This window comes from Lynx rufus, unplaced genomic scaffold (genome assembly GCF_022079265.1).
Source record: "Lynx rufus isolate CCGP_SWC_20201006 ecotype Redwood Valley unplaced genomic scaffold, mLynRuf1.p SCAF_6, whole genome shotgun sequence".
Taxonomy (NCBI): Eukaryota; Metazoa; Chordata; class Mammalia; order Carnivora; family Felidae; genus Lynx; species Lynx rufus.
In genome coordinates, this window is record NW_025814878.1 from 81,728,077 (window position 1) to 81,800,165 (window position 72,089).

A 72,089-nucleotide genomic window follows, 5' to 3' on the forward strand; every position below is an offset into this window, starting at 1 on the left:
AATGGGCAGAAAACATGAATAGACACTTCTCTAAAGAAGACATCCGGATGGCCAGCAGGCACATGAAAAGATGCTCAACGTCGCTCCTCATCAGGGAAATACAAATCAAAACCACACTCAGATATCACCTCATGCCAGCCAGAGTGGCCAAAATGAACAAATCAGGAGACTATAGATGTTGGAGAGGATGTGGAGAAACGGGAACCCTCTTGCACTGTTGGTGGGAATGCAAATTGGTGCAGCCGCTCTGGAAAGCAGTGTGGAGGTTCCGCAGAAAATTAAAAATAGACCTACCCTATGACCCAGCAATAGCACTGCTAGGAATTTACCCAAGGGATACAGGAGTACTGATGCATAGGGGCACTTGTACCCCAATGTTTATAGCAGCACTCTCAACAATAGCCAAATTATGGAAAGAGCCTAAATGTCCATCAACTGATGGATGGATAAAGAAATTGTGGTTTATATACACAATGGAGTACTACATGGCAATGAGAAAGAATGAAATATGGCCCTTTGTAGCAACGTGGATGGAACTGGAGAGTGTGATGCTAAGTGAAATAAGCCATACAGAGAAAGACAGATACCATATGGTTTCACTCTTATGTGGATCCTGAGAAACTTAACAGGAACCCATGGGGGAGGGGAAGGAAAAAAAAAAAAAAAAGAGGTTAGAGTGGGAGAGAGCCAAAGCATAAGAGACTCTTAAAAACTGAGAACAAACTGAGGGTTGATGGGGGGTGGGAGGGAGGGGAGGGTGGGTGATGGGTATTGAGGAGGGCACTTTTGGGATGAGCACTGGGTGTTGTATGGAAACCAATTTGACAATAAATTTCATATATTGAAAAAAAAACAAAGTGTCCATCTCCCTCTATATCTGACAACTCCAAAATGGTCCTATGATCCAGTGTCACTGATTGCTACCCCTTTACTTTCCTTCACTCCCAAACTTCAGCATCACCCAAACCTGCTGCACCTATGCCTCACTTTCTTAGTCAACACACTGTTTCCCGGCTACAGCTCCCATTATTCTTCACCCTGCGGCCAAATCCAAAGGAAACACCCAGTCCTTATCTTGCTGGACCTCAGCAGCATTTGTTACAGTTGAGTTCCTCCTCTCCCCAAGGCTTCCTTTCCTTCACCTTCTTCCTTTGCTCTTCTGCTTCCATTTTTGTGCCTTCACAGTGTCCTTACTGTGCTGTGTTTTTTTTAATGTTTATTTATTTTTGAGGGGTGGGTGGGGCAGAGAGAGAGGAGGACAGAGGATTGAAGCAGGCTTTGTGCTGACAGCAGACAGCCCAATGCTAGACTCGAGCTCACGAATTGTGAGATCATGACCTAAGCCGAAGTCAGACACTTAACTGACTGAGCCACCCAGGAGCCCCTTTTTAACTTTTGATATTCTTTAGGATTCTATCCTAGGTTTTGCTCTTCACTTTTCATTGCACTCTAATCCCAAAGTCATCTGACTCTTGCGGCTGAATTTTCCATACACCTTCAAGAGTATTTCTTATTTCCCCATTCTGTGAGATAAGAATATGAACACTCCTACCATCCCTCTCCTTCTACCTCCTGTCTTCTATCAACTACACTCAGAGTTTATCATTACATTTTATCCGTTCCACTGTAACCAAACCTCTCTTGCTTTATATATACATTCATGCTAAAACATGGAAACCAACAAACAGCATTCTATTATTGCTACTCTGTAAACATCCCCCACTGTGAAGGAAATTACAATGTTGCCAAATAGTGGGCTGGAATTACACTTCCTTCCCTGATTTCCTGACCCGTATGCCACTGCTGGACAATTCCAAGCATCAAGGTCAAATGGATTAATTTTTCTTATACTCCCCAATTACTTAAAATTATGTAACATCATAATCTCCTTCATTTTTAGGTCATGACTTTCTTAGGTATTTTGCCTAGAATTTCAAATTGCTTTCTTGATTTCTTGTGGCATTTGCCTTGACCAGCTTCTTCACATTTTCAGACTTTACATCATACTAGCCCGTGCGGCTCCCTTTTCCCCCCAGACTTCCGTTCTGCTATTCCAGTCTGGCTGGTTTTGTTTTTAGCGGTCTGCTTATCTGTTATCCTAGAACTCTTTTTTGCCCTTCCAACTTGAAATCACTGTCCTCTCAGTCTGTCTTCCTTTTTCTTGAACATACCTGTTTTCCTGGAATACATTCTTGGGTAACTTCTTTTAAAAAGATGTGTATGGGGTAAATTATCTAATTCTTTGCCCGTCTGAATTGTTTCTTTGTTTTGTTTCGCTTTCACCCTGGCTGGGAGTTTGGCTGATTGTAATCTTTGAAGGCATTTCTCCCGTTTCTAGCCTCTAGGGGTGCTATGCCAGATTGACTCTTGTTCCTTTGTAAATGATGTATTATTTTTTTTTCCATTGAAGCTTTTATAATCTTTTGTTTATTTATTGCTTTGAAATGTCATGCTGATATGTCTAAGAAATGGTCTTTTTTCATTCCCTGTCTGGGTACATGGTGAGCCTTCCTGGAAATATATGGATTTGCAGCCCACATATGTTTAGTTGCTGCCCTACATCTGGCCTCAGTGGTTGGCTCCTGCACCACCTTTGGGCAAGAGCCCATTCCCCACAAATGGCCAGGCCCCTGGGGCAAGGCCCACTGCACTGTGACTCTGAAGGGGCAGGGGGAGCCAATGCTTCCCGGAGCACTGGGGTTTGGCTGATAGGTGGCGTGAGCCAGATGCCTTACAGAGGAGCTCAGGTGCCTCTGGCACTCAGCACTCAGGTGTTTCTCATCCCAGGACTCCCCAGCCTACCTCAGAAGAACTCCCGAGATCCCACGAGATGCAGCTTCTTCTGGGAAGAGTGGTCATGGCTGTAACATCTCAGGACCGATTCTGCCCTTCTCGAAGACTATATTGTGTTGGACTGGATTTTCTAGAAGACAGCACCTGAGGTAAAATCTTACTACTGGGGAGTGCAGTACCAGAGAACCAGGAGTGAGAGCAACAGGTGTGAGGCAAGAGAGGAAAGAGTATTACCGAGAAGGCCACAGCTTCATGAAAGCCGAGTGCTGGGTCCTAGGTCCCACAGCATAGCTTCAGAAAAGAAACTGAAAGGTATGCATCTCCACACAGTCCCTCTGAAGGGAAAGAGTGTTTGCCCAGTCCCCTCTCCTTTTGGTCAAGGACTGTTCCGTGGGGTAACCCCTCAATAATTGCAGGTTGTATAGTTGTTGGCGTCAAGAAGTTCCTCAGCAACAACAAGGAATCCCCAGAGTAGGAGGCAAAAGGTGCTGCAGGGAAGCAGGCAAGGTGCTGTCAGGTTGTGTTCTTAGGTGACCTCAGGGACCAGAGGTAGCTGTCACCGCAGGCCCTTTGCAGCAGCAGCAACCTGACTCCCTAACCATGGGAACGGCTCTAGTAACTGCTAGATTCAATCTCCGCAGATGACTGAATGCGTAAACGGAATCCCCTGGAACTACTCACTATCTTGGTAGCTCTGGGAAATAGTTTTCTGGTCCTTATATTGTTTTATTGAACTTATTCGCATTTTTTTTACGTGCACAAGATTGTTCTGTTTATTTTCTGTTGTATGTCTTCTTATCTGATGTTATTTATTTATTTATTATTTATTTATTATTTATTTATTTATTTATTTATTTTAATTTACATCCAAGTTAGCATATCGTGCAACAATGATTTTAGGAGTAGATTCCTTAGTGCCCCTTACCCATTTAGCCCACCCCTCCTCCCACAACCCCTCTAGTAACCCTGTGTTTGTTCTCCATATTTAAGAGTCTCTTATGTTTTGTCCCCCTCCATGTTTTTATATTATTTTTGCTTCCCTTCCCTTACATTCATCTGTTTTGTATCTTAAAGTCCTCATATGAGTGAAGTCATATGATACTTGTCTTTCTCTGACTAATTTCGCTTAGCATCATACCCTCCAGTGCCATCCACGCTGTTGCAAATGGCAAGATTTCATTATTTTTGATTGCTGAGTAATACTCCATTGTATATATATACCACATCTTCTTTATCCATTCATCCATTGATGGGCATTTGGGCTCTTTCCATACTTTGGCTATTGTGGATAGTACTGCTATAAACATTGGGGTGCATGTGCCCCTTTGAAACAGCACACCTGTGTCCCTTGGATAAATGCCTAGTAGTGCAATTGCTGGGTTGTAGGGTAGTTCTATTTTTATTTTTTTGAGGCACGTCCATACTGTTTTCCAGAGTGGCTGCACCAGCTTGCATTGCCACCAACAATGCAAAAGAGATCCTCTTTCTCTGCATCCTCGCCAATATCTGTTGTTGCCTGAGTTGTTAATGTTAGCCATTCTGACAGGTGTGAGGTCATACCTCATTGTGGTTTTGATTTGTATTTCCCTGATGATGAGTGATGTTGAGCATTTTTTCATGTGTCGGTTGGCCATCTGGACGTCTTCTTTGGAGAAGTGTCTATTCATGTCTTTTGCCCATTTCTTCACTGGATTACTTGTTTTTGGGTGTTGAGTTTGATAAGTTCTTTATAGATTTTGGATACTAACCCTTTAGCTGATATATTGTTTGCAAATATCTTGTCCCATTCTGCCGGTTGCCTTTTAGTTTTGCTGATTGTTTCCTTCACTCGTACAGAAGATTTTTTATTTTGATGAGGTCCCAATTGTTCATTTTTTGCTTTTGTTTCCCTTGCCTCCGAAGACGTGTTGAGTAAGAAGTTGCTGCAGCCAAGATCAAAGGGGTTTTTGCCTGCTCTCTCCTCGAGGATTTTGATGGCTTCCTGTCTTACACTGAGGTAAGTGTAAGACATTTTGAGTTTATTTTTGTGTATGATGTAAGAAAGTGGTCGAGGTTCATTTTTCTTCATGTCATTGTCCAGTTTTCCCAGCACCACTTGCTGAAGAGACTGTCTTTATTCCATTGGATATTCTTTCCTGCTTTGTCAAAGATAAGTTGGCTATATATTTGTGGGTCCAGTTCTCGGTTCTCTATTTCGTTCCATTGATCTGAGTGTCTGTTTTTGTGCCAGAACTTATTCACATTTTTAACACTTAGGAGCTCTTTCTGGGTCTCTGTTTATTCCTTTCTCACAGTATCCTGTGCCCAGTGGGGAATAGGCAGAAGTGTCCCAGAACTTGGTCCTATATATCTGGTCCATTCTTTCCAAACTTTGCTAAGTTTGTAAAGCCTAGAGGGATATCTACTAGCATGTTTTCACTATTAATTTTTCCAGTCTTCTTGGTTTTCTGCCCTCTCCTCTTCCTTTGCCTATCTAGATCTTTCTTTCTTTCTCTTTCTTTCTTTCTTTCTTTCTTTCTTTCTTTCTTTCTTTCTTTCTTTCTTTTTTGTATTTGAGAGAGAGAGAGAGAGAGAGCGTGAGTGGGGAGAGGGACCGAGGGAGAGGGAGAGAGAATCCAAAGCAGGCTTCACACTCAGTGCAGAGCCTGACATGGGGCTCGATCCTACAACCCTGAGATCATGAACTGAACCTAAATCAAGAGTGGAACACTCAACTGACTGAGTTACCCAGGCGCCCTGCCTATCTAGAAATTTTTATTCAAGTTTATGTAAATCTCTTTCTTGAAACCTGGCAGCAGTTTTCCTTTTTTCTGCCTTTGCCCATATCTCCTTTTCAAGCCTCAAAAGTCTTCCTATTTTCTTTTCCGGGGTGTAACTTTCTACTAGTAACTTTAGTTTAAATAAGCATCCATGCTCTTTCTGCTACATTTTTCTCATTCTCTTAACTTCTTTTAAACACGAAAAATGTATTTCATTGACATTTATATACTTTCCTGTTCCTGTTTTTTGCAAGCTTCAACTGGAAATTTGTTTCTTCTTTGTTCCTCTTTTTACTTTCATCATCTTCTTGTTTATCACGAACAAGCAGAAGTATATCATCTGTCTTTAATTTGGAAACTCCCTACCTTTTTGCAGTTTTCCAGTTTGTTTTCCAGTTCTTTTTTTTTTTTTAAGTTTATTTATTTTGAGAGACAGAGAGAGTGAGCCGGGGAGGGGTAGAGAGAGAGGGAGAGAGAGAATGCCAAGCAGGCTCTGTGCTGTAAGCCCAAAGCCTGACATGGGGCTGGAGCCCACAAATCATGAGATCATGACCTGAGCTGAAATCAAGAATGGGACGCTTAACCAACTGAGCTACCCAGGCACCCCTTAGTTTTACAGTTCTTAACAGACTTTATTTCTCTTTCTTCTAGAAACAGAATTTTTCTATAATTTTCTTCTGCTGTTACACTTCATACTATATTCTTCCAGGGTAGTGTTCTAAGAACTTCTCCCAGGGGAATCTGGGTGGCTCAGTCAATTAAGCGTCTGACTTCAGCTCAGGTCATGATCTCATATCTCATGAGTTCAAGCCCCGCATCGGGCTCTGTGCTGATAGCTCAGAGCCTGGAGACTGCTTCAGATTCTCTCTCTCTCTGTCTCTCTCTCTCTCTCTCTCTCTCTCTCTCTCTCCCCCTCCCCTGCTCATGTGCTATCTCTCTCTCTCTCTCTCTCTCTCTCAAATAAAAACATTTAAAAAATTTAAAAAAAAAGGAACTTCTCCCTTTAATGTTGGCTTCTGTTTATGTTTGTTTCTCACTTTTACAAAGTTCTGGTAATCATAATTGTCCAGTGCCCATGTCATCCTTTGGTTTGCTGAAAGAATTTTTCAGAATCTGCACTTCTCTTGAAAGCGTGTGATGGTACTTTGTCTACAGGAACTTTTCTGGACATGGCTGTGAAAACTCTGTGTTTCTGAGTGATCCAAAGCCTGTGTGTCAGTTTTTCTGGATATGGCACTCAAGTCATTGGTTGTTTTCTCTTCTTTAATAAGCTCTTCATATAGCAACCTCTGCTCTTATTTAAGAGTGTTCATTGCATTTTCAATGGTTTCCATTATTTCTCTGAGCTTTCAATAAAATTACGTGTAATTTTCACTTCTTTTCACTAATGCTGGAGTCTCTTTACATTATTATGCATTTTGGCCAATTGTTGCTAGATTTTTGCTCTTCCTAGTTTCCTGCCAATAATTTATATTCCAATTCTTCCACTACAATATGCTCAATAATAGTCTCTTTTTTTTGATTGTAGAAAAGACTATCTTTTTCTGCTAATAAATTTGATTTAAAAAAATTTTCTGCTTTAAGCATTATCTTAGCTTTCTCATTCCCAGTAGCTTTCAGCTTTCTGTTTTGAAGCTGAGATGATTGAATTCCATTCTGAATTCTTTTCTCTTAGACATGCTGGAGCCACTCTAGCCAGGTGGGCCTAGGGATTCGCACAGGGGACACTTCACAGAAGGAACAGACTGTTCCCTGCATGTGTAGCCAGGCCTGTGGCTGCACCGTACCTTAATTTCTTCTTCCATGAAATGAGGTAATACAGTATCTACCTCTTAAGGCTGTTAGAATGGAGAACTTAGTATACGTAAATTCAAGATAGTTTATACCTCAGATTATTATTAATTCCTCAAGTCAGTGTTTTGTATGTTGGCCTTGCTTGTTCTCTTTTTTTTTTTTTAATTTTTTTTTTTTTAAACGTTTATTTTGGGGACAGAGAGAGACAGAGCATGAATGGGGGAGGGGCAGAGAGAGAGGGAGACACAGAATCGGAAGCAGGCTCCAGGCTCTGAGCCATCAGCCCAGAGCCCGACGCGGGGCTCGAACTCACGGTCTGTGAGATCGTGACCTGAGCTGAAGTCGGTCGCTTAACCGACTGAGCCACCCAGGCGCCCCCTTGCTTGTTCTCTTTAATGCTGGTGGTATTCCTCACATGTCTCCTTATCCTAGGATGTCTAGTCATGCTTTAAAAAGGTTTGGATCACTAGAATTTCTTCTGCTATTGTTTGAATAGGATGATTTTCCTCATGGTGTCACTAATAGGAAGAGATTTGATGGAGAATTCTATGCATATTCGTGGCCCAGGCACATTCCTCTATAAGCCTTCATGTTAGTTGGTGGTGAGTAGGAGCTAATGTCAGTCTGTAGATCCCAAATTTGGTTGGCTTTCATACATATCCTATCTTTGTATAGACTTCCAGTTAATATGGCATTAAAAGGGACTGGTGATGATATCCTAGAGTGGTGGATATTATGAAACAAATGTATAAAATACAAATAAAATGTTTATAAGAAGTTCTGTGCTTGATAAGAGAGACGCATCCATGGCTTAATTATAAGTGCAATGCTTTTATCACTTCAAAATGATGTCCTAAGTTCCTTTTTTTTTTACTTGAAAGTGACATGCAGTTTACTCTCTAGAATTGAGGGTAATTATAGAATCACTGTAATTTTTGTTTTTTTGTAGAATTTTCTGTAGAATGCCAGAATTGCTTGTGATTTAGTGTAGATTCTTTAATTTTGTTGATTCAAAAATAGGACAATAACTTCAAAATATTACCCCCCCCACCACCAACAAGGTAATGGTGTGTATCTGGGACACCTGCAAACTCTTGAACCCAGGAGAGGAAAATGAGGAACAAAGGAGGAAATATTCTTCAGTAAAAAAGCCCTATGAGCCACTAGTGGAGTGAGTTGTCTGAGGTTGTGGTCAATACTCTGACTGTTTCTCTGCTGAATTAGATTTCATAACTTCCTATGATGTCATCTGTTCTTTTCTCTCTGGCTTGAATTAGGACCTCCCTTACAGCTGCCAAGTCAGTTTCCTTTAGACCAATTTATAATCAAGTATTTCTACTAAAGTTTTGTGAATAAAGCACTGAGTGAGAAGGCAGGATAAATAGATTTCTTAGGCCCATTTTCCTTCTTGCTATCTGACTTTAGAAACCAGTGTTCAATGGACCCTGTATTTCTAAACAATTCCCATTCCTGGAAGGTAGAAAGAGCTTCCTTAAATAGTAATGAGTTCTTTGTCTTTGAAAGTATTCCAGAAGACACTTGAAAACCACTTCTTAAGACTCTTGTGGAATGTTTATGTAATAAGATTGGATTCAATGGCCCTAAAAAGTCTCTCTGAACCCTGAGACTCAATGACTTTCTGCTTTAGTTCTATGGAAAAGAGGCAGGTAGGAAATAAGGAAGAGAACTAGCTTATTTATTCAGACTTGCGTGGATTTCAGCCTTGGTTTCTAGAGTTGCTCCAGTCTTCCTAAGGTTGTTCTTTACCTGTCCATTCTGACTCCATATGTAGATACACAGTTTTTTTTAATATCTTTCCATTCTTTTTCAGCATGTCTGTATAGGTATCCTTAAATCAAAGGTAAATGCATCCTGTTAGTTGAAGAGATGGTCAATCAATGCAAGCACAAGATTTCTTTGAATATTATTCTTTAGTTTTTTAATTAAAAATTTTTTTAATGTTTATTTATTTTTGAGAGACAGAGTATGAGCAGGGGAGGGGCATAGAGAGAAGGAGACACAGAATCCAAAGCAGGGTCCAGGCTCTGAGCTGTCAGCACAGAGCCTGATGCGGGACTCGAACTCGTGAACCCTCGAACCATGAGATCATGACCCAAGCCAAAGTCAGACACTAAACCGACTGAGCCACCCAGGAGCCCCTATTATTCTTTATTTTAAACGTACATGGAAACTTAAAATTATATATCATATATCTGTTTCTCTTTTAAAATTTTTTAATGTTTATTTATTTTTGAGAGAGCAAGAGAGAGAGAGAGAGAGACAGAGTGTGAGCGGGAGAGGGGCAGAGATAGAGGGAGACACAGAATCCAAAGCAGGCTCCAGGCTCTGAACTGTCAGCACAGAGCCAGATGCAGGACTCGAACTCACGAACCATAAGATCATAACCTGAGCTGAAGTTGGATGCTTAACTGAGCCAACCCGGCGCTCCTCTCTTTCTCTTTTAATACAAAATAATACTTTAAGTCACCAACTGTTGGAGGCAGAGGAGGTAAAATGTGACCCAATCCATCTGGGAAAATATGCCTCTGATTTCTTCACATGACAAGGCATATCACTCCTGCTTAAGAAACTCAGATCAACACATGGACTGGCAGGCACTCTGGAGGCAGGTTTATTATCCATGATCTCACAACCCTTGGGACCTGTTTCTGCAAGGCCTCCCTTCCCCACTCCAACATGGAAGGGGAATCATACTCTGGAGGAGGATTGTGTGCTAAACACCCCCTTTTAAATCATTCATGCTTCTCTTTCCATTTGACTCTGAACCATTTACAATGACATATTTTAGTAGAATTATTTCAGAACCTGTCTTCACTCAATCTGAATGTGCCTCAGTTAACTAATAAAATCCTTGCCCCTGAAAAAAGGGTGTATTATGTGTTACATTTTGCTACATTTCATGATGTGTCTTTAGAGAAGAAGTGTGCATTTTATATAATTTGTCAAGGACCGGTTCAAAATGTGTAACATCATCAATCTCACTGACAACATCTTTAATGACTTCACTCTGTAGTCAGAATTTTGCCAAATGCGAGCTAGGACTCAGACTACCCCACACCTGCTCCATACCTATTGTTTTAGCTGTATCATCTGTTGAAAAGACAACCAAGTTTAAGAAAAGAATTCATCCATGAAGCATTTCTTCTCTAATTAAGTCAACAGATGTTGGAAGTCTATACCTGGGGAATTTATTACTTCAGTTTTAAAAAGTAAGAGGAATTCACATATCTACCTTCACAATATGTTTGTTTGACCAATGTAGCCAGGCTGGTAATGACTGAAAATAGTCAAGAATTTGTGATGGCTGTCATTTTCAACAATTTGAATGGCATTTTCCAAAAGTGGTTTCAATGGCATTATCATCCAGATTTCATTGCTCCATGGCAGGAAATCTGATCTTCCTCTCATGGTTGGAGAGCTGACCTGGCTGACACAGGCTCAAGGAACTTGGGCAGATGGCAGGAAGTGGCTTTCAGGGCCTCTGTGGTTGTATGGAGGCAAAGAACAAATATTAAAGTCGAAGATCATACTCAGAAATGCAGAGGTAAAACAGTCATAGAAGGCAAGAAGAGCCCCAGGCAGGAAACAGTTAACTGGTGCAGGCTGTGAGTGAAAGAGCCAGTGAAAAGGAAAACAAGGATCCTCCACTAGAAAGAGGCAAGCAAGATGGCTGACAAGCAGCCAAAAGATGAGCACTTGTTGCCTTCTGAATATATGAAGCCAGGGCAGAAGGGACACCCATTGACCTTTCTAGGTTTCAGTTTCTTTATCTGTTTCCTCTCTCCCTGCCTAAGAAGAGTGTGGAAAAGATCCATGTTGATCTTGTAGGTAAAGTCAAATTACCATTATTATTATTATTACTATTATTATTATTATTATCCAAATCCATGAAACAATTGAAAAATATATGGAAAGATAACCTAAATAAAAAAGAAAGAATAGAAAAAACCATCTATATGGTAAGAATATTTTGTTGTTGTTGCGGAACAAAATAGGACAAAGCATATTGGTGTTTATTTTCCTTAAATTCAGTCTGTTCTTGTTAGTTTCTAACCAAAGTATTTAATTAGCATCTCTGATTGCCAAACATTTGTTATAGTTATAATTTGTAATTTTTGTTACTGTGGCAAGTTCTGATAAAGTCACAGATCAAAATTTATATAACTAGGAAAAATCCCGACATGAAAGAATTGGATTTTTTTTAACATACCAGGTCTCAAATTATCTACCTACTTTGACAGCTTTAGTGTCTTGATTAAATATTTTATGATGATACTACTTACGATAAAATGTAAAAGCTAATTTATACTGACATCCCTTTATGTAAAAGGTTCCCAGACTGATTTATTACCAGGTTGAAGCATGTTAGTGAATACAACCATGTCTAAAGTAAAGACACTTTGCAATTTTCTTCCACACTCCTAGTTAAGCAACTTCAACTAAACAATTTATATGAAAAACAGGGTCTTTAATTTTACAAGATTCTAGTTTATCTTCCTATGATATCTTCTTTAGTTTCATTCTTCAATTCAATTTAGTACCTGCTATGTTATGTTCTAAGTAATGAATTTGGAACACTATGCTCAATTATAATTCATTTTACTACCTGTACACTTGAGGAAGCTTAATGTGAAAGATTCAAACTTAGTTCTTCTCAGACTTGAATTCTTACCTTATACTTAACAGAAAAGTAGTTAATCAGTTGCCAGATTAACAGTATGTTTTCCCAGTTTTCTAATTCCCTCTCATCATTTTGTCTTTTGGTAAATTTATTATTTTATGTCATTCTGAAAGGATTTTGAGGAAAGTGTATATGCATGTGTCTTCGTGCTGTATAGTATATATATACTACGTATCAAATAATATATAGTTTTGGTTTGGATAAGAGATGGTTAAGGGACTACTTCTAATTCTTGATTTACAATTACATAGGACTATTTATCAATACAACTAATGAAATAAAGCACTATAATTATAATCTAATCTATGAATATAGAAAATCTGGATAGTGATAGATGAGTATTATTCCTAAGGTTTAAAATTATTTTTATCAGTAAATGGATTTCAAGGGTTATTACAGAAGCAATAAATGACGCGGATTTTCTATTGGTAACAGTTTGTGTTACGGGAGCATTAGAAGTATTGTAGAGAAGATGAAACCAAGAGAACTCTAGAAATAGGACAAAGAAGAAGCAGGCACACCCCAAGGAAGCAAGTGCACATGGTACACTGTAGGATCTTATGGGACAGTTCATGATAGAGGAGGTGGCAGCCACAGTGGCATAATGGGAAAGAAAGATGTCTTTGGTAACAGCATTTTGGTGGGAGGGAACAGGAGAATATAGAGAAAAGAGTAAGGACAAAGGGAGACCAGATGCTGATAGTATTGAGCCAGAAACCAAAATATGTCATGGACCCAAATCTTAGCAGCAAAAACCTAGTAAAATGGGAAAATGATAACACAAATAAAACCAATATAATATAACTTATTTTCATCAATGTAGTGTACTTACATTTTATTTCATTTGAGATGAATTATTCAAAGGAGGAGTTATTTACAATAAGACTCATAAAACAGTACCTAAAGTGGGAGAGGGAAGCCTACAATAAGAGTCCACAGGGTGGCTATGTTTGAGCATAAAACCTGGAGTTTTCTCCTAGCCGTGATAAGGATGGAAACTTAATTATATTTAATGAGTGTTTTATAATTTATAATGTAAAATAATCACCTATAAATGTTTGGGGGATAAAAGTTTCCTGGGAGAAACCTGTCTCCTGTGTGACAATAGCAGGAATAGAATATCAAAAACAACATCAATATTGGTTTCACAATGAATAGCTAAATTTACGTGGTTAGTTTTGAAAGTAACCCAAGATAAAAATCCATGGCCAACAACTGAGAGACAGTTCTACAAAAGCAATGACATGTCACTGTCTGAAAATGTAGTCTTCTTATGATCTAACTTGATCCAAGAACATTGGTTCATATTTAGCGAGTGTTTGTGCTGGCTTGGGGACACACTTGTGAACAAAATAGGCATAGTCCCGGCCTTCATGGAGCTTACAGTTTGTACAGGAGTCATAAAATAAAGTAAAAAAGATACAAAAATAAAATAGTTACAAATTGTGATAGCAGTGTTAATTTTCTTCTTAGACCTATCAAGAGTTAAAGGGGTGGAGGATGTCCTCTTCTTTCCATCTAGTGTCAGGGAAGACCTTTTTAAGGAAAAGACATTAGGAGAATTTGGAGTATATACAGTAGTGAATAGATGCATAACCCGAGACAATCTGTCTTAACCACTTCTCTACCAGAGTTTCAGTATGCACCATTTAAGCACATATTGTTTAAGAGTATGTGCTCTAGGCAATTGACCTGGATTACAGGCATTCCGTATGGCTGATTAAGGAAATTCCATAAATTTTAGAAAACAATAAGCTGGTAAGACAGTATCCTACTATAAAACTTAATAAGCTTAATATTTTAGCTCAAGTAAAAGTGCTATAGACTGAATTGTGTCCCCACAAAATTCACATATTGAAGCTCTAACTCCTAATATGATGGTATTTGGAGATAGTAATCAAGTTCAGATGAGGTCACAAGGGTGTGTGGCCGCTTGATGTGATTAGTGCCCTTATAAGAAGAGATGTGAGAGAGCTTCCTCTAATCCCACCCCATGTGAAACAGTGAGAAGGCAGCCATCTGCAAGACAGAAAAAAGGCCCCCACCAGAGAATTCAGGAAATGAAATCAGCCAGCTCCTCAATCTTGGACTTGCTAGCCTCCAGAACTGTGAGAAATAAATTCCTGCTGTTTAAGCCATCCAGTCATGATATTTTGTTATAGCAGTCTGAGCCGACTAATACAGAGATGAGGCAGAAGAAATAGTAGAATTTAGATAGGAGAGTCAGAAGATATGAAAGAAATACAGATGCTAGATGTTTATTTTAAATCCTAATTGTGCTGACAAAACTATAGTGAGTTCCAGTCTTTCTTTGATACTCAGAGGCATCCTCTGGATCTCAGAATTGGTTATAGCTGCTTTACATGGACAGTCTGGTTCTTACAAGCCCCTACATTTCACTAAAAGGGTCTTGCCTACCAAGATTGGGGGATTAAGTCAATCCGACTGCACATGAGTAATAATTCTCATTTGTTTAAGAATGCAATACTGTAGTATTTTTAAAAATTAGTTCCATTGTATTTAAAAAATTGCATAAAAAATTAACTCTTCAACCTCTTTTTCCAAAGCCTACCAATGGTAAAGAGTTTCTTGTATATAATTCAAGATATACTTAATGTACATATAAGTATTGATATTGTATTACACACACTCAAATCCAAATGGCAGAATTGTGCAAATAATATGCCACCTTTTCTTTCAGTTAGCAATATACCTTGGAGGTCATATAGTACATTTTGTGTATCTTAATATAATCTGTTCCTAATTAACGTTTCTGTTTTCCCAACTTTTGCTATTACTAATGGTGCCAAAATGAACATCCTGTATAAATACTTTTATGCATGTGTGTGAGTATATCTGGAGGATAAGTTTTTTCATATATTTCTCAATCATATTTCAATTTTTAACAACCATAATAATGATGATGTATTAGACTTCCCATTTAAGCAAATACCAAATTGCCTTCCCAAAGAGGAAATACCCATTTATACTCCCACCAATTATAAGCAGAAATGACTATGTGTCAAACTATGCTATAAATTCTTAACTTATAACAACCTCAGGAGGAGGTATGATTATTATTTCCAACTTAAAACTGAGTTAACTGAGGCACAGGTAGGTTGTGTAGCTTGACAAAAGCCAGACAGAAGTGACTAAATGGAAAGCTGGGTTCAACATTCCACCCTCTTACCCATTATACTATATGGCCTTCCTGAGTTTCAGTACTAGCTCTCATACTTAAAGCTGATGGCCTTGGCCAAGTTATTTACCTCCCATCTGTAATTTCCTTATATGTAAAATGATAAGCTGTGTGGGAAAATGTGAGGGAAAACTGAGATAGTGGAAGGAAAATCCCATGCACAAAGCACTAAACAAACATAAATGCTTTGCCTCCCTGTTGAGATAATATATGAATCACAGGGATGAATAAACCAGCCCTGGCTGACCCTTTTCAATGACACAAATTAAAGAAGCAACTGTGACCCCTTTTAAAAAATTTTTTTTAAGGTTTCATTTTTATTTTTGAGAAAGAGGGGGATGGAGAGGGGCAGAGAGAGAGGAAGACACAGAATCCAAAGCAGGCTCCAGGCTCTGATCTGTCAGCACAGAGCCAACATGGGGCTCAAACCCATGAACCATGAGATCATGACCTGAGCCGAAGTCACTCAACCGACTGAGACATCCAGGTGCCCTGCAACTCTGACCCTTTTGAAATACTGTGGCGATAAAGCCAAGAGACATGAGAATTTATGGTGTAACTCCCCTCCCCGTCTTTCTTGTACAGTCTTTAATTCTGATTGATTTAGTCTTGGTCCAACTTCCTCACAGTGTTTATATAGATTCTGAGTCCCTAGAAACCAGTCTAAGAAGTAGGAGTCATTTTAACCTGCTGGAACTGGTTTCCCCACCTATTCAGGAGATTGCTCAAAGTTCTCTTTACTATCATCATCAGTCTTTGGCTAATAAGTTGAGAGCAAGTGTCAACCTGGGAAGAATTAAACGGAACATATTTGTGTTCAGCTGTGGAGTATGTTGTCACTTAGAATATACAATGACGGGGAGAAAACTTTGTACTGCTAAATGAGACCTGTGCATTAAAATATTTTCACATACTGTAGTTTCCTTTAATATGATAAAGTAGTTGAGTCGGTAGTTATTGAAGAGTTCTTCTCTTGGGAATGGGCCTTGGGAATAAGTAATTCCAAGAGAGGTCCTTACCTGTTTCCCACATAAGCAGTTCAGAAGCCGAAACCCCACTGCTGTTGTGCACAGGGGCTAAGATGGTAGCAGAGCAGGAGCTGAGGCTACCGTGACTCAACCATAGTCACTCCTGGCTGATTCCTTAAGATGCAGCCTATTCTCTTGTTTGTCCTATAGGGGCTTGGCTGAGATAAAGATTGGTAAAGCTGTGTTGCTAGAAACTGCTATTCATTCCAATATAGCCTTGAATGGACCTTCTATTTAGGTTCCACAGTCCAGAGACTGCAGCCGGGGATGACTCATGTACTTCTTCCCTCCAAATGTGTTCCCTTCGCAGTATGGAGGATATCTATATATAACCTCACACTGTGGCCTGTCTCCTCATCTCTGAGTGACGAGTAGAGCTCAGGAAAATAGGCTCAAAATGGGAAGCAGGACATTTAGACATGGCTGAGTTGACATAATGGTTTTGATGTGACTCAGAAAACTCACAACCACATAAAAATGTCAAAATAAAAAAATCACTGTTTTTTACAACCAGGTTATAAAACAACAAACACCCTGACAATTATACTAACTTTGTGCTTCACTTCACCTCTCCCTCTTACCTGATCCATTACCTTAGATCTGTGAGCCCTGATGCTGTGCTCATCTCTGTCCCATCCACGCTGTGTTCCCTACCCGAATCCCTTGACTCCATAGTGCTAACCAGCAATGGTGTGAGTCTCAGATCCTTTCATTTTTTCCACAAGTATTTACTAAGGGCCAGGCACTATTCAAAACACTGGAGTGAATGTGCTTTTTCCTCTGTCCTTCTTTTTTTTTTTTTTCTGCAGAGTCCATAATTATTTTCCATGGAAAATTTAATCTTTTGTCTTTCTAACTGAGTAATATAGGTCTCATTTCAAAATAGACAAGTCACAATGTCCTATAGTACCAGAAAGTGCTTCTGCTAATAGAAAGGATTTCCATATGATATAATTTAGGAAAGAAATAACTGCAGTTTGGCAAAAAATATTTTAAACAATCCAATGGACAAAAGGTTCTGTTCATCCCATTTAGTACTACCATTTTTGCACATTTATAAAAATGTTTCAGAGACTTACACAAAGAATACATACCTCTGAATGTCCTCCAAATTTGGTAAATCTGGATATTTTACCATCACCTGTTTTAGTTTAAGAAAAATACAATGTACTTCTTTATTTTAAAATTGTATCTACTCTGGTCACAATAGAACAGTTAGTTCCTGCTTTAATGTACCCCCTGGATCCAATACATAGCAAAAGTATATAAAGATATAAAAGGAAACACCTAAAACACAGGTTCAAAACCTGTTAAGCATTGCTGTGTACAGAAATAGAAGAAAAACGCAGAGCCGGGTAGATCCGAGGTCACAGGCATGCTGGGCTCTAGTCCTGAAGCAGGCAGTGGCCGCTGGCAGTTCAGTGAAGGCAAACTGAAGGTGTTCCATGGAAATCCGAAGACTGGAGCCAGGTTTGAAAACAGGAGCAAGGTGAGGCTCCTTCTGGTGAACGGAGGTTGGAAGTATGCAGCCCCCCACTACCTGGGGTGATGACTGTAGACTGCTTCAAAAGCAGGAGGACCAAACACTCCATGCACCTAAGGAACTGGGCCAAATGCCCATGGCCAGAGGCCTGATGTCCTGTCCCTACTGAGACCACAGGCAGGTGTTCTGCAATTGTGCATAGTATCTGGGCTAAAGCTGAGGTTCAGGAAGTTGAGAGAACAAAGCTCCAAAACCACTGGACAGAGAAGTGTGAGGAAAAAGAAGAAAGAGGGATGGATATCTCATTCAAAATGAGGCTGCAAAACAAAATTTCAAAACAAGGAGAATTCTAATGCTATGAATGTGACCTAGCCAAAAATCAACAATTGTAACAAAATTTCATTTCAGGTGAAATTTTATGAAAACTATCCAGCCAAAGCTTTAGAAAACACATGCTTCGAATGCTTAAGGATTAAAATGAAAATTATATATATATAATAATTATATATATATAATTATTATATATATATATAATGTAAAAAATTATATAAAGACAGTAAAAAACCAGAATGAAACAAGTCAGATAAGTTAAAAGTAGAAGGACTAGACATTGGAAATTAAAAATCTATTGATTGAAATAAAAATTCTAAGCATTTGGTAAACTTTGGAACAATAAAAGAGAAAATAATAAATTGGAAAGTATTACTGAGGATTCACCAAGATCACAGCATAAGGAATAAAATCTGAAAAAAATGTTAAATGATGTAATTATCAGCGGCATTCCTTTTAACTCTCAAATGCGCCCTAATTTAGACAAATAAATATATTTTAAAAAATATATAGGATAGACTAAAAGGCAAATAAGACTTCCAAAAGGAAATAATAGAATCACAAAAAAGTAAGAAAGAGAAAAAAATTAAGAATTTTTGAAAATTGAATAAAGACATGCATCCTCAAATTGAAAGTGAACTCTAAGAACTAAGAAGGATTATTGAAAACATATTCACACTTAGACCCATCATAGTTAAACTAGGAAAAAATCAAGAATTAAGAGACACTTGTGTCAGGTACTGGGAGAAAAGACAGATTACTAAATGGTAAATGGTAATGGTAATGGTAAAAATGGTAATTAAACATTAAACCAAGCAGATTTCTATCCAGCAACAATAGATGCCGTTAAACAATAGAGAGATAATTTCAGTGTAATGAGGGGAACTTTCAATTTAGAATACTATAGTCAGATAACTTGGTGACAAAAAAAACCCAAGGTGTTGGAAAATAGATATCAACCCATACTTGATGTGTAGTTAGATTTTTGGGTTCGAGAAGTGGATGAAAATACTAGGTAACTTCAGGGGCGCCTGGGTGGCTCAGTAGGTTAAGTGTCTGACTTCGGCTCAGGTCATGATCTCACGGTTTGTGGATTTGAGCCCCACATTGGTCTCTGTGCTGACAGCTCAAAGCCTGGAGCCTGCTACAGATCCTATGTCTCGTTCTCTCTCTGCTCCTCCCCAACTTGTGCTCTCTAAAAAATAAGTAAATATAAAAAAAATTTTTTAAATACTAGTTAACTTCAGATATTTTTAGAAATAAATTATAACTTACCTAACTTTTAAGAGTGCAAAGTTTATTGGCATGGTTTCAGGGTCTAAATTGTATCTACTCTTTTTTCTTTTTAAAAAAATTTTAGCAGTTTTATTTATGAGTCATACCATTTTTTGTGTGTTTTTTGATGTTTCAAGTTTTTAAATTCTAGTTAGTTAACATATAGTGTAATATTAGTTTTGGGAGTAGAATTTAGTGATTGATCATTTATATATATGTATCACCCAGTGCTCATCACAAGTGCCCTCCTCAATACCCATCACCCATTTAGCCCATCCCCCGCCACCTCCCCTCTAGCAACACTCAGTTTGTTCTCTATAGTTATAAGTCCCCCTTATGGTTTGTCACCATCTTTTTTTCTCCTACATTCATCTGTTTTGTTTCTTACATTCTACATATGAGTGAAATTATATAGTAATTGTCTTTCTCTGACTGACTTATTTAGCTCCATCCATGTCATTACAAATGGCAAGATTTCATTCCTTTTGATGGCCGAATAATAATCCATTGTGTGTATATACCACAACTTCTTTATCCATTCATTAGCTAATGGACATTTGGGCTGTTTCCATAATTTAGCTACTGTTTATAGTGCTGATATAAACATTGGGGTGCATGTGCCCCTTTGAAACAGTATTTGTGTGTTCTTTGTGTAAGTACCTAATAGTACAATTGCTGGGTCACAGGGTAGTTCTATTTTTAACTTTTTGAGGAATCTCCCTAGTGTTTTCCGGAGTGGCTGCACCAGTTTGCATTCCCACCAGCGGTGTAAGAGAATTCCCCTTTCTCTATATCCTCACCAACGTCTATTGCCTCCTTGTTAATTCTAGCCATTTGGACAGTGTGAGATGGTATCTCATTGTGATTTTAATTTCTATTTTCTTCATGATGAGTGATGTTGAGAATCTTTTCATGTGTCTGTTATTATCTGGATGTCTTCTTTGGAAAAGTATCTATTCATGTCTTCTGCCCATTTCTTCACTGGATGATTTGTGGGTTTTTTCGATGTTGAGTTTGATAAATTCTTCATAGATTTCGGATACTAATCCTTCATCAGACATGTCATTTGCAAATATCTTCTCCCATTCCGAATGTTGCCTTTTAGTTTTGTTGATTGGTTCCTTCACTGTGCAGAAGCTTTTTATCTTGATGAAGTCCCAATAGTTCACTTTTGCTTTTGTTTCTCTTTCCTCAGGAGAAGTATCTAGTAAGAAGTTGTTGCAGCCGAGATCAAAGATGTTGCTGCCTGTGTTTCCTTCTAAGATTTTGATGGTTTCCTATCTCACATTTAGGTCTTTCATCCATTTTGAATTTATTTTTTGTGTGTGGTGTAAGAAAGTGGTCCAGTTTCATTCTTCTGCATGTTGCTGTCCAATTCTCCCAGCACCATCCGTTGAAGATACAGTCTTTTTCCCATGGGATATTCTTTCCTGTCTTGTCGAAGACTAGTTAGCCATACATTTGTGGGCCCATTTTTGGGTTTTCTATTCTGTTCCATTATCTATGTGTCTGTTTTTGTGTCAGTACCATACAGTCTTGGTAACTACAGCTTTTTAATATAGCTTGAAATCTGGAACTGTGATGCCTCCAGCTTGGTGTTTCTTTTTCATGATTGCTTTAGCTATTTGGAGTCTTTTGTGGTTCCATACAAATTTTAGGATTGTTCGTTCTAGCTCTGTGAAAAATGCTGGTGGTATTTTTATAGGGATTGCATTAAATGTGTAGATTGTTTTGGGTAGTATAGACATTTTAACAGTGTTTGTTCTTCCAATCCATGAGTGTGGAATGTTTTGCCATTTTTTTGTGTTCTCTTCAGTTTTTTTTCATAAGTTTTTTTTTATAGTTTTCAGAGTTGTTTTTGGTATAGTTGTGAATGGGATTGATTCCTTGATTTCTCTTTCTGTTGCCTCATTATTGATGTATAGAAATGCAAAAGGTTTCTGCACATTGATTTTGTACCCTGTGACTGCTAAACTTGTATCAGTTCAAGCAATTCTTTGGTGGAATCTTTTGGGTCATCTGCAAATAGTGAAAGTTTGACTTGTTCTTTGCTGATTTGAATGCCTTTTATTTTGTTTTATTGTCTGATTGCTGAGGCTACCACTTCCAGTACTTTGTTAACAATGTGACAGTGGACATCCCTGTCTTGTTCCTGACCATAGAGGAAAAGCTCTCAGTTTTTCCCCATTGATGATGATATTACCTGTGGGTCTTTTGTATATGATGTTGAGGTATGTTCCCTCTATCCCTACTTTATTGACGGTTTTTATCAAAAATCAATCAATGTGATACAATGCATTAATAAAAGAAAGGATAAGAACAATATGATCCTCCCAGTAGATGCAAAAAAGCCATTGAGAAAGTATTTTTATTAATGCAGTGTATCACGTTGATTGATTTGCAAATATTGAACTACCCTTGCTGCCCAGGAATAAATCCCACTTGATCATGGTGAATGATTCTTTTAATATACTGTTGGATGCAATTTGCTAGTATTTTGTTGAAAATTTTTACATTCATGTTCACAAGACATATTAGCCTGTAATTCTCTTTTTTATTTTATTTTATTTATTTATTTTTTTATATATATGAAATTTATTGACAAATTGGTTTCCATACAACACCCAGCGCTCATCCCAAAAGGTGCCCTCCTCAATACCCATCACCCACCCTCCCCTCCCTCCCACCCCCCATCAACCCTCAGTTTGTTCTCAGTTTTTAACAGTCTCTTATGCTTTGGCTCTCTCCCACTCTAACGTCTTTTTTTTTTTTTCCTTCCCCTCCCCCATGGGTTCCTGTTAAGTTTCTCAGGATCCACATAAGAGTGAAACCATATGGTATCTGTCTTTCTCTGTATGGCTTATTTCACTTAGCATCACACTCTCCAGTTCCATCCACGTTGCTACAAAAGGCCATATTTCATTTTTTCTCATTGCCACGTAGTATTCCATTGTGTATATAAACCACAATTTCTTTATCCATTCATCAGTTGATGGACATTTAGGCTCTTTCCATAATTTGGCTATTGTTGAGAGTGCTGCTATGAACATTGGGGTACAAGTGCCCCTATGCATCAGTACTCCTGTATCCCTTGGGTAAATTCCTAGCAGTGCTATTGCTGGGTCATAGGGTAGGTCTATTTTTAATTTTCTGAGGAACCTCCACACTGCTTTCCAGAGCGGCTGCACCAATGTAATTCTCTTTTTTAGTAGGGTCTTTGTCTGGTTTTGGAATCAAGGTAATGCTGGCCTTATAGAATGAGTTTGGAAGTTTTCCTTCCATTTATATTTTTTGGAACAGTTTGAGAAGAATAGGTGTTAACTCTTCTTTTAAATGTTTGGTAGAATATCCTTGGGAAGCCATCTGGCCCTGGACTTTTGTTTTTTTGGGGGGAGATTTTTGATTACTGATTCAATTTCTTTACTGGTTATGGGTCTGTTCAAATTTTCTATCCAGCCTTGCTGGAAAAAGTATTCTTGGCTGCATATTTTTCCCATTCAGATGTTGAATTTATCATGCCACTCCCTTCTGGCCTGCCAAGTTTCTGTGGATAGGTCTGCTGCTAACATTATTTGTCTTCCCTTGTAAGTTAGGGATTCCTTTTCCCTTGCTGTTTTCAGGATTTTTTCCTTATGTCTGTGTTTTGCAAATGTTACTACAATATGTCATGATGTTATCCTGCTTTTGTTGATTTTGATAGGAGTTATCTGTGCCTCCTGGATTTGAATGTCTGTTTCCTTCCCCAGATTGGGGAGTTTTCAGCTCTAATTTGCTCAAATAAATCTTCTGCCCCCTCTTCCCTCTTTGCTTCTTCTGGGATTCCTATGATACAAATGTTATTATGCTTTATGGAGTTACTCAGTTCCATAAGTCTACATTTATGATCCAATATTTTTCTTTCCCTCTTCCTTTCAGCTTCAGTATTTTCCATGATTTTATCTTCTGTATCATGCATTCACTCCCCTGTTTCTTCCATTCTTGTGGTCATTACATCCAGGTGGTTTCACATCTCAGTTATAGAATTTTTTATTTTGGCTTGACGAGTTTTTAGGTCTTTTATCTCTGTAGTAAGGGGTTCCCTGGAGTCTACTGTGCTTTCCTAAAGCCCAGCTAGTATCTTTATGATTATTGTTTTAAATTCTGGATCGGGGATATTATTTATATCTGGTTCAATTAGATCCCTGGCCATGATCTTTTATTGTTCTTTCTTTTGGGATGAATTCCTCCATCTTGGCATTTTGTCTAGCTCTCTATCTTCTTCTCTGTATTAGGAAAGCCTGTTATATTTCCTTCTCCTAAGAGTAATGGCTTTCCGAAGAAAAGGTCATATATTGTCCAGGTCCTGGCACTTTAGGAAGCATTTCTGGTGTATGCTGTGTGTGCTGTGATTCTGTGTTTTGGCTGCTCCTTCCCTCAAGTCAGTCCTCAGTAGAGGAGTTTCCTGCAGTGGGGAGTGTTTGGACCTTATTCAGCATGCGGTGAGTTTTAACTAGTTGTGCTCTGTCTGCTTGTTAAAAAAGCCCCAACTCTATTTCTACTGGAGCAGAAGCTTTGCAGTGCTCTGTGGTCAGTAGACTTGTGTGTGCAAGGCCATTTGTGCTGGTCTTCTGTGGAAGGGCCCGCTGCTCTGGTTCTCAGGCATACTTGCCCATGTAAAGAAGCACTTGCAGAGCACAGGGGGTGGGACTTAGTGTAGGTGGCTCCAGCCTCCACTGTGGGCACTGTGATGCTCACTAAGTCTGTCAGTGCTGGTAGGTGGGGGAGAAAAATGGCATTAGCCAACTCTCTCAACTCATAGAGGGGAGTTTATGCTTCCACTGTTCAGGAAGCCCTCACAGAAGAACAAACAATCTCCCCTTTCTCATGTATTCCAGGTATCCCTCAGTTCTCTGCCTTCACCCTGTCTCTATCTGGGCCATCCGCCCACCCAGCAGCACAGTGAACCTGTGTTTTATTTCAGGCACACAAGCTAAGTTTCAAAACTCTGAACTTCAGGGACCTGGCATGGCACAGACCCACACTAACTCTCTAGGAAGGGTCTTGCTGTGCTGGGGCTGGTGCCAGTTTGTCCAGAAGGGCAGTCACACCAACATGTAGGAGCTTGGAGTTTAGAGTAAAGTGCAGCAAAAAGCTGGTGTCCAGGTTAGCTGCCCTCAGCAGGTGTCTCTGCCCCTATGCTAAGAAACTGGGTAGCACAATAGCACTTGCTGACTCTTTTGTCCCCTGAGATACAGTGCCATCTCTCCCAGATGCACTCCAAGAAGGGAGAACCTTCTCTCCCATTGCATCCCAGCAGATCCTCAGATTACACCTTCCACTCCTGGGCCTCCACCTTCCTTCTCCACAGGAGCACCACTGCACCCACTGGGCTCCACACTGGCCATGGTGCAGACTTCTAAAACTTCAGTCTTTGAGCCCCAGTGGTTGTAAAAATTCACAATAATCAGCCCCTCTCATTTTTCCTGTCAATGGTTTTGGAGAAGTGTTTTTATTATTTGATCCCCTGTGTGTTGTTTGCTCTCTCTCTCTCTCTCTCTCTACCCTCTGTCCATAATCAGGGCTCCCTCCCCTCTACAGCACCCATGATTCTTTTCTCCCCCAAATCACATCTCCACACCTTCTACCTTCCATGATGTGGCCTTTTCTCTCCTTCTAGTTGTACAATTTGATCTCTCAGTCCAAGAAATTGGACATCAATTTCTTGGGTGTTCAGAATGATTTGATATTTATCTGTGTCTCAGGGTTGAGGCAAGCATAGGGTCCCCCTACTATTCCACCATCTTAACTCCTTCCTCTACTCTTTTTTTTTTTTTGAGGTATACTTGGCCTATAACATTGTATTAGTTTCAGGTGTACAATATAATGATTCAATATTTGTATACATAATGACTGATCACCACAATAAATCTCATTAACATCCTTTATCATACATAGTTATAACTTTTACTTTTTTGTTTTATAATGAAGACTTAAGATTTTCCTCTCAGTCACTTTCAAATATGCAATACAGTATTATTAACTCTAGTCACCATTCTGTACATTATATCCTCATGACTCATTCATTTTATATATGGAAGTTTGTACCTTTTGACCCCCTTCACCCATTTTTAACCCCTGGGCCCCACAACAGCCAATCTGTTCTTTGTATTTGTGAGCTTGGTCTTTGTTAGTTTCCTTGGCTGATTTTTATTTTATTTTATTTTATTTTATTTTATTTTACTTTATTTATTTTATTTATTTAGAGTGGGGAGGGGCAGAGAGAGAGGGAGAGAGAGAATCTTAAGGAGGCTCCATTCTGAGCATGATCTCATGATCATGGGGTATGAGCCCCAAGATGGGGCTTGATCTCACAACTGTGAGATCATGACCTGAGCCGAAATCAAGAGTCAGACACTCAACCAGCTGAACCACCCAAGTGTCCCACAGTTGTTTTGTCTTTAGATTCCACATATAAGTGAGACCACATGATATTTGTCTTTCTGTCTGACTTATTTCACTTAGCATTAGTGCTCTCAGGTCCATCCATGATGTCACAAGTGGTAAGGTTTCATTCTTTATATATGGCTGAATGGCATTCCATTGTATACATATACTACATCTTATTTATCCATTCATCCATCAAAGGACATAGAGGTTTTTCCCATATCTTGGCTGTTATAAATACTATTGCAGTGAACACGAGGGTACATATATCTTCTCAAATTGGTGTTTTTGTTTCCTTCAGGTATACCTAGAAGTAGAATTGCGGGATCATATGGTAGTTTTAGTAATTTTTTGAAGAATCCCCATACTGTTTTTCACAGTGGCTATACCAATTTACATTCCCATCAGCAGGGCATAAGGGTTCCCTTTTCTCCTTATCCTCACCAACACTTCTTAATTCTTGTCTTTTTAATTTTTTGAATGTTTATTCATTTTTGAGAGACAGAGAGACAGATCGGAAGTAGAGGAGGGGCAGAGAGAGAGGGAGACACAGAATCCGAAGCAGACTTTAGGCTCTGAGCTGTCAGCACAAAGCCAGTCGTGGGGCCCGAACTCACGAATATGAGATCATGACCTGAACCGAAGCTGGACACTTAACCGACTGAGCCACTGGGGTGCCGCTTTTCTTGTCTTTTTCATACTAGCTTTTCTAACAGATGTGAAATATCTCATTGTGGTTTTGATTTGCATTTCCCTAATGATTAGTGATATTGAGCATCTGTTCATGTGTCTGTTGGCCATCTACATGTCTTTTTGGAAAAAAAAAATGTCTTTTCAAATTCTCTGCTCAGAGTTGCATGAGTTCTTTAAATATTTTGGATATTTTGACTTGCACATATTTTCTCATATATATGGCTTGTTCATATTTTGTCTCAATCAGTACATTAGCTTTTCATTTTGTTGATGATTTCCTTTGCTGTGCAGAAGCTTTTTAGTTTGCTATAGTCCTCCTTGTTTATTTTTTCTTTTGTTGCCTTTGCTTCTGGAGTCAAATCCAAAAACTCATTTCAAAGGCCAATGTTGAGGAGTTAATGCCTATGTTATAATTTAATTATAATTAATTAATTTTATCTATGCTTAATTTATAGCTTGTATGCTATGAATGTTAAAGTATTTTTGTGGAAATTAAAAAATATTATCTAATTTATCTATATATAGAAATGTAAAGGACTAAGACAAGACAAATCAATTTTGAAGAATAGCAAAATTGGAGAACTTTGCTCTAAGGGTTATCACGGTGTATTGCAAAGCTACAGTAGTTAAGACAGTTGGGTATTAGCACAAGATTAGACAAATAGACACCCAGAAGAGAATAGACACATGCGAGACCATTTGTTTTCTTATAAAGTATAAAAAATAATGAGAAAAATGTTTTTTTTAAATAATGATGTTGGGTCAATTGGTTATCCATATTGACCATATGGAATATCCATATCCATAGGATATTGTTGATATCCTACTTCACATAAGATACAAAACTCAATTCTGGGGAAAGTGGGATATATATGTCCATGTGAATGGTAATAATAAAATATCACATAGACTCTAGGCTTTCAGCTAGGGGGAGGCGAAGGTACAGCTTTCTTCAGAAGGTTCATCTGACACCAGGTGCCTCCACCATGCTTCCTAAGTTTGACCCCAATGAGATCAAAGTCATATACTAGAGGTGTACTCATAGGGAGCGCCATCTGCCCTGGCCCTGTCTACAAAGAAGGTTGGTGATGATATTGCTAAGACATCAGGTGATTGGAAGGGTCTGAGGATTACAGTGAAAGTGACCATTCAGAACAAACATTCCTGGATTGAAATGGTGCCTTATGCTTCTGCCCTGATTATCAAAGCCCTCAAGGAACTGCCAAGAGGCAGAAAGAAGTGTAAAAATGCTAAACACAGTGGAAATACCACTTTTGATGGGGTTGTCAACAGATGTGGCACCAATCTCTAGCCAGAGAACATTCTGGAACCATTAAAGAAATCCTGGGAATTGCCCAGTCTGTGGGCTGCAATGTGATGGTTGCCACCCTTGTGATATCATAGATGACATCAGTAGTGGTGTAGTGAAATGCCCAGCTAGTTAAAACCTATAAAGGAAACTATTTCAATAAAGGATCATTTGGTAACCAAAAAAAACAAAACAAAACAAAAACCCATCACATTGAACACAGAGAATATCTTCATGCCTTCAGGATAGGAAAAACTTTCTAAAGAAAAGTGTTGATAAATGAGACAAAATTAAGAACTTCTGTTTATCTAAAGACCCCAGCAAAAGAATAAAAGAGAAAACTACAAACTAAAGAAAACACTTTTATATTTTATCTGACAAAGATTATTATCCAAAATATGTAAAATATTCCTGTGAAGCATTATAAAAATAGAAAGTCCATTAAAATGTGGGCAAAAACTTGAACACTGAACAAATAACTCATGAAAGAGAATAAATGGATGACAAGCATATAAAGTACGTAACATCAGTAGTCATCAGGGAATTGAAAAATTGTATAACTATAACTACACACTCATAAGAATAGGCAAAATCTAAAGAAATTAGTAATATTACATATTGGTGAGGATATGGATCAACAAGAAATTTCATGCACTATAAATGGAAATATAAATTGGTACAACCACTTCAGAAGACTGGAAGTAACTATTAAAGCTGAATGCATGTGTAGCCTATAACCTAACAATCTCAGATTTCACTACTACAAACATACCCAACCTAATGATGACTGAAAGACAGGAGCAAGAATATTTAAAATTGCATTAATTATCATTGCCAAACACTAGAAACAATCTAAATGGCCAGCAACAGTATAATGGATGATAAATTGTGGTGTATTCATACAATGGGGTAGTCTACAACATTAAAGCAAATGAGTCACCATTACATCCAACAGCATAGATGGGTCCAACATCATAGCATTGAGCAGTAGGAGTCATACACAAAGAGGTTATATTTTATTATTCCATATACATGAAGTTCAAAACAGACAAACCTAATCTATGGTAAGGAAGACAGAGTAGTAGTTAAACTTAGGAAGGGAAGAAGAGAAAATTGGGATGGGACATTATGGGGGTCTTGGGGTACTGGTAGTGTTCTACTTCCTGATCTGGGTTATTACACATGTATATCTACTTTGTGAAAATTCATTGAGGTGTACTGTTATGCATGTGCTCATTTCTGTATGTTGCTCTACATAAAATTTAAAAGGTAAACCCTAGATAACCAATTTATAAATAGAAACAATCTTAATACCTTCCAAACTAGATGAATCAAAAGGAGGACAAATAGGAGGATTTGGAGGAGGAAAAAGAAGAGAGAAAAAAGGAAGAAAAAGGAAAATTTAGAACACTTTATCAATCCAATAAAAGATAGGATAGCAGGAAAAAAAAAAAACAAGGAAAATGAATGGTAAGCAGAAAATACAAAAGGAGGTGGTAGAAATAAGCCCAAATGCATAAGATATCAAAGTGAATGTGATAAATAAAGCTCACCCATTAAAAGAAATTATCATTTATTTTTATTTTTTATTTTTTTTTTGGTATGAAATTTATTGTCAAATTGGTTTCCATACAACACCCAGTGCTTGTCCCAACAGGTGCCCTCCTCAATGCCCATCACCCACTTCCCCCATCAACTCTCAGTTTATTCTCAGTATGATTATCAGATGGAGTAACGATGATATAAATTCAGATACATGTGGTTATAAAAGGTATACCTAACACCAAACCAAAAAGAAAATTTGAATATAAACTTTTCAAAAGCTAAATAGATTTCATAGTAAGTTGAATTACAAAAAATAGAGAATAATTCCCAAGACAATAAAACAATTTGGCACCTAATAATATAACAGTCCATTAGGCATAGCAAGCTGACAGGATTACAAAGTAAAATTGACAAATCCAGAAGGGTGGTAGATGTGAACACTTCAACAAAAACCATGAATCAAATAGTAAAAGTATAGAATAATTGAACAAATAGGCTATACCCAGTCCCAGCTCAGCTGTCTCCCAATTCCTACCCATCTTCCAAAATACACACACCAAAATCCTCAGGCCACTGAGAAGTAAGAATAATTCAATAACCAGCTCTCAAACCATATTTTGTAGGGAAAGACTCAGAGAATATCGGATAGACTTCCGGAGAATTTACCAGATTATACCAGAGCAAAAACAAAGTCTACATACAGGATTCATTGGAAATATAAACAACACAAAAATATAATGACATAAGAACTATGCAAACAGAACAAAAAATAACAAAAGAAATTCTATAGCAACCAGAGTCTAAAAAACACAGGAAAATGTCTCACCAGTGTTTCATACCATAGAAAAGCATATTAAGAACATAAATAAAATAAGAACTTAAATGTAAAATAATAACACAGAATGAAATAAAATTGAAAAAATGACACAAATTGAAAGTAAAATAATGCCATTACAAAAGTAATAAACAAATTACATATGGAAAGAAATTGAATGGACAGGGCTGAAAAATAAATTACTTACACAAAGAAAAGGCTTGAGGTAAGCACAGTAAAATCAAAGGAAAAAGATAAAAAGATTAATGGAAATAGAAGATAATAGCTATGGAAGAGTGAAAAAGATGACATTACACAAGGATGGTAAGTGTCCCTGAGTTAAAGAACTCAAAAAAATGAATCAGAAAACCTGTTTCAATAACAAATAGAAAGATAATCCTGAACTGTAGGAATAAGAGGCTCTGCGACTCAGAAGTTTATATACTATTCCAGGACAAAAATATTGAACACTATCCATTCTAAATCATATTCCTGTTATTATTGAATTTAGAGGATAAGGAAAAAATTCTTTAGGCATCTAGAAACAAATTGCTATAATCTAGAACAAAAGGAGACTGGCCTTAATCTTCTCCAGAGCAACACTCCAGGGGAGAGGACAATGGAGCACTGTCTACTAAACTGTAAAGGAAAAGAAATGTGATCCAAAAATATTGCATCCAGTTAATATTCCATTCAGCTATGAAGGCTACAAACAGATATTCTTGAATGTGAAAGGAAAAAAATAATAGCATGCATTCACTTTCTTGAGGGGCAAACAAATGACTCAAGAATGGAATCTAGCCAATCAAATGAATAGAGACACCATGGCATATGGTGACTTCTGCCATGTTGAATACCAGAAGACAGTAATGTCACAGCATTACAACAAAGTGTGACCTATGTTTTCTATAATCAGTTAAGTGCTTCTTTAGGTTGAAAGGCAATAGACACATTGTCTGCTCTAGTGTGAAAGAACTTAGGGAATATAACACCTAGAAGTATTTTTTTTAATAAACCTTTGAAATAAAATCCATACAAGAGGGGATCAAAATTTAGAACTTAGGAATGAAAAACTAATAAAAAAATGGTGATAGACATTAAATCCATTTAAACATAGAACAAAGAAAACAGAACTAAGGTTACAAAGCACAATATAAATGCCATAAAGCTTTTAAATGATTAACTTTAGTGTCTTAATGTCAAGCAAAACTAAGTTACTTTTTATGAAAAACAGAATGTAGATCCTGATAGTGGTTCAAGACAACAGACAGAGAACATATGTTGATCAACTCTTTCTCCCAAGACTGGATTAAAATGATAGTACAAGTAAGATCCAGGGGGACAAGGAAAGGGACAGTGTTTGACAAAATAGTTCAGTAAGTTTCTGGAGTCCAAAAAGCAGATAGAAGGGTGGAAGTGTAGAAAGAGCTCTGGCCATGAAGAAGCCAGGTATGACAGGGGTGGGATAGAGACCTAGGGCTGATTAAAAAAAAATTAAAAGAATTAATTAAATATGTATGGGGCGCCTGGATGGCTCAGTAGATTAAGCATCTAACTCTTGATTTTGGCTCAGGTCATGATCTCATGGTCGTGAAATTTAACCCCACGTAGGGCTCCACACTGACAGTGCAGAGCCTGCTTGGGATTCTCTCTCCCTCTCTCTCTCTCTGCCCCTCCCCTGCACTCACTCACTCTCTCTCTCTGCATAAATAAATAAACACTTGAAAATAAAGACTTACTTTAAAAAAATATGTAAAGAAAAAGTAGTCACCCCATATCGCTCACCTACTTTTAGCATTCCCACACCAAGAAAATAAAAACTAAACATTTCTTTTCTAAAGAAATTTAATAGTTTGGAAAACCTAAAGTAGAAATGTTGACACTTTTGGATAAAACCTATCTTGTCATTTTAGGATTCTTCAACTTAAGGGCAAGATCACTACTCACTCACTTTTTAAGGAAGCCACTTACGTTTAACTTCTAGTTCTCTTTTCCATTATTCTAAAACAATGAATAGCTATGAATTACACGACACTTGAGGGAAAATATTTAAAGAATAAGACTAAGATAAACCTGGTAAGATACCCCAAGAGAAAGAAAGATAAATTAAGGAATGGAAAAGAACTTTTAAATATTCTAGTTATTATACTAATATGTTAGAAGATGTTACATGCATATAGCATGTAAGAATAGCATCTATGAAAAGGGAACAATGAAATAGCAAGAAGGTACAGTTAGAAAATTAGTATGTGACTATTGAAAACAAAGAAATTTGAGAGGAGAAAAACATCAAAGAAATAATAGAAAGGAACATACCACAGTTTATGGTGGATATAGGTTTTCAGATTGAGAGAAGCCAGGAAATGTACAGCATGAGTGCAATAAACATCCATTTCTAAACATAATATTGAGAGATTTTACCACACCAAGTTCAGGGAGAAGATCCTAGAAGTTTTCAGAAAGGAAAAGTAACAGTACAGACTGCTAGAATGCAGGCAGAATTGCCTTAAAAATTCTGATGAAAGCTGATTTTGAACTTAAAAGCCTTACCTAGCCAAATTATTAATCAAGTATGATGATAGAATAAAAGTGTTTTCAAATATCCAAGAACTCAGAAAATTTCTCTCGTATGCATCCATCTTTACGAGATTCCTTAAGATGGGTCAGAGAAAACAAGAAACTAAGAATGAACAAGACCTAGGATATTGGAAACAATGAATCTAACCTGGGACAGTAATGAAGAGAAGACCTAACATTACTAATGTGTGGCAAAATAATTCTCAAAGTGAGGTCCAGAAATAAGTATGCAGTAAAAAAGATAAAAGGTATGTGCAGTGGGGTATGTTCCATAGACTTGATAGTATCCTTGAAATGCAGAATAAACCTGAGGATTGACTAAATAAAAAATAGAAAACAATTAGAAATTTGCTTAAGAGGGACACTGTACATGAAAAGTACATGCTATCATGTAATCACTGTTTGGTTCAGCAATGAACTATATTTGCATAGTTATGGTAATGCAAAGGAATGCTTATTGATTTTTCAACTTTTAAGACCTAAGAAAAGGCAAAGCATGGGAAACTTAACTGTGGTTATAGCTCAGAAGGCATTTTTTTTTGGTATTGTTAATGTGAAAGTAAAAGTGATGCTTCTAAGAGTAAGGAATTGAAGACCTCACTTTACAAGGTAAGGAGTCAAGATAGATTGTCTGTTACTACTGGACAAAAATAAAAGGAAAATGCATATTTTGAGGGGCACAAATGTGATCCAAAGAGGAATGAAGAAGAGTAGTGAAATAATTATGATGGCAGGAGGGAGAGGGGAGAGTTTAGGGAAGAGTAACTGAGCTAAATCCTCATTTACCATGGCAGGATGTCAATAAACAGTTTTGTTTTGTTTTTAATATGAAATTTATTGTCAAATTGCTTTCCATACAACACCCAGTGCTCATCCCAACAGATGCCCTCCTCAATACCAATCGCACACCTTTCCTTCCTTCCCACCCCCCCCCATCAACCATCCGTTTGTTCTCAGGTTTTAAGAGTCCCTTATGCTTTGGCTCCCTCCCTCTCTAAATTTTTTTTCCTTCCCCTCCCCCATGGTCTTCTGTTAAGTTTCTCAGGATCCACGTAAGAGTGAAAACATTTGGTATCTCTTTCTCTGTATGACTTATTTCACTTAGCATAACACTCTCCAGTTCCATCCACGTTGCTACAAAGGCCGTATTTCATCCTTTTCATTGCCACGTAGTACTCCATTTTGTATATAAACCACAATTTCTTTATCCATTCATCAGTTGATGGACATTTAGGCTCTTGTTGAAATTTGGCTATTGTTGAAAGTGCTGCTATAAACATTGGGGTACAAGTGCCCCTATGCATCAGTACTCCTGTATCCCTTGGGTAAATTCCTAGCAGTGCTATTGCTGGCTCATAGGGTAGATCTATTTTTAATTTTTTGAGAAACTTCCACACTGTTTTCCAGAGCGGCTGCACTAGTTTGCATTCCCACCAACAGTGCAAGAGGGTTCCTGTTTCTCCACATCCTCGCCAGCATCTGTAGTCTCCTGATTTGTTCATTTTAGCCACTCTGACTGGCATGAAGTGGTATCTGAGTGTGGTTTTGATTTGTATTTTCCAGATGAGGAGCGACTTTGAGCATCTTTTCATGTGCCTGTTGGCCATCTGGATGTCTCCTTTAGAGAAGTGTCTATTCATGTTTTCTGCCCACTTCTTCACTGCATTATTTGTTTTGCGGGTGTGGAGTTTGGTGAGCTCTTTATAGATTTTGGGTACTAGCCCTTTGTCCAATATGTCATTTGCAAATATCTTTTCCCATTCTTTCAGTTGCCTTTTAGTTTTGTTGATTGTTTCCTTTGCAGTGCAGAAGCTTTTTATCTTCATGAAGTCCCAATAGTTCATTTTTGCTTTTAATTCCCTTGCCTTTGGGGATGTGTCAAGTAAGAAATTGCTGCGGCTGAGGTCAGAGAGGTTTTTTCCTGCCTTCTCCTCTAGGGTTTTGATGGTTTCCTGTCTCACATTCAGGTCCTTCATCCATTTTGAGTTTATTTTTGTGAATGGTGTAAGAAAATGGTCTAGTTTCATTCTTCTGCATGTTGCTGTCCAGTTCTCCCAGCACCATTTGTTAAAGAGACTGTCTTTTTTCCATTGGATGTTCTTTCCTGCTTTGTCAAAGATTAGTTGGCCATACTTTTGTGTGTCCAATTCTGGAGTCTTTGTTCTACTCTATTGGTCTATGTGTCTGTTTTTGTGCCAAAACCATGCTGTCTTGATGATTAGAGCTTTGTAGTAGAGGCTAAAGTCTGGGATTGTGATGCCCCCTGCTTTGGTCTTCTTCTTCAAAATTCCTTTGGCTATTCGGGGCCTTTTGTGGTTCCATAAGAATTTTAGGATTGCTTGATCTAGCTTCGAGAAGAATGCTGGTGCAATTTTGATTGGGATTGCATTGAATGTGCAGATAGCTTTGGGTAGTATTGACATTTTGACAATATTTATTCTTCCAACCCATGAGCATGGAATGTTTTTCCATTTCTTTATATCTTCTTCAACTTCCTTCATAAGCTTTCTATAGTTTTCAGCATACAGATCTTTTACATCTTTGGTTAGGTTTATTCCTAGGTATATTATGCTTCATGGTGCAATTGTGCATGGGATCAGTTTCTTTATTTCTCTTTCTGTTGCTTCATTATTAGTGTATAAGAATGCAACCAATTTCTGTACATTGATTATGTATCCTGCAACTTTGCTAAATTCATGTATCAGTTCTAGTAGACTTTTCGTGGAGTCTATCAGGTTTTCCATGTATAATATCATGCCATCTGCAAAAAGTGAAAGCTTGACTTCATCTTTGCCAATTTGGATGCCTTTGATTTCCTTTTGTTGTCTGATTGCTGATGCTAGCACTTCCAACACTATGTTAAACAACAGCGGTGAGAGTGGACATCCCTGTCCTGTTCCTGATCTCAGGGAAAAAGCTCAGTTTTTCCCCATTGAGGATGGTATTAGCTGTGGGCTTTTCATAAATGGCTTTTATGATGTTTAAGTATGTTCCTTCTATCCCGACTTTCCGGAGGGTTTTTGTTAAGAAAGGATGCTGAATTTTGTCAAATGCTTTTTCTGCATTGATTGACAGGATCATGTGGTTCTTTTCTTTCATTAATGTGATGTATCACATTGATTGATTTGTGAATGCTGAACCAGCCCTGCATCCCAGGAATGAATCCCACTTGATCATGGTGAATAATTCTTTTTATATGCTGTTGAATTCGATTTGCTAGTATCTTATTGAGAATTTTTGCATCCATATTCATCAGGGATATTGGCCTGTAGTTCTCTTTTTTTGCTGGGTCTCTGTCTGGTTTAGGAATCAAAGTAATGCTGGCTTCATAGAATGAGTCTGAAAGTTTCCCTTCCCTTTCTACTTTTTGGAAAAGCTTGAGAAGGATAGGTATTATCTCTGCTTTAAATGTCTGGTAGAATTCCCCAGGGAAGCCATCTGGTCCTGGACTCTTATTTGTTTGGAGATATTTGAGAACTGATTCAATTTCTTTGCTGGCTATTGGTGTGTTCAGGTTTTCTATTGCTTCCTGTTTGAGTTTAGAAGTGTGTGGGTGCTTAGGAATTTGTCCATTTCTTCCGGGTTGTCCAGTTTGTTGGCATATAATTTTTTATAGTATTCCCTGATAATTTTTTTGTATTTCTGAGGGATTGGTTGTAATAGTCCATTTTCATTCATGATTTTACCTATTTGGGTCACCTCCCTTTTCTTTTTGAGAAGCCTGGCTAGAGGTTTATCAATTTTGTTTATGTTTTCAAAAAACCAACTCTTGGTTACATTGATCTGCTCTACAGTTTTTTTAGATTCTATATTGTTTATTTCTGCTCTCATCTTTATTATTCCTCTTCTCCTGCTGGGTTTGTGGTGCCTTTGCTGTTCTGCTTCTATTTCCTTTAGGTGTACTGTTAGATTTTGTATTTGGGATTTTTCTTGTTTCTTGAGATAGGCCTGGATGGCAATGTATTTTCCTCTCAGGACCGCCTTCACTGCATCCCAAAGCTTTTGGATTGTTGTCTTTTCATTTTCATTTGTTTCCATATAATTTTTAATTTCTTCTCTAATTACCTGGTTGACCCATTCATTCTTTAGTAGGGTGTTCTTTAACCTCCATGCTTTTGGAGGTTTTCCAGACTTTTTCCTGTGGTTGATTTCAAGCTTCATAGCATTGTGGTCTGAAAGTGTGCATGGTATGATCTCAATTCTTGTATACTTATGAAGAGCTGTTTTGTGACCCAGTATGTGATCTATCTTGGAGAATGTTCTGTGTGCACTCGAGAAGAAAGTATATTCTGTTGCTTTGGGATGCAGAGTTCTAAATATATCTGTCAAGCCCACCTGATCCAATGTATCATTCAGGGCCCTTGTTTCTTTATTGATCCTGTGTCTAGATGATCTATCCATTGTTGTAAGTGGAGTATTAAATTCCCCTGCAGTTACCACATTCTTATCAATAAGGTTGCTTATGTTTGTGATGAATTGTTTTATATATTTGGGGGCTCCCGTATTTGGCACATAGACATTTATAATTATTAGCTCTTCCTGATGGATAGACCCTGTAATTATTATATAATGCCCTTCTTCATCTCTTGTTACAGCCTTTAATTTAAAGTCTCGTTTGTCTGATATGAGTATGGCTACTCCAGCTTTCTTCTGACTTCCAGTAGCATGGTAGATAGTTCTCCATCCTCTCACTTTCGATCTGAAGGTGTCCTCAGGTCTGAAATTAGTCTCTTGTAGACAGCAAATAGATGGGTCTTGTTTTTTTATCCATTCTGATACACTGTGTCTTTTGCTTGGAGCATTTAGTCCATTTGCCTTCAGTGTTATTATTGAAAGATATGGGTTTAGAGTCATTGTGATGTCTGTAGGTTTCATGCTTGTAGTGATGTTTCTGGTACTTTGTAGTCCTTGCAACATTTCACTCACAGAATCCCCATTAGGATCTTTTGTAGGGCTGGTTTAGTGGTGATGAATTCCTTCAGGTTTTTTTGTTTGTTTGTTTGGGGAGACCTTTATCTCTCCTTCTATTCTAAATGACAGACTTGCTGGATAAAGGATTCTCAACTGCATATTTTTTCTGTTCATCACATTGAAGATTTCCTGCCATTCCTTTCTGGCCTGCCAAGTTTCAGTAGATAGGTCTGCCACTAGTCTTATTGGTCTCCCTTTGTAAATTAGAGCCTGTTTATCCCTAGCTGCTTTTCAGAATTTTGTCTTTATCCTTGTATTTTGCCAGTTTCACTATGATATGTTGTGCAGAAGATCGATTCAAGTTATGTCTGAAGGGAGTTCTCTGTGTCTCTTGGATTTCAATGCCTTTTTCCTTCCCCAGATCAGGGAAGTTCTCAGCTATGTTTTGTTCAAGTACACCTTCAGCCCCTTTCTCTCTCTCTTCCTCTTTTGGGAAGGACTCACAGGCTTGAATGGTAGTGGTATGCAGAAGAGGAGTCAGGGCAGATGCTGTAGTTCCCATTCAGGCTACTGGGATCAGGTAGGTCATAGAAGTAGAATGGAATGTGTTATTTCCAAGTTAAGAGGGGTAGAGGCAGAGTCCAGAATTTGACTTTATATGTCCTAAATTTGAATATATGAGAAATATACAAGGAATAGTTATGTAGTCAGTTCCTTACACAAGTTGGAGTGCAAATAGGTCTATACTGGTTATGTGAATCTGGGATTTGTCAGCAAATAGGCTATGGCAGCATTAGGCAAAAGCCCAATATAATCATAGGGTCATTAGTACTCACAAACTAGTTTCATTAATATCATGGATATTTATTTATTTTATCATTTATTATTTTATTATGTTTATTATTAATTGATTTTTATTCATTTTTCAGTAGACTAAATTCTGTTTGATCCATTCACCTGAGTAAAAGAATATTGCATCAGACACACATTGACTCATAGAATGTTGGAACTTAAAGAAATCTTAGTTATTATATATTCCAATCTTCATTACACAGGTGAAAAAAACTGAGGCTCAATTTAAGTAATTTTCCTACAACAGAGGAACTAGTTTGTGACAGAAGTAGAAATAAAACATAAGTTTTCAGATTCTCAGTCTATTGTATGAAAGCTCTCTCGCACAACAAACACCCCCTTCATTGAAAAAATCAAAAAGAGCCCTCAACAAAGTAAGGATAGATGGAGCATACCTCAACATCATAAAGGCCATATCTACTCACAGATAATGTCATTCCCAATGAAGAAAAACTGAGAGTCTTTCCCCTATAGTCAGGAACAAGACAACGATGTCCACTGTCGCCATTGCTATGTAACATAGGCAATCAGCAATCAGACAACAAAAAGAAATGAAAGGCATCCACATCAGCAAGAAAGAAGTCAAATTTTCACTATTTGAAGACAACATGGTACTCGATGTAGAAAATCCAAAAGACTCCACCAAAGAACCGCTAGAACTAATAAATGAATTCAGCAAAGTCTCAGGATATAAAATCAATTTACAGAAATCTGTTGCATTTCTAAACACCAATAATGTAGCAACAGAAAGAGAAATCAAGGGATTGATTCCACTTACAACTGCACCAAAAACAATTAGATACCTAGGAATAAACCCAACCAAGGAGGTAGAAGATCTGTACTCTGAAAACCATAAAACACGAAAAAAAAAAAAAGCACAGTGAAGGAAACAATCAACAAAACTAAAAGGCAACATTCAGAATGGAGAAGATATTTGCAAATGACGTATCTGATAAAGGGTTAGCAACCAAAATCTGTGAAGAACTTATCAAACTCAACATCCAAAAACCCCACAAATAATGCAGTGAAGAAATGGGTAGAAGAAATGAATAAACACTTTTCCAAAGAAGACATCCACATGCTAACAGAAACGTGAAAAAATGCTCAACATCACTAATCATCAGGGAAATACAAATCAAACCATGATGAGCTTCCACTTCATACCTGTCAGAATGGCTAAAATTAACAACACAAGAAACAAGAGGTGTTTGCTGGGATGCGGAGAACCGGGAACCCTCTTGTACAGTTGGTGGGAATGCAAAGTGTTGCAGCCACTCTGGAGAACAATATGAGGTTTCCTCGGAAAGTTAAAAGTATAACTACCCTATGATCTAGCAGTTGCACTACTAGGTGCACTATTTGCCCAAATGTTACAAAAATACAGATTCACAGGAACACATGCACCCCCGATGTTTATAGCAGCAATATCAACAATAGCCAAAATTTGGAGAGAGCCCAACTGTCTTTCAGCTGATGAAGGAACAAAGAAGTGGTGTGTATACACAATGGAATATTCCTCAGCCATCAAAAAGAATGAAATATTGCCATTTGCAAGGATGTGAATGTAGCAAGTGTGGAAATAAAAGAAAATGGAAATGGAAATAAAATGGAAAATAAAATGGAAAATGGAAAATAAGAGAAATAAAGAAAGACAAATACCATATGATTTCATTCATGTGGAATTGAAGAAACAAAACAGACAAACATATGGGAGGGGAGAAATAAGAGAGAGGGAAACAAACCATGAGAGACTCTCAAGATAGAGAACAAACTGATGTTAGTAGGGGGATGGGCTAAATGAGTGATGAATATTAAGGGCACTTGTGATGAGCACTGGGTGTTGTATGTAAGTGATGAATCACTGAATTCTACTCCTGAGACCAATATTGCACGGTATGCTAAGTAACTAGAATTTAAATTAAATTTTGAAAAGAAAAAGCTTTTTTATCAGACTCTACTGGGCTCAGGTTAAAAAAAAAGATCTTTGTTAGTTTCTTTGGGCTGTAGTTAGAAAATATTGCGATATTGCATGTGTTGTTCCTTGGAAGACTTGTGTATAAATGATTTTTAAAACCATAAGAATAGAAGAAAACTATATTGAATGTATTTTGAAAGATAAAAATCTTTTGATTGTCTAAATTACCAAATAATTTTTCTTTTTTTGTTAACAATTATAATTTCTTAGATTCATAGTTTACTGTCTCCTCTAATTCCAATATCTTCCTAAATTTCTGCATAGAGAAATTTCCAAGAGAAGAGGAAAATTATTTTCTGCTTGTATTTTTTGTCATTTGATTAATTTTTTTTTAATTGCATCCAAATGAGTCTACTTGTTTTTCACACTTCAACAGACAGCCACCTGCTATCTCCTTCATAAAGGAAATATCCCACCAAATTTTCTGCCCTACCTAAATAACTAATTCCCTAGGAGGAGGGAGAATGCACAGAATGGTATTTACCCTTATTTATTTTTTTAACAAATATTTCTGTTGGATTTTTTTAGTGTTATGCTAATATACTTTTGCCCTTGTGGACATCATATTTAATCTCTCCCATTTCCTTTGAGATCATAATTAGTCCCTTCCACCTAGTAAGTTTTCAGTTAAATCCTAAACCTTTATTACTTTTGAAAATGTTCTTTGAAATATTTTTCTGTACAATTATTGGATACCTAACTGATTCTATAATTAAAAGTTTCTGAACAATGTTCTGTTAAGCCATATAACCACTATGTACCTAAAAAAGCTTTCTAATTTCATTCATCCCTACCTCTGCATGTGAGCAAATTTAAATATAAAGATGCACTAACCAAAGAGTAAAAATATTTTTTCTTCTTGCTCTTACTTAGATGTGCATGGCATGGGATGGATGGAGAGGGCAACAAAGCATGATCCCTGTATTGGCTTTTCAACAGATTCTACTAAAGACTTAGAAAAGGGCAGCTTTGTTTGTATTGTAGTAATGGCCAGAGATGGATTTACCATGAAACTAATGAAGATTAATCCCAAGTAATATGTGCACAGGGTTATATGCTTTAGAAAAATTTGCAAAAGTAAGATAATTTTATTGCAATCAGTTAAGACTATTATTTTCTACAGCAGCTTCACCCTCACACTATCCCTTCTGCCAGGAGGACCTAGAGCAGCTATGTGGTGTTGAGATCAGGGGAATACACTTCAATGATTCACAGTTAATTCCATGCATTGTCAAATCACTGCTAGCTACTCTGCATAAAATTTGTTCCCAGAAAAACTACCATTTCCTGCGCCCACTCTACTCAGCATGTTACACAAAGGTGCCCACAATTCCTAGTCCTAGAACTAGGAGGGTACTGAAGGAGAAATGAAGTTTGAACTATATGGAAAAATGAGTTAGTCCATGGAAGATTCCTTGAGTAATCAGTTGCCTCCTATTGAAAGTGTACTTAATAATGATCTGAAATCCTATCATTCATATATGAAAAAAACTTGGTAGAGATTTTTCCAAATTTGACAACAATTCTAAAATTTCATGGTATTACCAATAACAAATTATGGAAGGAGAAATATTTTTGAAAAATTGAATTCTATAAATTTTAATCAGCAGTGCTTAGTGAAAAACTAAACTATCTTCTCATTTTCTTTATTAAAAATTATCACAAAATTGGGGCGCCTGGGTGGCGCAGTCGGTTAAGCGTCCGACTTCAGCCAGGTCACGATCTCGCGGTCCGTGAGTTCGAGCCCCGCGTCAGGCTCTGGGCTGATGGCTCAGAGCCTGGAGCCTGTTTCCGATTCTGTGTCTCCCTCTCTCTCTGCCCCTCCCCCGTTCATGCTCTGTCTCTCTCTGTCCCAAAAATAAATAAACGTTGAAAAAAAATTTTTAAAAATTATCACAAAATTGACATTTCATGTAAAAGGTGATGAAGAGATTAGAATCAAAAATGAAAATATGCATTGGGCAGTTGATTAATAAAAAATATATTTTTTCAGGATTTTTCTGTTTGTGGTATTAGCTTTTTAAAAGTTTTTTTTTATGTTTTTATTTATTTTTGAGAGAGAGAGTGCACGCACAAATGGGGGAGGGTCAGAGAGAGAGAGAGAGAGAGAGAGAGGACAATCAGAAGCAGGTTCCACGTCTGCTTAGAGCCTGATGTGGGGCTCAGACTCGTGAACTGCAAGATCATGACCTGAACCAAAGTCAGTCGCTTAACCAATGGAGCCACTCAGGTGCCCCTAAAAGTTATTCTTAAACATCACTTCTTTCTCATTCTAAATATTCATAACATTCATATTTGTACTTGACTATTTAACTTTTTATGATTTTTCTTAAAATGGGTCATAAAAATCATGTCAATTTCAGGCCCTAGAAAACCAGTGTCTGTTTGGTGACCACACAGCTCTACCAGCCTTGATGGACATTCTAATTTTAGTTAGGTACCATCATGAACAAAAAGATAAATATTACAAGGGAGAATAAGAGAGACTTTCTTTCCATTTTCCATATGCTTTGGAATGTTATTTTACAGAAATGGAAGCTGTCAGCTTTAACAGAATAGAAATCATTACCCTACAGTAATAATGCTTTGAATGTCTAATTTCTCACAGGAAGATGAACAGAACTGAGTTTCAGAAAAACTGGTAAAGGAAAAAAATTGCAGTGTGGTCTCTCTCTTGGTATTTCATCTTACTGGTCAGACCAGTGGTCTCAATTACAAAACGATGGCTCACTTCCCCCCCACCCCTCCACCCCCGACAAATTTGGCCTTGGTCAGTGGTTAGTTATAAAGCTTGCATAAGTTTTGACACATCAAGTCATATATTTTGCCATTTGGAGAAGTAATGAGAGCATTGAAGGAAAAACCCTAAAAAATTAAGTTAAAGAAGCAAGCTATCTAAAGACCATAAATTTCCAGGGAGTAGTTCATGATTTTCTGAAGTGAAAATTACTAATCTAGCCACCTTTAGTTGCACCTGGGGTAAAAAATAAGTCAGATACAAGAATACTTACATCAATGCTTGCCTTATAATAAGTCTTCAAATGTGAGTATTTTGTTTTAAGACACAGAAGAGCTAGCCCCACTCAGAATAGTTTTCCAATGTAAGAATCATTTGTTATTTTTTCTATAGTCTCCTTAAAAATGTAAAACCTTTTAGGAGGCATGACAAGAAAGGAAGGCTCTGTGACTTTAGGAAATCCTATTACACAGTTTTTCTCCTTAGCTAGAATGGGGCATTTAAGATTGAAGTATTTCTGTGAAGGAAGAGGTGAAGGACTGAGAAATGGAAGCAGAAAAATGAAAATGTAAATTCCACTCCTGTAATTTGGAATGTGGCCAATCTGATTGCATTCTCTAAGGGAATGTTGCTATGCTTGAATGTTTACCACTTGAATGCAAATGATGTAAAATTGTCTTAGGATTCTCAATAGAGTAGAAACATACTCAGAAAAAGAATCATTTTTGCTGTTTTATTTATTACTTCAATTTTTTATTTAAAAAAGGCAAAAAACGTTAAAAGCGTAATACAATAAACATATATTCTTTACTTACATTTACCAATTATTAACATTTTGCCATGTTTACCATTTCCTTTTTTTGCTATTTATTTCTTCCCCTACAGCCACCTGGAACCATTTGAGAATAAGTTGCAGACTTCATGACACTTCAGCTCTGAGTGCTTTAGCATGTATCACCTACAAACAGATACTTCCTTTCCATAGTCTCTTCCTAACCACAATACCGCAAGATTATCACTCATAAGGAAATTTACACTGATACAGTAATACCATCAAAATTGAAATCTATATTTGAATTTCTTACCTTATTCTAAAATGTCTCTTATACCTATTTTATTTTTCTAAGACCTAATCAAGAATCACTTGTTCAGTAGTTTTCATTTCTACTCAGCTTCCTTTAGACTAGGATATTCTCCTTCACCTTTTTTGTTGTTGTTGTTTTCTTTTTTTGCCTTTTATGACATTGACTTAAAAAAAAAAGAAAAACTTGGGCCAATTCTCTTCTATAAGTGTCCCAAATTTCAATTTGTTTTTTTTATGATATAATTCATGTTAAACATTTTTGCAAAGATACTACTCATATTTCCCACTGCTTCACATCAGGAAATATAAAATGTTAGTTTGTACCATTATTGATAATGCTAATGTTGGTCATTTGGTTATGGTGGTGTTCCCCAGATGTCTACATTGTAAAGAAATCTCTTACATTTTGAAATTACTATGTCATCTGTGAGATAATAAGTTGGAAGGTCTATGTTAATATTTCATGCCTGAGAAATCTTCACTCAATGGTTTTACCATCCATTCATGATTTTTGCCTGAATGAATTATTATATTGATGCTTTAAAAATGGAAAATTTCTAATTCTATTATTATTTCTACACTAATTAGCTGACATTCTTTTGTAAAGAATTGCCTTTCATACCCTTCTGCCTTTTTATGGGTATTACTATGGATTCATGGGTTTTTCTTTGGTTAGCTGTGTTATAATCCATTACCTACGCTATTCTTTTCAGTTCTCTATTTGTCCCAGGCATGACAAGTGGGATTCTATTAAGACAGCTTTAAGTCCTTTTAATAAGTCCCCATGATTCTGATGAAAAATGTCCCAGACTTACCTTGCACTTTCTTAATCCCTTCTCACAATCAGGTATTTCTGCAGGAAGTCCTCTTGATTTCTTTTAGCGGGGAATGTATTTAGAAGCTGAAATTGGAATGCTAAGGTGTGTTGTTGGAAAATGGGAGGTCGTTCTTTAAACCCATTTAGTGGACAGAACTAAGAAATATATGTATATGTTTAAGTCAGGAGTCCACACTGACAGCTACAATCCAAATCTAAACACTTAAACCCATTTCAAATTAGTATCTTTTTTCTTTCACAGTGAAAATATTGGATCCCAACCACATCAATATATTCATTAATTTTCCCTTTTCTACAATATACACAAAATATGTATAGTATTACTAAACTGATATCATTATCAATAACAAAACAACATTCAGGATTTCTTTGCAGTTTTTCTTTACTTCAAGAAAACCCCATTTATGATATATAGTCAAGGTAATATGTTTAAAATTTACTTGAATGAATTTCTTTTTTCCATATGATTATATCGCCAATTTGATTTGCAGTTAGGTTCATGTGTTTCTATTTGTATCCATTTAGATTTATCTTTTTAAAATTCTTTTAAATTTTATTTTATTTTGAATATGCAAAGCACTTGCATTATTCAAAAGTTTATATATTCCGAGGAGTCTCACGTTCTTCCACTGCATTCCCACCTACTTTCTATGGGTAAAATTTTGTATTAATTTTTGACTTATCCTTCCTGTATTTGTTTTACAATACACACATCTATATTAATATAAGAATGTATGTATATAGCCTCATTTATCTTTCTTATACAAAAGACAGTATACTGTATATACTTGGGTTTGTTTTTTTTCCAAATTGCAATGTAGCCTGAAAATCATTTCATACCAAATCATAGAATTTTTCCTTAATCATTTGTTTTTACAGTAAATAGTGTTCCTGGTGTGAGTGCACCATAATTTATTCCAGTACTTTCCTGTGGTTGGGCATTTGGGATGTTTCCAATAGTTTGTTATTACAAATAATGTTTCAGTGAATAACATTGTGCATATTTTTTTCCTCACATTTGTGAAAGTGTATCTTCAGGTTAAATTCCTACATGTGAGAATTGCTGCTGTGTCAAGTAATTTTGCTAGATAATACCAAATCCCTTCCAAAGAGGCTATATCATTTTGAATTCTCATCAGCAATATTTGGGAACTTGTTTCTTGTAGTCTTGTATACAAAATATGTTATTGAGATTTTAAAGTCTTGTTCTAATAAATAGTATTTCAATGTAGTTTCAATTTGCATTTTTCTTAGAGAACTTATTGAACTTTTTATATATTTGAGGGCCTCTGTATATATTTTTTTTCCATGAACCGATTGCTTATATTTTTGCTTATTTTGTATTAGGTTGTAGGGTTTTTTTAATCTATTTTAAGAAAATTTTATGTATTAGAGAGATTATCCCTTTATCTACAATAAGGTAGCAAATATTTTCTCCTTGTCTGCCATTTGTTATTTGCCTTTCTTTATGGTGGTTTTGGTAATTTAAAAGTATTTCTTAATGTAATTGAATGTATCAAACTTTTATTGTATCTGGATTTGAGTCAAAACTCACCCGGCCATTATTTAAAACCTTCACCTGTTCTTTTCTAGTTGTTGTATGGCTTTGTAGTTTACAGTAGCACTCTGCCTTACTTGGAGTTTACTCTGGTATGTGATGTGAAGTATGATAATCATCAGTTGTTAAGTTATTCATGAAAAAGGCTACATGTTTCCTAGTGATTTGAGATGCCATCTTCATTATATGTTGAATTTTTTTCTTCTTTAAAAATTTTTTTATTACTATTCCAGTATAGTTAACATACAGTGTTATATTTGTTTCAGGTGTAAAATATCGTGATTCAAGAATTCCAAATATTACTTAGTGTTCTTCAAGATAAGTGTGCTCAATCCCCTTCACCTATTCATTTATCAACTTACATCCTCTCTACTAACCATCTGTTCTCTATAGTTAAGAGTCTGTTTTTACGTTTGTCTTTATTATTTTTCCTTTGTTCATTTGTTTTAAGTTCCATACATGAGTCAAATCATGGTATTTGTATTTGTCTTTTATTACTGACTTATTTTGCTTAGCATTATACTTTCTAGATCCATCCATGTTGTTTCAAATAGCAAGATTTCATTTTTTTTGCTTGAATAATATTCCATCATATATATGTATAAACCACATCTTTATCCATTCATCTATCAGTGGACACTTAGGTTGTTGCTTCCATAATTTGGCTATTGTAAATAATAGTTCAATAAACATAGGAATGCATGAATCCCTTTGAATTAGTGTTTTTGTATTCTTTGAGTAAATACCCAATAGTATGATTGTTGGATCCTAGGGTAGTTCTAATTTTAATTTTTTAAAACCTCCATACTGTCTTGCACAGTGGCTACACCAGTTTGCCTTGCCACCAACAGTGCACAAGGGTTCCTACTTCTTCATATCCTTACCAACACCTGTTTCTTGGATTTTTGATTATAGCTATTCTGACAGTGTGAGATGATATCACATTTTGTGGTTTTGATTTGCATTTCCGTGATGATGAGTGATGTTGAGCATCTTTTCATGTGTCTGTTGGCCATCTGGATGTCTTTGGACAAATGTCTGTGTCTTCTGCCTATTTTTGATTGGATTATTTGTGGGGAAGTGGGGGGGGATTTAGTGTTAAAGTTGCAGAAGTTCTTTTTTTCTTTAGTTTTTATTTAAATTCTACTTAACATACAGTGTGTAATATTAGTTTCAGGTGTACAGTACAGTGATTCACTACTTCCTTATAAATACCCATTGCTCATCACAGAAAGTGCGCTTCTTAAACTCCATCACTTATTTAACCCATACGCCTACCCTCCTCCCCTCTGGTAGCCATCAGTTTATTTTCTATAGTGAAGAGTCTGTTCCTTGGTTTGCCTCTCTCTTTTTTTTCCTTTGGTTACTTATTTTGTTTTTTAAATTCCATATATGAGTCAAATCATATGTTATTTGTCTTTCTCTGATTTATTTCACTCAACATAATCCTCTCTAGCTCCATCCATGTCGTTGCAAGGGGAAAGATTTCATTCTTTTTCATGGCTAACTAATATTCCATTGCATATATGTACCACATCTTCTTTATCCATTCATCAACCGATGGACATTTGGGCTGTTTCCATAGGTTGGTTATTATAGATAATGATGCTGTAGGCAGCAGGGTGCATGTATCCCTTTGAATGAATGCTTTGTATTCTTTGGGTGGTGCTGGATCATAGGGTAGTTCTATTTTTAGTTTTTTGAGGGAACTCCATACTGTTTTTCAAAGTGGCTACACCAGTTTCCATTCCCATCAACAGTGAAAGAGTGTTCCCCTTTCTCCACATACTTGCCAACGCTTGTTTCTTGTGTTGTTGATTTTAGCCATGCTAACAGGTATGAAATATATCTCATTGTAGTTTGATTTGTATTTCCCTGATGATCAGTAATGTTGAGCATCTTTTCATGTGTCTGTTCTCCAAAGTGGATAAAGAACTTACAAAACTCAATACCCCCCAAAATGGGCATGAAAAATTGTATAAGTTTGTTACATATTTTAGATACTAATCCTTTATCATATATGTCACTTGCAAATATCTTCTCCCAGTCAGTAGGTTGTCTTTAGTTTTGGTGTTGTTTCCTTTTTTGTGCATAAGCTTTTTACTCTAATGTAGTCCCAATACTTTGTTTTTGTTTCCCTTGCCTCAGGATTCGTATTTAGAAATATGTTGATATGACTGGTGTCAGATAAATCACTGCCCATACTATCTTCTAAGATTTTTATGGTTTCAGATCTCATATTTAGATCATTAATCCATTTTGAGTTTATTTTTGCATATGTGTAAGAAAGTGTTCCAGTTTCATTCTTTTGCATGTAGTTGTCTAATTTTCCCAACACCGTTTGTTGAAGACACTCTTTTTCCCATTGCAAATTCTTGCCTCCTTTATTGAAAATTCATCAAACATATAATTAATGGGCTTATTTCTGGGGTTTCTGTTCTGTTCCATTGATCTATGTGGGTATTTTGTGCCAGTACCATACTATTTTGATTATTACCACTTTGTTGTATAACTTGAAATCTGGAATTGTGATACCTCCAGTTTTTTTTTTTTGTTTGTTTTTCAAGATTGCTTTGGTTAGTCAGAGTCTCCTGTGGTTTCATACAAATTTTAGGATTGGCTGTTCTAATTCTGTGAAAACTGCTGGTGGTATTTTGATAGGAATTTCATTAAACCTGTAGGTTACTTTAGGTAGTATAGACATTTTAACAATATTCTTCTAATCCATGAGCATGGAATGTCTTTCCATTTCTTGATGTTGTCTTCAATTTCTTTCATCAGTGTTTTATGGTTTTAAGAGTACAGGTCTTTCACCACTTTGGTTAGGTTTTTTCTTAGGTATTGGAATATTTTTGGTTCAATTGTAAATTTGATTGTTTTCTTAATTTCTCTTTCTGCTTCTTCATTATTACTGTCTAAAAATGCAGTGGATTTCTGTACATTCATTTGGTATCCTGCAACCTTACGGAATTTATTTGTCAGTTCTAGTAGTTTTTTGGTAAAATCCTTCAAGTTTTCTATATATAGTAACTTGTCATCTGCAAACAGTGAAAGTTTTACATCTTCCTTACTAATTTGGATACCTTTTATTTCTTTTTGTTGTCTGATTGCTGTGGCTAGGACTTCCAGTACTATGTTGGATAACAGTAGAGAGCATAGACATCTTTGTCTTATTCCTGACCTTATGGGAAAAGCTCTCAGTTTTTTACCATTAAGTATGATATTAATTTAATTGTGGGTTTTTCATATGGCCTTTATTATGTTGAGATATGTTCCCTCTAAACCTATATTGGTGAGGGTTTTTATCATGAATGGATGTTACACTTTGTCAGGTGCTTTCTCTGCATCTGTTGAAATGATCATATGGTTTTTATCATCTCTCTTATTGATGTGATGTGTCACATTGATTGATTTGCAAATATTGAACCACCTTTGCATCCTGGGAATAAATCCCACCTGATTATGGTGAATGATTTTTTTTAGTGTATTGTTGGATTTGGTTTGCTATTTCTTTATCTGATTTTGGAATCAGGGTAATACTGGCCACATAGAATAAATTTGGAAGTTTTTCTTCCTCTTCTAGTTTTTGGAGAAGATTGAGGAAAATAAGGATTAACTCTTCTTTAAATGTTTGGTAGAATTCACCTGTAAATCCTTGTCCTGTACTTTTGTTTCTTGTGAGTTTTTAAATTACTGATTCAGTTTCATTGATGGTAATCAGTCTGTTCAAATTTTCTATTTCTTCCTGATCCATTTTTTTAGGTTATATGTTTCTGATAATTTACCCATTTCTTCTAGGTTGTCCAGTTTGTTGGCATATAATTTTCCATAATATTCTCTTACAGTCCTTGGTATTTTTCTGGATTTAGTTATTATTTCTCCTCTTACATTTCTGATTTTGTTTATTTGAATCCTCTCATTTTCAAAAATTTTTGACACATCTGGCTAAAGGTTTATCAATTTTTTTGATCTTTTCAAAGAATCAGCTCCTAGTTTCCTGATCTGTTTTGTTGTTGTTTTCGTTATTATTAATTATTATTTCTGCTCTAATCTTTATTGTTTCCTTCCTTCTACTGGTTTTGAGTTTTGTTTGTTCTTTTTCTAACTTCATTAGCTATAAAGTTATGTTGTTTCAGATTTTTCTGCTTCTTGAAAGTAGACCTGTATTGCTAAGAACTTCCTTCTTAGAACCACTTTACTACATCCCAAAGATTTTGGACAATTGTGTTTTCATTTTCATTTGTCTCCATGTATTTTTTATTTCCTCTTTGATTTCTTGATTGACCCATGCATCTACTTCTCCTTGTATTCTGAATGATATTTAACCTCCATGTATTTGTGCTCCTTCTAGATTTTTTCTTGTGTTTGATTTCTAGTTTCATTGAGTTGTGGTCAGAAAAGATTCATGGTATAAATTTGATCTTTTTGAAATCGTTGAGACTTGTTTTGTGACCTAATATATGATCTCTTGTGGAGAATGTTTTGTGTGCACTTGAAAAGAATGTGTGTTCTGCTACTTTAGGTTGGAATGTTCTGAATGTATCTGCCAGATCCATCTGGTCCAGTGTGTCATTCAAAGCCACTGTTTCCTTATTGATTTCTGTTTAGACCATCTGTCTACTGATGTAAGTGGGGTGTTCATTTCCCCTACTATTATTTTATTACTGTGAATGATTTCCTACTTATTATTGACTATTTTATGTATTTTGGTGCTCTCATTTTGGGCATATAAATATTTACAATTTATGTCTTCTTGGTCAATTGTTCCTTAATGATTATATAATGTCCTTCTTTGTCTCTTTTCATTGTCTTTGTTTTAAAGTCAATTTTGCCTGATGTAGGTAAAGCAACCCTGGCTTTCTTTTGACATTCATTTGCATGATAAATGTTTCTCCATTCCCTTACTTTAAAAAAAAATTAGTATTTATTTATTTTTGAGAGACAGAGAGAGAGACCGAGTGTGAGCAGAGACGGACAGAGAGAGAGGGAGACACAGAACCCAAATAGGCTTCAGGCTCCAAGCTGTGTCAACACATAGCCTGATGCAGAGCCAGAATTCACAAACCGCAATCATGACCTGAGCCAAAATAGAATGCTTAACCAACTGAACCACCTGGCACCCCATCCATCCCCTCACTTTCAATCTGCAGGTGTCTTTAGGTCTGAAGCAAGTCTCTAATAGGAAGTATAAGATGGGTCTTGTCTGATTACTCCATTATATCACCGTATTCTTTAGATTGGTGCATTTAGTCCATTTATATCCAAAGTATATATTTGTTACCATTTTTTAATCTATTTTGTGTTTGTCTTTGTGGATCTTCTCTGTTCCTTTCTTCCCTTATTCTCTTCTCTCACCAATAAGTTGGTTTCTTTAGTGATATACTTTGGTTTTTCTTTATTTTTTTGGCATTACTATCACTAGTTTTAATTTGTGGTTACAATTATGTTTGTATGTAACATCTTCTTTACATACCATTCTATCTTAAGTTGATGGTCACCAAAGTTTTAACCCATTCTTTACTCCTTTTCTCCCCACATTTTAGGTATTTTGTGTTACACTTTACATCCTTTTATTTTGTGAGTCCCTTGACTGAATTTTATAGGTATACTTATTTTTACCTCTTTTGTGCTTCCTACTTTTCTTTTATTTATGGTCTTTTCTTTCCACTCACAGAGTTCCCTTTAACATTTCTTGTAGAGCTGGTTTAGTAGTCATGGATTCCTTTAACTTTTGTTTGTCTGGGAAACTCTGTCTCTCCTTGATAGTTTTGCTGAATAGAGTATTCTTGGCTGCAGATTTTTTCCTTTTAGTACTTTGACTATATCATGCCACCCCCTTCTGGTCTATAAAGTTTCTGTTGAAAAATCTGCTGATAGCCTTATGGGGTTTCCCTTGTATGTAACTTTTCTTTTCTCTTGCTGCTTTTTAAATTCTTTATCACTGCTTTTTGCCATTTTAATTACTATGTGTTTTGGCATGGACCTTCTTGGGTTGATTTTTTTGTGTAATCTCTGTGCCTCCTGGATCTGAATTTCTCTTTCCCCAGATTCTCAGTAAGTTTTCAGCTATTATTTCTTAAAACAAATTTCCTGCCCCCTTTTCTTTCTCTTCTTCCTCTGGGATCCCTATAATGCAAATGTTGTTAATGCTTGCTGGAGTAGCTGATTTCCCAAAGTGTATTCTAATTTTGCATATTTTTTCTGTCACCTGCTCAGCTTGATTACTTTCCATTACTCTCTTCTCTAGGTCACTGATTGATTCTTCTGCTCCTTCTATCCTGCCATTTATTCCATCTAGTGTGTTTTTAATTTGTTATTGTGTTCTTCCTCTCTGATTGGTTATCTCTGTGTTAAGGATCTCATTAATGTCCTCCATTCTTTGCTCAAGTTCAGTGAGTATATTTATGATCATTACTTTAAATTCTCTATCAGACATATTACCTCTGTTTCATTTATGTCTCTTGCTGTGATTTTTGTCCTGTTCTCTCATATTCTCTCATATTCTGCTGCCCCCTCATTTGCCTAACTTTGTGTGTATTTCTGTGTCTTAGGAAAGTCATCTATGTCTCTTGCTCCTGAAGTGGTGGGTGGGGCTTTTAGCAAGCACTTTTAGCAAGGTGGCTTGTGGGGAAATAGGTTCTACTTACATAAATGAGTTAGGAAAAAACTTAGGGAGGAAAACCGCCACCACAGGGTCAAAGTGTCTGAGGCTAGTTAGCAAGATATTGAAATGGGATCACGAGAAACTTATTATATCACCTGCAGGAAGTTGCTTTACATCTGGTGCCAATGTACCTTGATCACAAACTCCACTTGCCCCCCAGACCCTTTGCTTTTTACACATGCAAGTTAATGATTACTGTCTGATTGTTTTTTCCACATTCATGTGTGTAATATCTTGTGAGCTCAATAAATATGGAGACAGAACCCCTGTTCGGGGCCCTTGTCTCCTCCTGGACATTAGCCTCTCTTGTATTCAATTCTGCATGCACTCTATTGCTGGACAAGAGAGAACTCCAGACTCATAGTCTGGGATGGTAGCTCTTTTCCTATTCCACAGGGGATACACAGCTGCTGCCAATATCATGGTTGGGGGTCACTGTGCAGAGTGAATGATGAGGGATGCAGTTTTAACAAGGTGCACTGTCCTCCCCATGAGGTGACCAGCTACAGCTGCTGGGACCAAAGCCTTGCAAAACACCCAGTCATATGATACAGTATGGGTAGGTTTGCACTGGTCTTGGATTGGTGGGATTGGGGGGAGATGAGGGGGAGAATGGGGACACCTGCAGTGCCAGAGCTGAGGCAGACCTGGCTGGAAGGTGTAGATCCACCAAACTGCAGGGGGAGAAGCATGGTATAAGTCAGTTAGATACTGAAATCTGGTGTTGGACTGGTTCCTGCAGGGGGGAGGCAGGGGAGGGGAATGGTGCCTGCTACTTCCTTTGTTCCTCGAGAACTCCTTCAGTGGACTCTGGGTTTAGTAAGTAACTATCCCTCTCATATGCCCCAGGCATTTTTCAAACTACCCCTTCTACACTATATCTCCATGAGCTGTTTGTCATGCTATATTTTTAAGGGCAGGGACTTAATTTCCTGTCACTCTCTGGGCTCTCCCAGAGCCAAGCCACTGGTTTTTAAAGTTCCAGGCTTTGGGGCACCTGGGTGGTTCAGTTGGTTAAGTGTCCAGTTTTGGCTCAGGACATGATCTTATAGTTCGTGAGTTTGAGCCCTGCGTAGGGCTCTCTGCTGACAGCTCAAAGCCTGGAGCCTGCTTCAGATTCTGTGTCTTCCTCTCTCTCTGTCCCTCTCCTGCTCGTGTCTGTCTCTCTCTCTCTTGAAAATAAATAAACATCAAAAAATTTTTTAAAAAAATAATAAAGTTCCAGGCCTTAAGTCCCACTTTTTAAATGTTTTTTTTAATGTTTGTTTATTTTTGAGAGAGAGAGAGAGAGAGAGACAGAGACAGAGACAGAGCACAAGAAGGGGAGGGGCAGAGAGAGAGGAAGACACAGAATCCAAAGCAGGCTTCAGGCTCTGAGCTGTCAGCACAGAGCCCGATGCGGGGCTCAAACCCACCAACTGTGAGATCATGACCTGACAGAAGTCAGAGGCTTAACTGACTGAGCCACCCAGGTGCCCCTAAGCCCCCCTTTTTGTAAGAACCCATGAAATTCATCTCTTCTAATTTTCAAAGCCTAATACTCTGGGGTTTCATCTTCCCCATGCAGGCTCCTATGTGTGATACTGTTTCTTGATCTTCTCTGCACCACCAGCTCCTCCACTCCAATGGCCAGATCCACAGGGTATAGCTCACCACTGCATCTCCACCCTTCTTACCTTCTTCAGTGTGGCCCCTTCCCTGAATTTAGTTTTAGGGTTTGTTCTCCCAGTCTTCAGGTGGTTTTCTAGGTTACTTAAATTGATGTGAGTGTTACCTAGTTGTTAATGGGATGAGGTGATTGTAGTTCCTCTTACTCCACCATCTCCTCAGGAAGTCTCCATATGTTGAATTTTTATATGTATTTGGGTCTATTTCTAAAATTGCTATGTTATTTTTTTACTTATCTTTTCTGCAATGGTATCCTCTATTTTAATTATACAAATGTGTATATGTTTATAATTGGTAAAACTAATTATTCTGCTTTTTCAGAATTTTCCTAGCTTCTCTTGTATATTTTTAAGTGTAAACTTTAGAATGAAATTCTCTAGCTTTATCAATAAAATTTGTTGGATGTTTATTGGATCACATTAAAAAAATAGAAAAAAACTTTTTTTAATTTTTAAATTTTATTTAAATACAAGTTAACATATAATGTAATGATGATTTCAGGAGTAGAATTTAGTGATTCATCACTTACATATAACACCCAGTGCCCATCCCAGTAAGTGCCCTCCTTAATGCCCATCACCCATTTAGCCCACCCCCCCACCAATGCTCCTCTAGCAAACACATTTAATTTACATAATAACCTAGGGAGAATTAACTCTTATGTTTATTCATTCTATTCAAAAATGAAGAATGTCTTTCGATTTATTAAAATCTTCTACTGTGCTTTGCAGGTATATTTTAAAGTTTTCCTCACATGGATTTTGCACATTTCTTTTTAAGTTTATACCTAAGTGTTTTATATTTTTTGTTGTTATAAATGGAGGTTTTTTTCCATTATGTCTTCTAAATGGTTATTGATTTTTGTAGGTTAAAATTGCATCCTGTTACTTCACAGAATTTATGTGTGTGTTAATTTTATTTTTGATTCTCTCAGGTTTTCCAAGAATACTATCTCATAAATTGCAAATACAGATAGTTTTATTTCTTTATTTTTCCTAATTCTTGTGCCTCTACTTCTTTTGTTATGTCTGGATGCATTGTCCAACACTCCCAATTCAACATGAAATAATACTGGAGATAGTGGGCACCCTTCTTAGGGCAAATTTTGAGACAAATAAATGTAGCGATGTTCCATTTTCCATAGTATCATAAGTGCAATACTCTAGAGCAAGAGGCAAGTGTCCCCAGGCAGGAAACCTGCTTTATTTGTGATAACTTCAAAAGATGTGTTTCTATAGAGTTAAATTTAAGATCCAATTTTCTTTTAAGGTAGATATCAAGGGGACTTTCTGATATTATCTCAAAGAAGTCTTAGAAAAAATCTTTTGAATTACAGTACCAAATTACTATCTTTCTCTCTGTGTTGATGAGGTGCTCTAATAAAAGCCAACGAGGCCCTGGTAATAGAAATAGGATATGTCTTTGTGAGAGTAAGTCTTAGGGCAAAAGCCAGATTCTAGTTAATGGGGATAATGGAAAATTAAATTCACCTGTGTTTTTATGCTTTTAAGGTATTTGATTCACTCTCTTCTTAAATTTGTATGTGATTGGAGATTATTTGGTGTAGGAAATCTTGAAAAAGATTTTAGTCATAAGGTGGCAGAGAATGTATCTTTTCTAATATGTTCTGACCAAAATGTATGTAATTCCAAAGCTGTCATCTCAGTTTCAAGCTGCTATCACATGCAAGCAAACATAAAAAAATAACATATTGGTATCCTTTGAATCACAAGGACTCTGATAATAAGTGCTTAATAGATTTTCTGAAAATTTTATTTACTAAGACTTAATCCTTGGGAGTAGTTTGAGAAAAAAAAATTTATATTACACTGCGGTAGCATACTATCAAAGGTAGTAATCAAATTTATAACAAAAATTGCTACAAGATATCAATATTTATACATATAAAGCAACTCAGAGAAGTCCTTATATATCAACTCAAGGAAAACACTAGCTTAAAAAAATACTAGTGTTTTTTCTTATGGATATACTTATAAAAGACAAGTATTTTCCTGGAAATTGGTCAATAATAAAATTTTGCATGAATCAAATATAGAAAAAACTGTCCTTGAATGGGAATGTTTTCACCAAAATTTCTCTGTTGAATAACCTACTTATTTTGATGGCATATAAAAGAAGTTTCATGCACAAGGAAAAGTCACCATTTTGATAAAGAAAACACTGAAAAGTGAATAGGATAAAATAATTTTTTATACAATTTTAAAAACCTTTAGTGGTCTAGTGGTATTATTGTGTTTATATCTGCCATGTTAAAATAAATTTTTGCCCAACAGGATTTTAATTTTTGAGGCAAAGGATTTAGTTTACTGCTTTCATTTTAATCTTGTATTATCTACATAATTGCCTTAGTACTTTACTTTTCACATGTAAACAGTTTTTCAACATTTATCATGTATCAGGGTGGTGGTTAGGTAGAAAATGGTTCCCACTCTTAAAGAGTTCACAAACTACTGGCAGGAACAGAAAAGTAAACCAATAATTGCAATACAGAGGTTAAAAAAGAGAGCACAGTGATCTAAGAGAGGAAGGCAGGATCAATACTGCAGGGAGATATTAAGGAAAGCTTTGTGATTGTGGAAACCTACATGGTAAGAAATGGGTCAAGAAAAGAGCAGGCAAGGTAAAGAGAAAGCAGAAATTCCTAAAAAACCGTATGTTTGAGAATGGCAAGTCATCTAGAGTGGTAACTATTTGTTTAGTATTTATCTTCCCAGGTAGATTTTAAGGTCTATAAAGCTAAAAACTTTGTCTTTCTTGTTCAACATGATACTCCCTTCCAGTGACAAGAAGTGCCTAGCACTTTTAAGAAATTCAATGAATATATTCATATTTTTCTGTTTTACTAATAATTTATTATTAATAGATTATTAATCTTACTAAATTTAATTTTAACAATAAAATTTAAATTTGTAAATGTACTATAATAAATACCCATGCACCCACCACTCAGATTAAGAAACAAAATACTGCCAACCCATTTATTGCTTGTTATGAACATACCCACATCTCTCCAACCCATAACTACTATTCTGAATTTTACATTTGGGTTTTTTTTTATTATTTTTTTAAACATTTACTCATTTTTGAGAGTGGGAGAGACAGAGCATGAGTGGGAGAGGGGCAGAGAGAGAGGGAGACACAGAATCTGAAGCAGGCTCCAGGCTCCGAGCTGTCAGCACAGGACCTGACGCGGGGCTTGAACTCACAGACTGCGAGATCGTGACCTGAGCTGAAGTCAGACGCTTAACTGACTGAGCCACCCAGGCGCCCCCTGAATTTTACATTTGACATTCCAATACATTTCTTTATAATTTTGTTACATATATTTATGGAAGTGCTTAAACTTTATATAAATATTACCATGATGTATATTTAGTCTGTGATTTCATTTCTTTCCTCAACATTATATTTATGAGATTCATTCATGTTGATATTTGTGATAGTAATTAATTTTGATTGCTTGATAGTAATCACGTAATTATACACAATTGTTCTTCATCAGTTTTGCTTATGGTGGACATTTGTTTTCAGTATTTTGTTCACATAAACAATGATGCTATGAATGTTCTTGTATGTGGCCCTTCTGTAAATGTGGTAGAGTTTCTGTATATCCTCTCTTCTATAGGTAAATGCCTAGAAGTAGATTTGCTGGTCAGTGTTACTCAGCCTCCTCAATGACACTTGGAATTGAGATTTTTGTTAATCTCACATGTGTGAATGGCATCTCATTGTTTTATGTTGAATTTGCTGAACTATTTTTGAGGTTTTGTCTTCTAGGAGTTGCTAGTTCAACTCTTTTGCCAATTTTATTATACATAATTGGTCTTTTTTAATTGATGGAGTTAGCCATGTTATTGATTCAGTTATCAGTAGTATGTAAGTATAATCCTTTTTCATTTTGGTAATAGATACAATTGTCAAATCTAATCAGTCTTTCTCCTTTTTGGTTTTGGGCTTTTTTGGTCTTCTTTAAAAAATCCTTTACTACCCAGAATTTACAGTATAATATCCTATCCTATCATATCATATGTTATTATTCCTTTCAGGTATCTAATCCACTTGGAGTTTATTTTTTATATGAAATAGGGATCTAGAATCTGATTTTATTTTATTGTTCCAAATTAATTCCCTAAATACTCCATCCTTTATGGAATTGTTCATCATTTTCTTGCCAATCTACAATGACATTTATCATCTTTAAGATACATGGGAATGTTTCTTCTCTCTCTTCTGTTCCACCGTTTTGTTATCTAAACAAATATATTTATTTTCCTTTTCAAGTTGTCTTTATGCTCTTGCACTCCTACTCTTCCATATAAACTTTAACACTGGCTTTTAACTATTAGTGAATTTGAAATTTTCTTATTTTGTGCTTCTTGTTTCCCCTAAATTTGCTACAATTCTCTTTTTTTCTGTCTTATTTATAATTGATTGAGACTTCTAAAAAACTGGATATTAATTACATGAGAACACCTGTGCTAGTAAATAGAATAATTCTTTACTCTATCACCCTGTGAAGTAGGGGTTATTATTGTGTTTAACTTTTGTGTCACAGAATTTTCAAACATTTATAAAACTAGAAAGAATAAATAACCTAATATACCAATAACCCAGCTTTGATAAGTACCAGGACATGGCCAATTATTCTCTAGAATTTTATTCATTCCCCCCAAACAGCACCACATCCACCACCACCATCACAGATTATTTTAAAGTGCTCTTCTTTTGACATACCCAGAACATCATTATTGCATCTTTAAAATTTTAAAGTGAATATTAAGTATTGTAAACTGTTCACTCAATGTTCCTATTTCTCTGATGATTTTATACCTTTTTTACTTAAAAAAATTAAATATTTAAATAACGTCTATACCTCTTGATTACCATGTCTTCTAAGTCTCTTCTAATCTGTATGTTTTCCCTCCATCTATTTAACTTAATTTTTTCATCTCATTTTATTTCATTTCATTTTAATGTGTTGAATGTGCTGGGTCATCTGTCCTATGGTTTCCTATAGTCTGACTTTGTTAATTGTATTTACACGGTGGTATTAAACACATTTTTCTCTCCTTGTATTTCCTAAAAATTATTAACTAGACCAGAACCTCGATCAATTTTAGGTTAGATTTTTTTTAACTCGATCTCATAGATGGTATCTTGTACTTCCACTAGGACATATATAACATTTTATTTCTCTCTTTTTTATGGTCTTGTCTGATAATTGGTGATTATCATCTAAATCTATTAATTCATCAGGAGTGCTTAAAATGGTGATATTTGAATTTTTTTTGAAAGTTCTACATTTCTTTTCTGGAATAGGTCTATAAAGAGAAACTCTCAAGACATATAGTTGCATAGAATGAGGACTCAAAATATCTTTTGGGAAATCTAGGATTAATTATTTTTAATTCCAGTATAATTAACATACAGTATTATATTATTTTCAGTTGTACAATATATACCTGAGAGTGTATATTGTTGAATTCTCTGTATTACTCAGTGCTCATCACCAGAAGTGTACTTTTAATGCCCTTCAGCTATTTCACCCATTCCCCCACTACCCACCTCCCCTCTGGTAACCATCAGTTTATTCTCTATAGTTAAGAGTTGGCTTTTGCTTTGTCTCTTTTCCTTTGCTCATTTGTTTTGTTTCTTTTAAAAAAAAATGTTTATTGAGGCGCCTGGGTGGCTCACTTGGTTAAGCACGGACTTCAGCTCAGGTCATGATCTCACAGCTCGAGTTCGAGCCTGGGATCGGGCTCTGTGCTGACAGCTCAGAGCCTGGAGCCTGCTTCAGATTCTGTGTCCCTCTCACTCTGCCCCTCCTCTGCTCATGTTTTATATCTCTCTATTTCTCTCTCTCTCTCTCTGTCTCTCAGGAATAAATAAACATTTTTTTAAAAGGTTGTTTTTTTAAATCGTTTATTTATTTATTTAGAGAGAGAAAGTGCACCGGCAGGGGAGGGGCAGAGAGAGAGAGAGGGAGAGAGAGAATCCCAAGCAAACTACAAGCTAGCAGCATGGAGCCCGAGATGAGGTTTGATCCCATGAACTGTGAAATCATGACCTGAGCTGAAATCAAGAGTCAGATGATGGGGGCGCCTGGGTGGCGCAGTCGGTTAAGCGTCCGACTTCAGCCAGGTCACGATCTCGCGGTCCGTGAGTTCGAGCCCCGCGTCAGGCTCTGGGCTGATGGCTCAGAGCCTGGAGCCTGTTTCCAATTCTGTGTCTCCCTCTCTCTCTGCCCCTCCCCCGTTCATGCTCTGTCTCTCTCTGTCCCAAAAATAAATAAAACGTTGAAAAAAAAAAAAAAAAAGAGTCAGATGATGAACCGACTGAGCCACCCAGGTGTCCTATGTTTTTTTGTTTCTTAAATCCACATATGAGTGAGATCATATGGTATTTGTCTTTCTAGATGGCTTATTTCACTTACCATTATACCCGCTAAATCCATCTGTGTTATTTCAAATGGTAAGATTTCATTCTTTTTTTCAGCTGCATAATATTCTATTTTGTGTGTGTATACATGTGTATATATCACATCTTCTTTATTCATTCATCTATGTATGGACACTTGGGTTGCTTCCATAATTTGGCTGTTTTAAATAATGCTGCAGTAAGCATAGGGGGTGCATATTTCATTTCAAATTAGTGTTTTCATGTTTTTTGGGTAAATACCCAGTAGTGGAATTGCTGGATCATATAGTAATTCTACTTTTAATTTTTTTAAAAACTTCCTACTGTTTCCCATAGTGGCTGCATCAGTTTGCATTCCCACCAGCAATGCAAGAGTTTCTTTTTCTCCACATCCTCACCAACACTTGTTGTTTCTTGGGATTTTTATTTTAGCCATTCTGACAGGAGTGGGGTGATATCACATTGTAGTTCTGATTTGTATTTCCCTGATGATGACTGATGAGCATCTTTTCATGTGTCTTTTGGCCATCTGTGTGTCTTCTTTGGAGAAATGTCTGTTCATGGCTTCTGCCCATTTTTTAATTGGATTATTTGGGTTTTGGGTATTGAGTTGTATCATTTCTTTCTATATTTTGGGTACTAACCCTTTATCATAATTGTCATTTGCAAATATCCTCTTCCATTCAGTAGCTTGCCTTTTAGTTTTTTTGGTTGTTTTATTCATTGTGCAGAAACTTTATTCTGATGTAGTCCCAATAATTTGTTTTTGCCTTTATTTTCTTTGCCTCAGAAGACATACATAGAAAAATGTTGCTATGGCTGATGTCAGATAAATTACTGCCTGGATCTTTGTGGTTTCAGGTCTCACATTTTGGTCTTTAATCCATTTTGAGTGTATTTTTGTGTATGCTGTAAGAAGGTGGTTTACCTTCATTCTTTTGCATGTAGCTGTCTTGTTTTCCCAGGACCATTTGTTGAAGAGATTGTCTTTTTCCCATTGCATATTCTTACCTCCTTTGTTGAAGATTAATCAAACATATAATTGTGGGATTATTTTGGGGGTTTCTGTTCTGTTCCATTGATCTATGTATCTATTTTTATGCCAGTACCATACTGTTTTGATTACTACTGTTCTGAAATATAACTTAAAATCTGGAATTGTGATACCTCCAGTTTTGTTTTTCTTTTTCAAGATTGCTTTGGCTATCCAAGGTCTTTTGCAGTTTCATACAAATATTAGGATTGGTTTTTCTAATTCTGTGAAAAGCGCTGTTGGTATTTTGATAGGGATTGTATTAAATCTCTAGAGTGCTTTGGATAGTATAGACATTTTAACAGTATTTTCCTTCCAACCCATGAGCATGGAATAACTTTCTGTTTATTGGTGTTGCCTTGAAATTTTAAGTTATCAGAGTACAGATCTTTCACCTCTTAAGATTATTGAGATGTTTTATTATTTTGGTACAATTGTAAATGTGATTGTTTTTCTTAATTTCTCTTTCTGCTGCTTCATTATTAGTGTATAGAAATTAATCAGATTGCTATACATTGATTTTGTACCCTATAACTCTACTGAATTCATGTACAGTTCTAGAAGTTTTTTGGTCAAGCCTGTAGGGTTTTCTATATACAGTAACTCGTCATCTGCAAATAGTGTTTTACTTTTTTCTTACCTATTTGGATGCCTTTTATTTCTTTTTGTTGTCTGATTGCTGTCGCTAGGACTTCCAGTACTATGTTGGATAACAGTGGTGAGGGTGGACATCCTTGTCTTGCTCCTGATCTTGTAGGAAAAGCTTTCAGTTTTTCTCCATTAAGTATAATGTTAGCTGTGGGTTTGTTTATATGGCCTTTATTATGTTGAGATATGTTCCCTCTAAACCTACTTTGTGAGGGGTTTTTATCATCAGTGGATATTGTACTTTGTCAAGTGCTTTTTCTGCATCTATTGAAATGATCATATGATTTTTATCCTTTCTCTTATTGATGTGATGTATCACCTTGATTGCTTTGCAAATATTGAACCACTCTTGCATCCTGGGAATAAATCCCATTTGATCATGGTGAATTTTTTTTTAATGTATTGTTGGATTTGGTTTGCTGTTGTTTTGTTGAGGATTTTTGTATCGATGTTCATCAGATACATCTGATATAGTTTGTTTGTTTGTTTGTTTGTTTGTAGGTTCTTTATCTGGTTTTGGAAGCAGGGTAACACTGGCCTCATAGAATGAATTTGGAGGTTTCCTTCCTCTTCTGGTTTTTGAAATAGTTTGATAAGATTAAGTATTAACTCTTCTATAAATGCTTGGTAGAATTCACCTGTAAATCCTTCTTGTTCTGGACTTTTGTTTGTGTATTTGAAGATTTTTTGTTACTGATTCAATTTTATTGCTGGTAAGCAATCTTTGAATTTTCTATTTCTTCCTGATTCAGTTTTGGTAGGTTATAGTTTCCAGTAATTTATCCACTTATTCTAGGTTGTCCAGTTTGTTGGCATATAATCTTCCATAATATTTTCTTATAATCTTTTCTATTTCTGTGGTGTCAGTTGCTATTTCTCCTCTTTCATTTCTGATTTTATTTGAGTCATCTCCTTTTTAAAAAAATTTTGATGCATCTGGCTAAAAGTTTATCAGTTTTGTTGATGTTTTTAAAGAATCCTGGTTTCAGGGTGCCTGGGTGGCTCAGTCAGTTAAATGTCTTATTATTAATTTCAGCCCCGGTCATGATCTCAGAGTTCATGGGATCGAGCCCCACATCAGGCTCTGTACTGGCAGCATGGAGCCTGCTTGGGATTCTCTCTTTCTCCCTCTCTCTCTCTGCCCCTTCCCCACTCATGTTTTCTCTCTCTCTCAAAATAAATTTTAAAAAGTATCCTGGTTTCATTGATCTGTTCTATTGTTTTGTTGTTGCTGTTTGGTTTTGGTTTTAGTTTCTATTTCATTTATTTCTGCTCTCTGCACCTGTCTTCCCTCCCATAGGTCACTTTTATTCCCAACCATATCTGTGCCCTTCCTAGCCTCTTCAATGTGGCCTCTTCTCTATGTTTTGCCATGGAAAGTCTGTTGTGCCTGTCTTTGAGTCATTTTCTGGGTCGTTACACTGAGGTAGGTGTTATCTAGGTGTATTCATGGGATGAGGTGAGACTAGAATCCTCCTACTCCATCATTTTCCCAGCAGATCCTAAGATTATTTTTGATATATTTTAATTTCCAAAATAGATCATTCTTTAGAACCCTCCAAAAGTAACTAATGATTTATTTATTTATTTATTTATTTATTTATTTATTTATAAATCATAAATAATTAGTATCGTTTTGAACTTCTAGATTTAAATATATTTCATAAGTTTTAATCCATTGTGGCTATCTTTATTGGTGTATAAATTTTTGTTTTGTGGCCAATGCAGCCTAATCAGACTAGTTTGTGAGTCTGTTAGTAATAGTCTTTGAGGGTTTTCTTGCTCTCTGGTATGAAAATGTTCCAAGATTATCTTGAACATTTCTTGTCCCAGATGTGGAATCAGCCATATATCCAATGGTAATTCATTTTTTATTTTATTTATTCTCTACTGATGTAAAAGATAAATATTTTAATTTTTAATGACTTACCAGAAAAATTTTAACATACAGAGTTTGCTTAAAATATAGAATTTTATCTTTACAGATATATAAAGTTGTTAGAACTTTCGTTACATTGGAAATTTTATTCTAAACAATTTCTGTATTCACTTGCTGCGGCTGCTATAATAACCACAAACTGGGTGACCTAAACAACCAGAGTATATTGTCTCACAGTTCTAGAGACTAGAAGTCCAAGATCAGGGGGCCTGTGGGGTTGGTTCCTTCAGAGGCCTGTGCAGAAGAATCTGTTGTTTGTCTTTCGTGCTTCTAGTGGTTTACTGGCAATCTTTCACATTCTTTGGCTTGTAGAAATATCTATGATCACTGCCTCCAATTTCACATGGTTTTCCTTCTATGTGCTATCTGTAATACTATGTGCTTTCTCTTCTTTGTAAGGGCATCAATCATATTGGATTAGAGCCATTCTAATGACCTCATTTAAATTTGATCACCTCTGTAAAGATCCTATCTCCAAATAAAGTGACATTATGAGGTACTGTGGATAAGGACTCCAACATATCTTTTTGGGGAGAAAAACAATTCAATACATTATAACTCCCTTTTCAGCTTAAAGGGCACCTGGTTGGCTCCATCAGTTGAGTGTCCAACTTTGGTTCAGGTCATGATCTCACCATTCGTGAGTTCAAGCCCCATGTCGGGCTCTGTGTAGACAGCTCAGAGCCTGGAACCTGCTTTGGATTCTTTTTGATTCTTCTGTCCTGAGTACATGCTTTTGAAATTCCTTTAGTGAAGTCTGTTGGTGGTCAACTCCTGCCTGAAAATGTCTTTATTGAATCCTCAGTCTTAAAGACACTTCTCCAAAGAAGACATACAGATGGCCAACCGACACATGAAAAAATGCTCCACATCACTCATCATCAGGGAAATACAAATCAAAACCACAAGGAGATACCACCTTACACCTGTCAGAATGGATAACATTAACAACTCAGGCAACAACAGATGTTTGTGAGGATGCAGAGAAAGAGCATTTCTTTTGCATTGTTGGTGGGAATGCAAGCTGGTGCAGCCACTCTGGAAAACAGTATGGAGGTTTCTCAAAAAACTAAAAATAGAACTACCCTACAACCCAGCAATTGCACTACTACGCATTTATCCAAGGAATACAGGTGTGCTGTTTCGAAGGGACACATGCACCCCCATGTTTATAGCAGCACTATCAATAATAGCCAAAGTATGGAAAGAACCCAAATGTCTATCGATGGATGAATGGATAAAGAAAATGTGATACACACACACACACACACACACACACAAAATGGAGTATTGCGCAGCAATCAAAAAGAATGAAATCTTGCCATTTGCAACTATGTGGATGGAACTGGAGGATATTATGCTAAGTGAAATTAGTCAGAGAAAGAAAAAAATCATATGACTTCACTCATATGAGGACTTTAAGAGAGAAAACAGATGAACATGAGAGAAGGGAAACAAAAATAATATAAATACAGGGAGGGGGACAAAACAAAAAAGACTCATAAATATGGAGAACAAACTGAGGGTTGCTGGAGGGGTTGTGGGAGGGGGGATGGGCTAAATGGGTTAGGGGCATTAAGGAATCTACTGAAATCATTGCTTCACTGTATACTAACTAATTTGGATGTAAATTTTAAAAAATAAAAAAATAAAGTTAAATAGAAAAAAAATTTTTAAATTTTAAGTTTCTAATTTTAGATAAACTTCTATTTTCTTTCAGCACATTGAAGATATGTTTGTAATCTCTGGCTTCCATTGTTGCTGCTGTGACATCAATCTAACTTTTATTTGAAGATAGGTTCCTGCCTGTTTTAACAAGTTACTTTTTATCTTGTCATTGATGATCTCACTTTGACTACAGTGTGACTACAGTGTGACTGGGTTAATATTAGTTTTGTATTGTTCTGCTTGGGATTTGTTGTTTTCCTAAATCTGAGAATCTGTGTCTTTCCTCAATTGTGGAAAATTCTCATTATAAAAAATATTAACATTTCAAAATAAACTTTCTCTCTCTTTTTCAGTACTCTGGAACTCCCATTTGGCATGTGTTAGACCTTTTCATTCTGTCCTCCATATCTCTTAACCTGTCCTCCATATTTATTTAATCTCTCTGTGTTAAATTCTGCATAATTCTTCAGATCTTTACTCCAGTTTATTAATTACTCTTTTGCTGTGTCTGCTTTGATGTTTAGCCCATCCATGGAATTTTAAATTAAATAAATATATCTTAGTTCTATAAATTCTATTTAGTTCCTTTCCAAAGTTATGTAATTCCTAAAATATGCTCAGTCTTAGTCCTTAGTCATATATACAACTTTCTTTTTTTTAAATATTTACTTATTTTTGAGAGACAGTGAGTCTGGGAGGGGCAGAGAGAGAGAGGGAGACAGAGTATCTCAAGCAGACTCTGTGCTAACAGCACACTGTGGGACTCAAACTCAAGAATCATGAGATCATGACCTGAGCTGAAATCAAGAATCAGATGTTTAACCAACTGAGCCATTCAGCCACCCCTACAATATTCTTTTTTTATGTATGGAAACATTTTAATAATATTTATTTTATATTCTGCATTAAATAATTTCAACATTCTAGATCCTGTGTCAGATCCTAGGTCAAGTCTATCTAATTCATTGTTGGCTGTTTTTGATGACTCTGCTTACTGTAGTTTGTTTTCTTGTGTGTGTGTTTTTATTTGGTTGAGCTTAATTTAATGGAAACAATTTGGGAATGACTTTCACCAAATAAATATGTATTTACTTCTGGTAGGTGCTCTACCAATCTGGTACACTACCCACCTGAAGTACTATAAATTAAATTGTTAGCATGGTTTTTCCTGAACTGTGCAGTTTTATGATTTCAAACCCTGAGCTCATGTTCAGATAGGCTGGTTATTAATTTTGAGGCAATAATTTTTCCCTACATGAAGCCAAGGACTAAGATTTTTAAAGCTTCCTTTTGACTGATTTCACCAAGATATGATTTTTTTTCCTACTTCAAACATTCACTGAAAGTCTAGACCTTCGAGCGTCCTACCTTTATGCATGAGTGTTAGTTATTTGCACATCTTGTTAGACAAAAGGTCTTATCTCCTTTTCCTTCATGAAGTTGTCAAAACCCTGGCCTCCATTTCTTGTATTACAGACAGTCCAGGAAAAGCAGGACATTAGTTCTAGCTTATCACTCTAGTTTCAATTTTCTCCTTGTTTTGAAGATATTCATCTTATAATTTCTACATGCTATTAGTGGGAGAATTTATATAATATCTAATCTAACAGAAGTGGAAGCTTCTCTACATCTCTTAAAATTAAAAATTTTCCCAACTCCAGAATAAAAGAGCACAGCATAGGGAAAAGGGAATATAATCAATGATACTGTAATAGCATCATATGGTGAGAGATGGTAGGTACACTGTGGTGAGCATTGCATGATGTATAGATAAGTTGAATCACTATGTTATACACCTAAAACCAATGTAACATTTTATATCAACTATGCTCAAATTAAAAAATAATAATTTTAAAAAGTTTGCTAACTCCATTCTAGCAAGGCTATTTCAGTAAATGTTAAAACTTCAAAAGACTAAAGCTGAATTCAATATTTAAACACCTAAAATAATCTTCAAAGTGAAATTTGGTTAATGTGGAGGTAATATCAAGAAATCAAATTTAAGGAACGTCAAGATTATCAAGACTAATACCAACATTTTACTTAATAAAGTGTCTGTCTTCCTAACCAATATTCTTACAATATTAGACAAATTATATAGTTCTGATGCAAATTTGAAACTTATCTGTAGAACTGATCAGCCAAATAGCTGATATTAATCATATGGAACTCATTAGAAAACAATAGTAACCTATTTATTCAACTTGATTTAACCTTCATTTTTTATCTCTTAACTTTAATATATTTAGTGTTCTGAAAGTTAAAGCATATACTAAAACTAGTTTAAGCACAAATATATATTTTAAATAAAAATCCTTTTGGTATTTTATCGTTTTTGGTGCAATTATAAATGGGATAGATTCCTTGATTTCTCTTTCTGTTGCTTCATTATTGGTGTATAGAAATGCAACTGATTTCTGTGCATTGATTTTATATCCTGTGACTTTGCTGAATTCATGGACAGTTCTAGCAGTTTTTTGGTGGAATCTTTTGGGTTTTCCATATAAAGTATTGTGTTGTCTGTGAAGAGTGAATGTTTGACTTCCTCCTTGCCAATTTGGATGCCTTTTATTTCCTTGTCTTGTCTGGTTGCTGAGGCTAGGACTTCCAATACTATGTTGAAAAACAGTGGCAAGAGTGGACATCCCTGTCGTGTTCCTGACCTTAAGGGGAAAGCTTTTAGTTTTTCCCCATTGAGGATGGTATTAGCAGTGGGTCTTTCATATATGGCTTTTATGATCTTGAGGTATGATCCTTCTATCCCTACTTTCCTGAGGGTTTTTACCATGAAAGTATGCTGTATTTTGTTAATACTTTCTCTGCCTTTATTGAGAGGATCATGTGGTTTTTGTCCTTTTATCAATGTGATATATCACATTGATTGATTTGCAGATATTAAACCAGCCCTGAATCCCAGGTATAAATCCCACTTGATCATGGTGAATAATTCTTTTAATGTATTGTTAGATCCAGTTGGCTAGTATCTTGTTGAGAATTTTTGCATTCATGTTCATCAGGGAAATTGGTCTGTAATTCCCTTTTTTAGTGGGGTCTTTGTCTGGTTTTGGAATCAAGGTAATGCTGGCCTCATAGATGAGTTTGGAAGTTTTCCTTCCATTTCTATTTTTTGGAATAGCTTCAAAAGAGTAGGTGTTAAATCTTCTTGAAATGTGAGATAGAATTCCCCTGGAAAGCCATCCAGCCCTGGACTCTTGCTTTTGGGAGATTTTTAATTACTAATTTAATTTCTTTACTGGTTATGGGTCTGTTAAAATTTTCTATTTCTTCCTGTTTCAGTTTTTTTAGTTTATATGTTTCTAGAAAATTTTCCATATCTTCCAGATTGCCCAATTTATTGGCATGTAATTGCTCGTAATATTCTCTTATTATTGTTTGTATTTCTGCTGTGTTCGTTGTGATCTCTCCTTCATTCTTGATTTTATTTATTTGGATTCTTTCCTTTTTCTTTTTGATCAAACTGGCTATAGGGTTATCAATTTTGTTAATTCTTTCAAAAAAAAAAAAACAGCTCCTGGTTTCATTGATCTGTTCTACTGGGGTTTTCTTGTTTTGTTTTGTTTTTGTTTGTTAGTTTGGTTGGTTGGTTGGTTTCAATAGCATTGATTTCTGCTCTAATCTTTATTATTTCTCATCTTCTTCTGGTTTGGGGTTTTATTTTCTGTTCTTTTTCTAGTTCTTTAAGGTGTAAGTTTAGGTTGTGTATCTAAGGCTTTTATTCCTTCTTTAGGATTGTTTCTTTAGGATCCTATTTATGATTGCTATGTACTTCCCTCTTTTGACCACCTTTGCTGCATCCAGAGGTTTTGGGCTGTGGTGTTATCATTTTCATTGGCTTCCATGTACATTTTTATTTCCTCTTTAACTTCTTGGTTAACCCATTAATTCCTTAATAGGATGTTCTTTAATCTCCAAGTATTTGTTGTCTTTCCAAATTTTTTCTTGTCATTGATTTTGAGTTTCATAGAATTGTGGTCTGAAAATATGCACGGTATGATCTCAATCTTTTTGTACTTGTTGAGGCTGACTTGTTTCCCAGTATGTGATCTATTCTTGATAATGTTCCATGTGCACTTGAGAAGAATGTGTATTCCTCTGCCTTAGGATAAAATGTTCTGAATATATCTGTTAAGTCTATCCAGTCCACTGTGTCATTCAAAACTATTGTTTCCTTTGATTTTCTGCTTAGATGTTCTGTTCATTGCTGTAAGTGCTGAAAACTATAGAAAGCTTGTGAAAGAAATTGAAGAAGACACACACACACACACAATAAAGGAAAAATATTCCATGCTCATGAATTGGAAGAACAAATACTGTTAAAATGTCGATACTACCCAAAGCAATCTACATATTCAATGCAATACCTATCAAAATAACACCATCATTCTTCACAGAGCTAGAAAAAACAATTCTAAAACTTGTATGGAACCAGAAAAGACCCCAAATAGCCAAAGCAATCCTGAAAAAGAAAACTAAACCTAGAGGCATCACAATTCCGGACTTCAGGATGTATTACAAAGCTATAATCATCAGGACAGTATGGAACTGGCACAAAAACAGACACTTAGATCAATGGAATAGAATAGAGAACCCAGGAATGGACCCACAAATGTATGGCCAACTAATATTTGACAAAGCAGGAAAGAATATACTATAAAGATAGTCTCTTCAGCAAATAGTGTTGGGAAAACTGGATAGCAACATGCAGAAGATTGAACCTGGACCACTTTCTTACATCATACACAAAAATAAACTGAAAATGAATGAAAGACCTAAATCTAAGACAGGAAGCTATCAAAATCCTCAAGGAGAAAGCAGGAAAAAACCTCTGTGACCTCAGCCACAGCAACTTCTTACTCAACACATCTCTGGAGGCAAGGGAAACAAAAGCAAAAATGAACTATTGGGACCTCAGCAAGATAAAAAGCTTCTGCACAGAGAAGGAAACAATCAGCAAAACAAAAAGGCGACCAACAGAATGGGAGAAAATATTTGCAAATGACATGAGATAAGAAGGGTTAGTATCCAAAATCTATGAAGAACTTATCAAACTCATCCAAAAAACCCAGATAATCCAGTTAAGAAATGGGCAGAAGACATGAATAGACACTTCTCCAAAGAAGACATCCAGATGGCTAACAGACACATGAAAAAATGCCCCAAATCACTCATCATCAGGGAAATACAAATCAAAACCACAATGAGATACCATCTCACACAAGTCAGAATGGCTAATATTAACAACTCAGGTAACAACAGATGTTGGCAAGGATGTTGAGAAAGAGGAACCCTTTTGCACTGCTGGTGGAAATGCAAACTGGTGCAACACTCTGG

At 36.4% G+C, this 72,089-nt stretch overlaps 2 pseudogenes; one reads left to right on the forward strand and one right to left on the reverse strand.

Moving 5' to 3' along the window:
• Nucleotides 1-3,405: 3,405 nt before the first annotated feature.
• Nucleotides 3,406-7,100, reverse strand: LOC124529150 (coiled-coil domain-containing protein 112-like; annotated as a pseudogene).
• A 20,350-nt stretch (nt 7,101-27,450) lies between these two features.
• LOC124527929 (60S ribosomal protein L12-like) lies at nt 27,451-28,031 on the forward strand (annotated as a pseudogene).
• Nucleotides 28,032-72,089: the final 44,058 nt, after the last annotated feature.